The sequence below is a fragment of the Mytilus californianus genome, unplaced genomic scaffold (assembly GCF_021869535.1).
Source record: "Mytilus californianus isolate M0D057914Y unplaced genomic scaffold, xbMytCali1.0.p SCAF_3, whole genome shotgun sequence".
NCBI classification, from domain to species: domain Eukaryota; kingdom Metazoa; phylum Mollusca; class Bivalvia; order Mytilida; family Mytilidae; genus Mytilus; species Mytilus californianus.
The window spans coordinates 86,215,292-86,287,380 of NW_026262679.1; the positions used below are offsets into that span (position 1 = coordinate 86,215,292).

Below are 72,089 nucleotides of genomic sequence, written 5' to 3' on the forward strand. Positions count from 1 at the left end.
TTTTTGTTGATCTAAGAAATCTAAACCAAGAATAATTGAATGTGCGAAATTTTCAAAAATATGAAAGGTTTGTTGCATGGTTAAACGACCTATTTCTATAGGGACATCAATTGTTCCTATTCCTCTTAAAGATGCTCCACTTGCTCCTGTTGCAAGAAGCGATGCCTTTTTAAGTGTAACCTTCTTATGCAAATTTGCATAATAAAAATCTGCCGAAATTGCGCTAATAGTAGCTCCTGAATCAACCATAGCCATACCAAAATGATTTGCAACCCGAATTTTAATTAAATTTGATGCTTTTGTATTATTTAAACCTGTTGCCGAAATGAATTTTGTTGGTTGCGCCGAAAAATGTTTTTGTTTTGATCTACACATTTTTGCTTTGTGGCCTATGGATTTGCATTTATTACACTTGATTCTAATAAAGCGACATTGAGATGGAATATGGTCACACTCACCGCATCTGTAGCATGGGTTACGTCTGCGTTGTCGTCTTGGCGTTCTGGTACGATGTTGAACTTTGCGATAATCAAGAAGAGGTTCCACCATTGTCGGACTTGCAGTAGGTTGCTGGAGTGCTTTGCTGTTTACGGCACTTATTTGTTGTAGCATCTTCTCCATTTCCGGTTGCAATTTTGTGACGATATTATCCTGCATTCTCTTCTGGTCTTCCTCTCGTAGACATTTGGAAGTCGCTTCGACTGAACGAAGTCGATTTTCTGCTTCCGCCACTGTCTCTGGCCATTTACCGAAGGCCATTTGTCGCATAAGCTCAGGTTTACATTCATTCCGGAGCTTATATAAAATAAATTGTTCTCCATAATTGTGGTTTTCCGATAAAACATGAAGCCGGTTGATATATTCTGACACTGATTCTTCTTCGCGTTGAGATAGGTTTATCAATTCGGTACTTGTTTGAAAATTTTGTCCAGAAGAAAATTCGTATTTCTTTATAAACTCACATTTTAAATTGTTTCGACTTTTTGTAACATCTTCTGACAATCTGTTATACCATATTTGTGCGTTTTCTTCTAGAAATAGTGGAAATGCATTACAAAATTTAGATTCATCGTAATATAAAGAAACGAAGTTTTCGAATAACTTCCACCAACGACTTGGGTTTTCGGTAAAGTCACCTTTGAATTTCGCTAATATTTTCGTAGGGTCCATTTTGAAATTAGTTGTACAGATCTAGATTATATCATTAAAAGTTCAGCATAGTTATGTATGATAAGAATATGTCCAATGTAAAGAAATAACACATTTTTCTCTTCTTCCGTCGTTTCATTTCTCTTGCTGTAATTTTGTTCTATAGCACTAATAACAAAAAACTGTTAATAAAAGTACATTTTGTCACTCGCTTGGCTTTTGAGGTACTCTTCTGAGAACACGGGTCGTAATCCACCACATATGACCAGGTTGTTGGTCACCTCTGTCATATTAATTAGTTTCGGGGGAAACTAGCGGTAGCTCAGATAAAGTCCAAGTCGCTGGAAAGTTTTCATATTTATTTAGCATCCATATAATTCAAACAATAAAACATAACTGAATAACAACATAAAAACAAATCTAAAATACAAATTCAAAAGACTGATTGACCTGCTGAATATCAACCAATCAAATATCTTTTCATTAAATAATATTAATTCGCGTTTTTCTCGAAAGCGGGGATTACGGATTAAAAACATGCTTCGTATAAGTTTGTCAAGAATGGCTTTCGGCAGTTATCACTTAGTGTCAAATTATCTATGTTCTTTGTTACAGAACCTTTTATCTTAAAGACGGATATAAATCTTTGATAATTAATCTGAATGAAAGGATTATAGTTAAGTGTAAAATACAAGTAACTTTTGAATAGCGTAAAATACAATAAACTAATAAATTATTAAAACGCAATGAGGACTCGGAATAATAATAAAAAGCTAACATTTATAAAAATATACAAAATCCTAAATGTGAACTTTGAACGAACAATTGTCGGGTCATACATGCATTATATCAAGTACTGTAAACCAACTAATTTTCGCGAGTGATTTATTTTTGCGACTTTCGCGAGAAGAAAAATAACGCGAATATAAATCGTCTCGAATATGTAAAACTTGGATCTTAAAAAAGTTTACCTATTTAACTACTTCAAACAAATTTTAAAATCACGAAATTAAATCGCCGCGAAATGGGCTAATAAGGACTAAACGCGAAATAAAGTATCCGCTAAAATAAGTTGGTTTACAGTATTCGTCCATGGATACCCATTGGTTTCCTACTATATAGCCCAACAATTGTTACACCTTTCATTTTTTTTTCTTTTTTAAAATCTGAAATTAAGGATTAATATGAGTGATATTCGTCCCAAAATATTAAACTTACTAATATACTAGAAAAAAAGAAGTAACTAATATAAATTATATAGAATAGGAACACTAACTAAGAAACATACATAACTACGGTAGGTATAGGGTTTTTTGCGAGTGAATCGGTCAACTTTTTCTAGTGTTAGATCGGTTTTTTTCGAGTGATATAACATGCGATCAGATCAACTTACTGCTATTTCGCGTATATAATAGTTTCATTCATGGCTGTTCATCTTATTCTGAATACTAAACATGTTTTGAGTACAAACGACGCACAATTTCCTTGTAGTTTACTAACATTCTAGTGTTTTACATTGTCCGTGTTTTTTCGAGAGCAACTTTTAAAACGTCCGGGTTTTTCAAAGAAAATGTGAATAAGAAAGAAGGCATTCTTGGGCTTAAAAAGTCACTTTTTCTTGTTTGTAACTTTAATTTAGCAAAGGGCAATATTATATATTCCTAATAAGTGACTAAACATATTACTATTTTGATCAAATCTAACCCTTTTCAATTTAACGATAATTTTCTGTTCTGAAAACATTTCACCATAACCTTGCAGTATTAAGATATATTAGAAATTACTGGATTCTTTGATAAACTGTCTTTAGAACCGAGAACAGGGGACTTATAATCTTTTCAATATAATGTCATGCTACAATTTTTTTTACAGTAAATAATAGTTTATGATAATAGTGGCAGTTTTAAAAATAGGGTTAAGAAAGCAAATTACATTTAATCCGCCCCTATACTATTTCTTTTTGACAATAAATTTTGAATTGAATAGAATATATAATAAACAATGAAATAAAAAAATCTATAAGCTTTGATGTGATACTTTTGAAATAATAATAAGAAAAATGTGTATACAATAGCGTACACCTCGTGTATTTTATTCATTTTTTTCGCAGAGTTCTGAAGATATACATTGATAATTGTAATGTCTAGATCGAGATCCGTATTTTTCATTTAACTGACGGAAAGGAAGCTATCATGGTGTTTTATTGCTGTGTGACCTAGTATAACATACGATTGATCATACTCCTCATCACAGTAGTAGCATTTGAAAATTGTTCATTTTTGCCATTCATAAAACGATAAAACAAATGATCATCAAGACAAATAGTTCATGAAACATTTAGGATGTATTTTCTGTAAAAAAAAATACACATACCCGCTTAACACACACAATGTACGTACGTCTCAATCCAACATTGTACTATTTGATACTTTAGTCTGGGAAAACATTACTTATTTATTTATTATAACTGGCTTGCAACTAGCTTTAAGTAACAGCGAGTACTCTTATATCGATACTTTGAATTCATTGTTTTTATGTTAGTTGGCTTGTTTGTGCTTCGTACCGATCTATTGAGTAAAGCCATTTGTAACTGATTTTTACAGTTTGTTCTAATTTTGTGCTGTAACACCACTGTCCAAAGTTTGGGTGAGGGTTGAGAGCTTACAAACATGTATAACCCCGCCACAATCTTAATATGCCTGTCCGAAGTCAAGAGCCTGTATTTCAGTGGTTTTCGTTTGTTCATGTCCGTCATTTTTGTTTTTTCCGTACTTTGTATTTTATAACTCAGGTCGTTAGTTTTCTCATTTTAATTGTTTCAATTTTTTCATGTTGGGGTCTGTAATAGCTGACTATAAGGTATAGTGTTTTCTCATTGTGGAAGGCGGTACGGTGACCTATATCTACTTTTATCTTTGTCATTTGACCTGTTGTGGAAAGTTGTCTCATTGGCATTCATAGCACATTTCCTTTTCTTTATATATACTAGAACACACCCGCGAAATCGCGGGCATTTAGAGCGTGGTTGAAAGCATGTAAACTGTTGTAGGATGAATTGTTGTAAAAGATTTTATGACTGGAGAATTTCAGGAAAGGTTCAAAAGTCATAGGTACTTGGGGACAGGACAATTTTTTTAGCCCTCCCCTTTTTTCAAAATCCGTTATTTTTTGTTTTCTATTAATTTCAATAGTTTTCGCGTTGTTCTGTATACTATGAACAGACATATACTATAATCTCTATATAATATATGACCGCCGTTGATAGTAAACTTGGAATTGATAGTAAATAGCAAATACAATGTACACTTTATTCATAGTATACATAAAAAGCGAAAATAATTGTTCTGTCCCCTAAGTACCTATGCAAATTATGTGTAATTTTAAACAGTCCTAAACGGAAGTCTTGTCTATGACTTAAAAGTCCGTCCGATGACGGAAACAATATTCGGACGCCTTTATTTTCGTTTTCCTCCAAAATATAAACCCAAACGGAATAATCATAAGCGAGGATGACAAATGCGACTATGCATGGTACCTATAGGACACAAAGGCATGATGATTAATTTGTTGTGGAAGGAAGAGAAGCGACACACAAAATGAGGTCTTCTCATTTAATAGTATAGATATCTGTGCTCACATTGATATTGTTTACAATACGAATACTTACTGTATGATATCCATATTTGGTTGAATTGACATTGCTATACGTATATTTGGATCGATACAACATGTGTACCTGGGCGTTGACTTGTTGGATAGTTCCATCATATTTACATAGGCGTGGACATGTTTGATCTATCCAAATATACCAATGCCGGTGTCCATGTAATTTATAAGATGTGGCAAACAAATATATATATATATATATATATATATATATATATATACAAATAAACGATGCTTTTTACGAATGTACGAGTAACGTACATGTACTACAGTAGTATCAAACTGGTTAATTGCATTGGTTTCGTGCTTTGAAAAGTACATTATTTGAACTTTTTTATTGTTTTTAAACGTAATCGCACTGACATATAACATTTTAAACCATTGAAATTTCGTTTAATCACTCGATCAAAACATGGACCGCACTAAAAAAAACCGGACTGCTCTCGAAAAAACACGGACGTATAAAAATGAATTTATTCTAAAATGTCCTTTTCAGTGCAATTACAAGAATTTTTATAAAGTGTCTGTATATTTAAGGAAAAAGTAAAATCACAAAAATACTGAACTCCGAGGAAAATTCAAAAAGGAAAGTCCCTAATCTAATGGCAAAATCAAAAGCTCAAACACATCAAACGAATGGATAGCAACTGTCATATTCCTGACTTGGTACAGGCGCATTTTCTTATATAGAAAATGGTGGATTAAACCTGGTTTTAAAGCTAGCTAAACCCCTCACTTGTATGACAGTCGCATCAAATTCCGTTATATTTACAACGATGTGTGAACAAAACAATCAGACACAATTTATTATAGGTAAAATGTCACAAATAGGAGTACAACAGCAACACGAACCCAACCAAAAACCTTTTTTTTTATATATATTCTATGGTATATATAGATTCCTAATAATTATACATTTCCTTTGACATTTGCATTGTTACTTGCATAAAAATAGCTTTATTCTATATTTTGAAGTAAAAGCATTGTAAAGCTAAATTAAACTTTTAGAACACAAAATAATGTAGGGTGGTGTTTTTTTTTCCACCAATACTAACTTTAACGTGTATGATCTTGTATATTATGTTTAATAGATATAAGAAGATGTGGTACAATGTATGAGTGCCAATGAGACAACTCTCCATCCAAGTCAAAATTTATAAAAGTAAAGCATCTATTTAACGTCTTACAAAAAAAAAGAAATCTGTTTGTTTACAATTTTGATTATATTCACTCAAAAAAACCGTGGTCACTTTCGAAAAAATCCGATCAAATCACTCGAAAAAACACGATCCCAGCCGGACACTATACCAACTGTGATAATGACGAAAAAAAACAGGCTAGTTGGAAGAAAAATGTGATCGATATAGATAAATAGAAGTAGGAAAATAAAATACAAATGTAGTATAAACTACCACAGTCGCCGTCACATCAAACTCTTTAGTCCTATCAACATTCAATGGATTAATCAAGTGTGTGAATCAGTTCTAAAAGAAAACTGTTAACTTATTTTTACGCATATTGAATTATGTTCTATTTCTGTCAGTTATCTTGGTTTTCACAGAAGCATCAAAATAACAAGTTATAGACAAGACCTCGTTAATTATTTATTTTTTCATTACATTTTTTCTACCTTTGTATTTTTTTTTTTTAAAGGTTCATATTTTGAATGAAGGGAGTTTTATTTCTTTATTTGCATCAACTTATACTCCACCAACATAAACTAACCATAAGTGTAAAAAGAATTTCACGATGGTGTATATATTATATGTATAGTATACCTTACTTTTAAATTAGTGCTAACTAAGACAAACAAATAAATCAGTATTGTTTTGATGTATTGCTTCCAAGTATGAATTGATCACCCTTTCTCAAAGACGAAATTTGCATAGAATATCCAATAAATCCCCCAGAATGTCGGATATTTTGTCTGAGAACCCTTATAAGATTGAAACGTTTCTCGTCGAACACTGGACTTCTGATCAGGTTAATTGTCTATTTTTTATGATTCATCGAACATTTACTTTACAGTTATATTGATATGATCGTGAACTCTTCCTCATTTATATTTTTATTACTTTATGGTAATTTTGCGTTTAATGCATTGGAGCAGAATTATGAACGTCTTTCATTCCCTCAACGTGATATACCACAATCAATATCTCAAAAATGCAAAAGATTGCATCCGATGAAGCAAGAAAAAAAACTTTATAAGTGTTCATCTCAAGTAAACAGTGTTACAGAAGATTAGAACTAATTATATATACTTATTGTGTTTTTTAATCAGGTACTTTTACTGTCACATCACCTGCGGCTTCTGGGTAATTCGGCGAGTGCAAATATTGAAAAGTTATTAAAGATAGTAACTTCCACTTCATTACAACTAAATTAGAATTCAGCATCAATAATTGGAGATTTAAAACAATCGATATTTGTTCTTAGTTATAATAATGCTTACAATTTGGAATGTCTGTCAGTATACAACAAACATTGATCTGAATGAGATCTTTTAATTTTACAGTAATTTCTGGATTGGTGGTATCGTTCGATTTTCCATATGTGTTTTGACAGACACGGTAATTTTCTTCAATGGATTTAATCAAGACATGGAAATATTATTTACTCATAAAAACATTTACCAACACCTTACTATAATATTGGTATTATTTATTATCAAAGGTAATTATAATTATCTATTTTGTGAAAATATTATCTTTTTGTTTCTATTTTCGCACGTGTCAGTACGATTTAATATTTTTTGCAGGAACTATTTAAGTAATAAACTATCCTGTTTTCGATATTTTCACTAAGGATTATAATGAATGTTGATTATTGAGTACAATGAAAAGAGGAAGTTTTCAACTAAATTGACTGTCACTCTTCTGGATTTTATTTACGTATGACTTTTTTTTAACACCATGTAACTTAAAACTCGGGATTGTTTTTAATTTCAAAACAAATTTAAGGCTTCTTTGCTTGTTTAGAATTCCGCGGTTTTATGATTTCCTTAAAATGACTTGAACATAAGAAATATGCCGCTTGTATTTAGTATAACACAAAGAGTCATTATTACCACAATGATAACTAATGACACAACAAACCTTGATGTGGTTCATAAGTGTTTCTCCTTTCTCGTTTTTTATATAGATTAGACCGTTGGTTTTCCCGTTTGAATGGTTTTACACTAGTAATTTTTGGGGCCCTTTATAGCTTGCTGTTCGGTGTGAGCCAAGGCTCCTTGTTGAAGACCGTACTTTGACCTATAAAGGTTTACTTTTATAAATTTTGACTTTGATGGAGGGTTGTCTCATTTGCACTCATACCACATCGTCTTATATCTATCTACTAGTTATGCCTTTCAAAATATATTTTACTAAAGTCAAAAAGTTAACATGAAACCTTTGTATTGCGACATAAAGATTCTATGTACTGTAATTCCTGTTGGTCTTCCATGAAGAAATTCTAGATACTATTATGATTCGTTTAGAATTAAGCAAGCTTTTCGACCGAGTAAAATAATGTCCTAACATACCACTTATGTAGGTTCTTTTATTTATGTCGTTGGTGTGCTGTCTCATTGTAATTGACCCCATATCTCCTTTCATTTATAATATAAAGTTACAAATTGAAAAATCGGTACAAACAGGTATTTTCTTAACACGTGTATGTATTGACATGTAGATGTACATGCCCTATAACTAACTTGAATAAAATGTGATTTTGTATTAGGTCATTGAGACAGCAATCCAGTGACAAACAAAAAGAAAAAAACGATCTCTGACAACTTAAACTCAAATGATCATATTAGACTTTGCATTTATTAGAAACAATTTGCAATGTTTTTTAAAACTTATTAATCTGATACATTTGTAATATGATAAAAGAAAATGCCTGTGGTTTTGAATTTCTGAACAATACTTTCAAATAGCTTAATGTTACAAAGTGTATCATTACAAATTATTAATAATGCATATGAATCTTTCTGATAAACCATATTTCCCAATGATGTCTGCATAAGATGTATCACAACAGCAACAGTTTCGTTGAATTCAAATTTGTCAGGCTTAAAATATAAATTGAAGTTTTGATTGTTTATTTCCATTTGCCAAATGTAGCTATCATTTGCTTAAATGTGGTATCAACACATGACCTAAGCTCCAGTAAGTTGACGAAACTTAGTTTGGAATAATTAAGAAGTCGGAATTATATACTTTAAAGATGTTTTAACTATTTAACATATTTAAAATTGATGCCAAATTTACACATGTACAAATGCTGATCTTTTTTTAGCTGAAAGACACATTATTTGATTCTGCCAAATGCTTTCATTTTGTGTAAAAACATCCCAAGATTATTGACATATTACTAGCCCCGCCTTTCAAATAAAATTTGTTCGCGTACTTCGTGCAAACGATTATGCATTTAACTGTATAAATTTATCACAATAAATAAATATCCTATGATATACATGTACAATAATGATTGAAATATGTTAAATAGTTTAATGAATTACATGTATCTACTTTGAAATCCACAACTTTATATGCTAAAAGCAGCTATTGATTTAACGTAGAATAATATTGCCTTTATTGCACAAGACAATTTCGGCCGATGTTGCGTTTTTAAAGTTTTAATTCTGATTCAAAATGTGAACAACGCATATAAAATGTGATGGTTACTTGTTTTCATTTTGTATACAGGAGTAGGTTCGATAAGGCCCTAAAATTGACCCTTTTTTTTAGCTAAAATTTCAAATAAGCAATAAGGATTAATTGACCAATATCACATTGAATCACGATTTTTTTAACTGGAAACATAGAGCGCACTCATCAACAAGACATAACATTTTTCATATCTTGTTTAAATACTTAGTTTTGCGAAGCCAGCGCTCTGTTTCCTAGGACTTATTTGTTAGAAATTCAGACGATTTTGTCAAACACCAACATCTTTATTTTTGGCTTATTTTGGTTCTAAATGTTGACATGGTACGAGAAAAGCTGCACAAAAATAGTTCTATTTATCTTTTTTACGTGTCTTATCATCAACTAGTAAGAAACATCTTTTATCTTTAAACAATGGACTTATTTTTATATTCGGAGCCAAATATGGCCCATACCAAATTTACTCCTTTTCAAAAAAGTATATCATTCCGTAAATCGGTATATTGATACTCAGTGCTATATAATTATATGTTTGTTGTTGAAAACAATTTAGCAAAATTAATGTTTTAATATCTTGAATTTCTTGTTTTACATCGAACGGTATTCAGAATCTAAATAAATTATCTTGTCATAGTAAGCACTAGATGTGGGTTATACGCCAATGAGACAAGAACCAAACACACACATATACATCCAAACGACACATACATGTAAAAACACACATACATAAAATACATCATAGACATCGCAATGTCAAAATACGGGTTTTATCAATAGACAAGCGTCCATACAATATCAAGATATAAATCGCCCAAGAAACATGAGAATAAATCTTACATTGACTTTGAAAGATATGTTATCAACATCGAAAAAAAATAATCGAAAAATCTTCATAGAGGTCAAATAACGCAACTCAGCAAATTCTCTAAATATCAAAAACCAGTCTTAACTACAAAATCCTTAATTATTTAAAAGGTGTTATTGGGTTTATTGGAAACAACTGAGTTATTTCGTGAAACTTATAAATCTGAAAATATGATAAAAGAAAATTTATGTGGTTTCGATTTTCTGAACAATGCTTTTAAATTCTTTTAAATGGTATAATTTTACAGAAGTGTACCATTAGAAAATTTTCTTTTAAACAGAGCACTGGCTTCGAAAAACTAAGTATTTAAATGGTCCATTACCAATATTTTATAATTCAAATAAATCTTTGTGATATGCTGGTCGTATATATATATATATATATATATATATATATATATATATATATATATTTATCATATACTTATAGAAAATAATGGTATAATTGTACCCCATGATAAAACTTATTTGTACATATATTTATTCATTAAATTTAAAGAATTGCCCTAGCCGTGTGGTATGACTTTTGTTATCAACTGCTTCCGGTTTATATCAACTGCTTCCGTTTCATATCAACTGCTTCCGGTTATTATCGCATGCTTTTCTGTAACGTTATCGCATGATAGTTCGACGTCATTCGGCAAATTCCGGAAAATGTACCTAAATGGTACGTTTTTTTTTAGTAGAACATAACAAAGTTGGAGAAAAAGAAAATATTAATAATCAGGAAAATATATTATTAAAAAATACAAAACAAATATTACAACAAATGCATTGTTTCAAAGTTTTAAAAATAGTTTTGTCTGTATGTCTTCTGCTGAAGTATATGATAAAAAGAACATAAGATGTCGTTTTTCATATTAGACCCCTTATCAGCCCATGGTCAAAATCATCCCTGGAGCCTGTCGGCTCTCGGGCTGATAACATGACCTAGGGCTGATAAGGGGTCTGATATGAAAAAGGCCATGTTATAATCTATATATATGGGTTGAATTACATATATCACATCAGTAACAAGAACTATACTGAAGTTTCGAGGATATTCAAATGTAAGGTCAAAAAAATAAATAAGTCTTGATTGTTCATTTTTGCTTACAAAATAAAATAACAGCGAGCTTAGCTATAGCTATTATTTGCTAGAAATAGTATCAAGAGTGGCCAAGTTTTTGTATTTGTTTTACGCCGAGGGTAAAAATCAGTAAGTTGACGAAAAAGTCTAAATGATAAACTGTAAAAAAAAAAACCCAATTCAACATATTAAAATCTGTAAACACTTAGTACATTTTTTATGTTAAAGACAATTAAGAGAATGTTCTAACGTTAAAAAAAACTACGAACGATCACCAGAACCAAACAATTGATCGCTTATCGTTAGGACAATACATAGTGTATATGTCAATAGAATTTAAATTTTGGATTTGAATGACCCTCATAATCTTTTGGATAAATACATTGTTACAGTACTCAAAATTTGACCTAAATCAATCTTAAGCACTAGTCAACTTTAAGCATGATAATCTGATAACACGTAAAAAAAATATTATGTGATGACAAAATATTGTTAGAACCTAGATGTACATACATTAAGTTGTGATACTGTCTAATCTGGTTATAGATTTATGAAACATTTTTTTGAAAATGACAATTAAAAGAAATAATTTAAGAGAAAATGCCCAAACGTCTTTTCTTTAGTTATGAACATAACATTTTTGTACATGTACCGTTATTGAGTTAACGTAGAAGGAGATGTAGAAAAGGGGAAAAAAAGGGGGGGGTACAGTAATGAGAAGTGAACACACGACACAAGCACACAAACGACATTTAACAGTCAGCATACGGGTTTCAACAATGGACAAGTGCCATAGGCGTAGAACGTTTGCACATTTTTACTTGTTACTCGAAAAGACATTTGCGCTCCAAACACTATGGGCATTTGCACTTTAATCATTGATACACCTGAATTAAATTGACCTGACATTTTTTAATTTTAAAAGTAATCTTAACCAAATTTTCTTAAATCGATGAAAGATGTTTCCACAAGTTCCCGTACAAACCACAAAATCAGAAAAAAAATATGCTGGTAAACGATAGGAAAAAAGAAATTTTTATGGATGGAACTTTTCAAATTTTGTCGTAAATTCTTCAAGTGTCCATTCTATTGCAAGTAAATTCCGAGGAACTGTACCATCATAGTTTATAATTTTGTGAAGACCGAAATTTGAATTTTTAACCCACCTGCTGTTTATGTTAACTTTAAAGAAAGAGTCATGGTTGTTATCAGGAATTTACTTCCATCCTCCCTCTTGGAGTGTTGAGTTTTAACATGACATAAGAATGATGGCGAAATATGTAGGCCTGTATATAAATATATGAATGTGTTGTGTTTTTTATATTAAATTATTTTCGAATTTTTCCATGATAACTCAAATATTATATTATGTTGATAAATAAAGCGAAAATGTCCTATAGAAAAAGCGCAAATGTCCTTTTTTAATAGCGCATATGTCCTAAAAATTAAAGCGCAAATGCCCATTTAAAAAGCGCAAATAATGTCCTATCAAAAAGCACAAACATCCCGCGCCGAGTGCCATACAATATATCATGATACAAATCTCCCAGAACTTGTGAAAAGATTTTACTGAAACATTAAAAGATCTGCTTTCAACACCAATAGAATATTTCATTTCTATGAAAAAAGTTTATTTATATTAAATGTGTTGAACCAAACGCATACATCCTTGATACTGTGGTATATAGTGCATGCATGCTAAGGTGATATATAATGATCATGATCACATTGAGAAAGAAAACAAATATATTGAAAAATCATTCATAGAGGTCAAAGAACGCAACTCATCAAGATCTTCAATAAAAATCACGCAAAACTACAGAATCTTCAGTAATCAAGCTATTAATAATATCTAGTTTTGTTGTAGATTTGAGTTTATGTGAGAGTTTTTGATATGTGAATAAACTGCAATGTTTGAATGCTTACTCAAAATAACATTACGTTCAGTTTAAAAATGATGATTCATGATCAATGCGTGCTGTCGAAGTGCTCAAGATTTTTTGGTTACAGATGACGACACCACGATTGCACGCTTAAAATTTAAAACGCTTATTTACAATTCATCACAATATTTGGTTCTTTTAAAATATAAGCTCGCATATTTTTGCGTGTTTTCTTTGTAAGGGCATTTTAAGTAGTTTGTTAAAAAAAAACTTTTACATGTACTTGTAAGGCAGTGCAGTTTTCAAGGGTGTACATGTATAATCGTACTTTAAATTCAGTGTACAGTTTCCCTTTCATGTTTGTAGAATTTAGTTGTACATGCTACAGAAACTTTTTATTCTATACGGTTTTAAATGAAGTCATTTTCAAATAAGAATCGTTTACAATGAAGAGATATATAAAACCTATTTGACATGAGTGTGCTTGATGAGGAACATGTATTCGGTTTAATTTTGATATACTAAAGTGATTTCGATTATAATCAACATACTGAAATACTCATCTTTCAATATTACAAATGTTTTTTAAAAAGTTGCAATGTATTTTTCTTCTTCTATAAATCACATCTTTATTTTACTGTTTCTTGTTTTCGTTATGCTTTATCTCTCAAGTATCTTAAATTTGTATAATTACTTGATTATTCTTTCCACATCACATACGTCTCCTTGTGCCGTGTAAGTTAGAACAAATGGATGTAAGAAAGAAATATGTTTTATTTGAGTCGGTATTCATTAAATCTTTAAAGTATTCTCAAAGGTACAAAGTTTGACATAGCTTTGCAACGGTAATGTGCGCAAGTTTTTTGCGTAATGTAATTGTATTTTAATGTCTCTAACCATATGGTACCTGTGGGAAAACATAAACTAGATACAACGGTATGAAGGAACCAAACAATTACGAAGTCTATTCGTGTTGATGGTATTTTTCTTCGCAAACACTTCTTCCATACATGTTTAAGGCTAACGAGGGATCACTGAAGTTAGTTTTGAATATGATTTATGTATTAAGCACATTTACCATTGTCATTTGAATTTTGCGTAAAGCATTATCTCGAAGTTATGAGTTCTATTTGTTGTAGATCAACATCATTATGGTAAACAATCTAAGCATTTAGACTTGTGTTCAAATTATACAGCTAAATGAAATTTCGATAGTTTGGTATAACATTTCCACAACGATTGGAAGTTACATAGGTACATGTAGAAACACAGTGCATAGTTTTACATAGTTAATCGAATAGCTGGTTAAACTAACCAGACACATTATTATTGTGGTTCTATGTCATGTAGACTTTGCTCCTACGACTGGATGGTATATTTACACATGTATTGACTTTCTTTTAATTTAGGGATCCCTGTAGTAATAATGGTTAGGGTAAGAGTTTTCTATTGGTTTGGGTAAGGTTATGGTTTCTTCTAACTTAGGTATAAAAATAAGTAGATGTGGTATGATTGCCAATGAGACAACTCTCCACAAGAGACCAAATTAAACAGAAATTAGGGTTTGTTTTCAAGGTCAAGGCTACATGTAGGTATGAGTAAGGTTAAGTTTAATCTACCACTTATCTACGTTTCAGATTGATATTGCTGGTGTTGAGATCTGACTGTGCATGCTGGTGTTGAGTTTTCACTGTGCATGCTGGTGTTGAGTTCTCACTGTGCATACTGGTGTTGAGTTCTCACTGCGCATGCTGGTGTTGAGTTCACACTGTGCATACTGGTGTTGAGTTCTCACTGCGCATGCTGGTGTTGAGTTCACACTGTGCATGCTGGTGCTGAGTTCTGACTGTGCATGCTGGTGTTGAGTTGTCCCTGTGCATGCTGGTGTTGAGTTCTGACTGTGCATTCTGGTGTTGTGTTCTCACTGTGCATGATGGCGTTGCATGCTGGTGGTTGTAGTTATTTCACACTGAAATATCTCCGCTTTCCTATAGTTGATATATGACAGTTCATAAACCATTGTGTTTAATTCAGTTATCAGCCTTAAACCTGTTTCACTGTAAATCACTGAATACCAGGAAGAGTGATTTCTATGCTACATGTATCAGTGGTCATAAAACATTTCTTTATAGCTACCATCTTTTTATATCCTGCAAGTACTTCTTGTACAGTTCACGCTTTCGATTTTAAAATCATAAAATGGTGTAGGAAAGATAGAAAATACATCAAGGAGATTCCTTGCTTGCTTTTTCTCTTTTATGAAAATTTCTGAACTGTTTACAAAACAATATCCCAACGCTACTAATTGCAGTTGTATTTTCATATCTAATACAATAGATGTTTTTCATTTATTTTGTTTTTTGTTTCTGCTCTTTTTCCAATCCCCCAAGACTTTTTTTTCTGCTGAGAAAACAGTTATTATAAAGGTCGATGTGAAACAATACACCATATTTCATTATCACTTAATCCCCTAAAGCAGTTTCATAATTTGTATGCATTTATTCCCTTATGAGATGCCATAGTTGCGTGTCAAATGTGTAACACAAATGCAGTAATCAAAATAAATGGCATTTAATTAAATAAATGAAGTATTGACGAAGCAACTTCAAATCTGTTGGTCGGCGTTTATTGGAGTTAGATTGCTGCACTTACATGAACTAATGAAATACGACGGTGTTGAATAATGGTTTTCATAATGTTTATTGCACTGTGTTATACAAATAAATAAAATAAACTGTTGAAAAAGATTACCTTTTTTGCAAGTGCTGGTTTCAAAAAATGCCCTTGTTATTTTTTCATTGACGCTAGGCAAATTTACGTTCAATATTATCAATAAATGTGATTAAATTTTGTAGAACTTTCAAATTATATATAAGCATTTAATTGTTTGAATGTTGAAGTCTTTGTTATTTTAAGTAACAGATAAAGTAGGAGGTAGGGGATTAAGTTTTTTATAAAAGTTTCACCCCATTACATGTTCATTTGTCTTTCCCTGACCCGGAACCTTGTCAGTGATTTTCTATAGTAACTGTTTTTATGTATATATGTGACAGATGACGACGGATATGTTCCAATGCCGAAACCACAATCCCGTCCTCTTTTCTTCGAATGTGACAACACCGAATATATACTTACATAAGCAGCATGGTGGATGCCACATAGGGAGCAGGATCTCATACCCCATAGCACCTGATATCACGCCTAGTTTTGGGTGGGGTTCGTGAAGCTCATTATTTAGTTTTCAATGTTGTGTTTGTGTTTTGTTCTTTATTCGTTTATTTGCCATGGAATTGTTAGTTTGTCTTCGAGGTATGAGTTTTAAAATCACTTTGGTATTTTCTGCCTCTCTTTAACGTTTTTGTTGAAAGTTTTTTTTTTAATATGGGAATTTGTTATCGGCACATTTTTGATACTTTCTGTTAATCAATTCACAACTTCGTAATATTTTTAAAAAACAAATTACACAGTGCATGCAAAATATTTCCTTCCAGTTGTAGATATCGGACAAACGCGATTTTACTATGTTTCATTACATAATAAAATGTATAAGTATTCCTGTAAATCTAATCTACCCTCCTATTGTATTGCCCATTTTGTACAACAGATGAAGATCATTTATCATTTCATGACAATTTTCATGTATCAATTAAAACAAAATATCATGCTTCTTCCATCGAGATAAACTTAAATTGCATTTTCACCAGTTCATTCTAATGAAAATCGATATTTTTTTTATCTATTTTGATTATCTTGCATATAAGAGTCAGCTTTTATCCATTTGTATTTTACCAAAAGACAAGTTTATACTGATAGAGCTGATTGCAGTTCATCGGAATCATCTTAAACTGTCAATCAACATTGATTTATTGGACTCAAACAGTTTTTTGTTGCTTAGTTTACATCTGTGTTAGAGTGGTTTTATTTTTGTTCCAGATATTGAAACATACATTCAATTATCAACATTTGAGCCTACTCTTAAAACTGATGTAATTTCATTCATCCAAATAAGTTTCTTGTACACGAGACGTCCAGTTGTTCCGGATTTTATTTGATGCCCATGAACATTTTTGTAGTAATAAACTGTCTATCAATAGGCAATACACAGCCCTAAATTCAAATGGTTTATTGGGTGCATTGGAAATGAAAACATGTTTGATTTCGAAGCTGAACAAATAAACTAATAAAATCTTTTGATTCGTCATTCAAAATGTAGAACAAAGGTTCCATTTAGTAACATGTTTGTTTACGTGAGCATATCTTGCATGTCGTTTGATTACTGTTTCAAATAAGATTCCTTTGCTTGTTGAAACACACCTTCCCTTCTTAAAATGTTATTTATTATAAAGAGATGTTCCAATATATATATGTTGCCGTACTTACAGTTCAAGACCATTCAGTCTTACACAGTCTAATAACAACTTACCCCCTCGGTGGTCATGTGGTAGCGTAATCGTCTCGAGTGCAGGAGGGGTTCGATCCCTGGACGGGTCAAACCGAAGAATTGAAAGCTGGCATAAGCTGCTTTTTTGCATAAAATACTGCATTTTCGTGCAGTGGCAAAGGCTGGTCGGCTCGGAGTTACCTTGTGAACTAACACGTTAACAATCCGACTCAATATGTCAGTCTAGAACAAAGTAGGGTTCATTTTTTCAGTTTAAGTCCTGACATGCATGTTGTATTTGCTATTGGACGTTGAACACAAATCATGATTCCTTTCATTCATCTGACTTGATACATGTATGTTGTATTTGCTATTGGACGTCGAACACAAATCATTCCTTTCATTCATCTGACTTGATACATGTATGTTGTATTTGCTATTGGACGTTGAACACAAATCAATCCTTTCATTTATCTGACTTGATACATGTATGTTGTATTTGCTATTGGACGTTGAATACAAATCATTCCTTTCGTTCATCTGACTTGATTCATGTATGTTGTATTTGCTATTGGACGTTGAACACAAATCATTCCTTTCATTCATCTGACTTGATACATGTATGTTGTATTTGCTATTGGACGTTGAGCACAAATCATTCCTTTCATTCATCTGACTTGATACATGTATATTGTATTTGCTATTGGACGTTGAACACAAATCATTCCTTTCATTCATCTGACTTGATACATGTATGTTGTATTTGCTATTGGACGTTGAACACAAATCATTCCTTTCATTCATCTGACTTGATACATGTATGTTGTATTTGCTATTGGACGTTGAACACAAATCATTCCTTTCATTCATCTGACTTGATACATGTAATAGCGACCAGAAGTATAAAATCTGATAACTTTACGCTAGTGATGAATAGTATCTGTTATACCGAAATGACCAGTTGTGTATTTGTTTTTTGGTTAGTTGCATTCAGTAATTTCAGTATTATAATAGATGAGTACATGAATCAATAGTACAAGGAAAAAACTGGAATGAATAGTAGCAATAGGGTCGTGGAAGATTGAACATATGAAAGTATTTTTTTTTACTCTCAAAAAATGAAAACTTTTTACATTTTCGGACCTTAAAATCATATACCCCGGTATCTTCGTATACAATATAGATCAAAAGGAACAATGCCTATATTGCTGTACTTCATCGTACAACGATGATTTCAAAGAACCCCAAAATGTACACGTAGATCAAGCCATCACCTTTCGTTGACTTAAGTGGCACTACGAGAAGACAACCAAAGACAAACCACTGCATATGTCCTTGAAGAAACACATGCCAGGGTTTTCAATAACTATATATTCAGAATTAAGTTCAAATATCGTGTACAATATTCAAACAAGTAGTGAAAGGATTGTCAACTGTACCATATGATTAAGGGTGAAATACTTGATGCAATGCTCTTGTAAGAAGTCGTTCAGTGGACCCATTTTTCGCACCGATTGTTAATCGCGTAAGGTCACTGTTTAATCTTTAGTTTAAGTATTATGTCTATCGGAAAACGTTCGGTAATTAATCACAAAAACCGCAATTTATCCCATTAATCTCTTATTATATGAGGATCCAGTAAACCCACCCTGTAATACCCTCCACAATTGACACATGGACACAACACTGCTTCTTCTCTGCCTCCCTGTAGGATACAGTGGCCGAGTGGAATATAAAGCAGTGTAGAAAGTAAACATTATGATGTATAAATACAAAGTCAGGTTTGGGCAAACTAACCACAGTTTATGTTAATGCAAAATTCAAATTCATACAAGGCAATAATAATCATGACTAGTGATGATCTAGAATTGAATAAAAGATAAGCCAAACTGTGGTTCTCCACAGAAAATTCTAAATACTGTGGAACATTACTATTAAACTACATCATTAATTCACAACATAACAGTATGCATAACAATGAAATGTACATTATACAAATAATTAAAGTAACCCTTTATTAACATGCAAAAATAAAAAACCTAAAAACGCCAAGGGTGTGAAGGGTGGGAAAGGAGATGCCAATATTATGAAATGCTAAAAACGATGTTTACTGCTGCAAGCCAAATTTTTGAAAGCCCAAAAGATGCTGGGATGCAAGCTGAGCTTTGGATGATTTTAATCTGATTGGTCTAGAAAAATGCCGGGAAATATGAATAGCTAGATTTGATCGGTCAACAATAAATTCCAGACACAACAGATTAAAATATCGAGAGATCTGATTGGCTACTTAGTTAAACAAACGAAAGCGAGGTGCAGGAGTTATAACTAGAACAATACGAAACTAACAGCAAACATATATAACAATTAATAATGTATTTAATTTAAATACTCCCATTAATCTCTTATTATATGAGGATCCAGTAAACCCACCCTGTAATACCCTCCACAATTGGCACATGGACACAGCACTGCTTCTTCTCTGCCTCCCTGTAGGATACAGTGGCCGAGTGGAATATAAAGCAGTGTAGAAAGTAAACATTATGATGTATAAAAACAAAGTCAGGTTTGGGCAAACTAACCACAGTTTATTTTAATGCAAAATTCAAATTCATACAAGGCAATTATAATCATGACTAGTGATGGTCTAGAATTGAATAAAAGATAAGCCAAACTGTGGTTCTCCAAAAATTAATTCAGAATTAAGTTCAAATATCGTGTACAATATTCAAACAAGTAGTGAAAGGATTGTTAACTGTACCATATGATTAAGGGTGAAATACTTAATGAAATGCTCTTGTAAGAAGCCATTTGGACCCATTTTTCGCACCGATTGTTAATCGCGTAAGGTCACTGTTTAATCTTTAGTTTAAGTATTATGTCTATCGGAAAACGTTCGGTTATTAATCACAAAAAACCGCAATTTATTCCCAAACATACATGCATAATTTCTGATTTGTGAGAATACTTATATTTGTGAAGAACTTTTATGTCTGGTTTACGAATCAGACTATCTTCTATCTATTTTGTACATATCATTGGTATCATTGTTAGATATTAACAGTTGTAAAGAAGGAGAAAACAAAACAGTTGAAAGGAAGAATAAAGCAACTGTTACAGAAATTATAATATAGAGCTGCGCCATGAACGCATGATACGTCTGTCGCTTTTTCAACAGATAAAGTTCCATAACTCCTCAATGTCATATCAGAAATTTATCCAAAAAAAAAAACTAAAGGTAGCTTATTTTAATAGATATAAACCAGTCACCAAAATTTCATGAAAACTGCTCAAAGCACTTTTGAGATGTCCGAAAACTGGAAAATCCCCTTTTTTATGAATAAAATCCCATAACTCGAAACGTAAAATCTAAAATTTATAAAAATCGAAAGGGAGCTTAAGTCAATAGATATAAAGAATTCACCAAAGTTTCATTAAAACTACTCAAAGCAATTTTGAGTTATTGTCCGAAAACTGGAAAATCCCCCTTTTTAATGAATAAAACCCCATAACTCAAAAACGTAAAATCTAAAATCTATGAAAATCAAAAGGGAGCTTACGTCAATAGATATAAACAATTCGCTAAAACTGCATGCAATTTGGTTAAAGCATTTTTGAGTTATCATCCGACATGTTGCCGACGAACGGACGGACGGACGGACAACGGTTTACCATAATACGTCCCGTAAACGGGCGTATAAAAATGAATAGGCAAAAATCAAACCGGTAACGGCAACTGTTTGACGGGCTATTTAGCTAAAAAATTACAAGGGAAAAGAGATAACTTATTAATGATTTGTAAATATGATCTATATAAATGATATACAAGGAAATAACCTCATTGTTTCCTACTGTCACGTTGGATAAAAATGGTACAAATTCCAATACATAACGAATCCACCAAAAAAAAACTCTTAAGACCAATACAATATACAGGTTTATTCTCAAATAACATAATATTTTTTATTTTAATATTTAAATATTTTTTATTATATGTTATGGTAATCTGGGTTATTGAAATATTAATGCAGCTCTATTGAGTAGAGTTTTTTGTCATAAAATATCTTTTGTTGTACTTATGGTCCTTATCCGTTATATCCCCCGACCGTGCGAGGGCTGTAAAGCCAGTTTAGGTGGTTAAACACTTCCATCATCATCCGTTATATCAGCTCGTCACAGTTTTTATCAAGTTTTGGATTTTTCAGATATGGATTCGAGCATCACTGAGGATGCATTCGAGCATCTAATGCAGTAATTTTATGGGAATCGAGTGTATAAATATTTATGAAACACTAAAAACTTCAATTATATATATCAGCATATATATATGAATTATATGACTGATAAACATTTTAAGTGGTAGACCTGGGGTATGGGAGACAACTCTTACAAATGTATTTGAGTTGAACAGGTAGAAAATTACCATTCATACATGAAATACTTTTAAAAAAGTTTTTGGAACGACTATTGTGTCTTGCCATCATTTAGGTAAAAGCTTGGTAAATTTGGGGAAAATTGAATTGGACAAAATGGATTGTATAATGAAGTTGAAAAGTTTTGTGCTAAGCTATTGGTAAATAGACTGTACTTAACTGGATGTCTTTGGTTTTTAAATACAAACGGCAATATTCTAAAAGATATGATATAAACAATAATTGTGTTAGCATTTTTTCAAGGAATTAAACGACAATTTTTTTCTGGCAAAGTTTGAAAAATAAATGTGTTATCTGAGCTGTCCAAATTTTTCGCCTTATCAATAATTTTAAGCCATTCATTTACATTCAGGCTACAAATATTACCATGACATTTCAGATTTGCTTTAAAACATATTTCTACTACACATTTTAACAGTTGTGAGTATTCCTAATGAGAACAAGTGCAAAAACAGACGATTATATATGCCTACTAGTCTTGTAGGCCTTTTTCGGGGTACACCAAAACTGGTCATATTCAATATACCCTAAACATAAAATGCAACGGTGAATTTCAACAAGGCTTTGACAGATGATGCATGGACCCTACTATTTCAATGGACAGGTGTAAATATAAGAAAATTAAAACGAGAGGAAAATTTTGGGGTTACCATGACCTACCCCCTTGAATAGCTCTAAAAAAAATTATGGAATCTATGATTGTACTTTTATACCCTGCTCCGAAAGAGGGGGATACATTAATAATGTTTACTCCTGTTTGTTTGTCCGTCCTTTCTAAGAAATTTCCGTTCCATTATTCTAAAGAACTATAAACAAAGCTCCCTGAAATTCGGTATCAGACTGAATTTTCAGATTCATCGCTCATCAACTTTCTGTTTACCGAAAAATACATTCTTTTTCTAGGGAACTATAAGTAAGAGCTAGCTTCATGAAATTTGTAATCAGACTTTGTTTGTATGAGCATGTTATACCATGTGACGCGTTTTCAGATTCGTCGCTCATCAACAACCTGTTTACCGAAAGTACCCCTGCTTCTGTACTTAATATGTCTATCCGTACGTTTCATGAAATTTGCGTCTTATTTTTCTCAAGAACTAAAAGCTTCCTGAAAAACGGTTTTAGGCTTTGTGTGGGCAGGTTATTATACTTTGTGATGCGTTTATAGTTTCATCGCTCATCAACTTCCTGTATACCAAACAAAAAATGCTTATATATTCTAACACATAATATGCCATGTATGATTTTTTTGTCGCATTTTTCTATGTTACTACAAATAAGAGCTTCATGCAATATTTTATTATGCTTTACTGTGTGATGCTGTTTCGGAATCATTGCTCATCTACGTTCTGTTTACCGAATACTTATAAAACTCTATCACATAATGGTTATAAATTAAATTTCAGTTGCGTTTGTCTAGGTAACCATCAATAAGAGCATCATGAAATTTGTAAGCAGGCTTCATGTGAACATGTTATACATGTTATCTTATTAACAGAGTATGTTTAGCGGGGTATCATAAGTGAACAATAACTAACAGTTCAACTTTTATGTAAATATCCACAAAGTTTTATTTTGAGTTTTCAAAAGATTGTTCTACATTATATAGTGTATATATTGATAAACGCAAATACAAGCTTCTTTTCCTTGGTTGAGAAAAAAATCATAAGTTATTAAGAATCACATTGATTCTAATGACAAATACATCAATGTAAAAATTATCTAAATGCTGAACATTTTTATCGATAGCATATTTGTTGAGTGCGGTAGATTTATATTCCACCAGACGGTATTTTAATTATATGCCTAATTGTTCTTGTATTCATATAAAACATATTAAGAGACAAGAAAAATACGTTTCCAGAAAAATTCTTTACTATTTTTTCAAATATATCTATGATGTCTTTCACTCAATGATTCATTTAGTAAGTACTTGCATCTAATTTATCCTAGCGAATAAAAAAATAAGGATGCTGCAGAGATATGTTTCCTATCTAGAATTTGTTTAAATTAATGCTGATTGAGCAGTCCAAATTTCCCGCCTTTCATCCCGGTCGATCCCTATTACAGGACCAACCTATTGCATTCATTATTAATTTGCTCTCGTCCTAACCATGTAAGTATTTGCTTGTGAACGTGAACCAATTTAATCAACAATCAATCAATCTTAACTATGAATCTAGTAGGATCGATAACAAACGCGATTATTTCAGTTTTACTATATTGTCAACTTCACATTTTAGTACCATTTCCCCAGTCTATGGACAGTATGGATTTTATATACAACCATCATACCTTTACTTTTGTCATTTATAACGCCATACGTCAAAGATCGATGACAGAATTTGAAAATTGTTGCTGTAAAAATATAAAATATTCGAAACATTTGATACTTGTAATGTTTCTTTCATGATATAATTTCATTACTTTACTGATAAACCCTTACAATTTCAACCACATTTCTTTGCCAAAATACGTTTTCTTTAAACTTTTATGTTGATATACACATATTTAAACACTGAATTAATGCTTTATTCTCATAAACAAAATGTTACAGAGAACATACTACATATAAACAATAAAAGAACATGACACACTTGTGTGAAATAAGTCATAAAGAATGGTAATAGATATAATTATTGCTGTTTTAACATGTCTAGCCATTTTGTTAGGTACTAGTATGTCATAAAGCATATTTTAAAGTTGTATGTTATGTTAACGAGTTTCTAAAATAGAAAAGTAATAAAAATTCACGACATTTCAAAATTACATTTGTCGGTTTATTAAATGATAATAATCAATTCAAACGAAAATTCATTATCCAGTAATTAGCAATCTCTAGTGTCTAGCAATTTGTCAGTTTCACTTTCATGAAACAAATAATATTTCTTTCGTCAAAAAATCATGTCATCAAAAATAGTAATAACTAACAAAAATGCACTAATAAGTCTTTAAACTCTTCAATAATGTAATCCCTTCGGTGTATGTGGGCCATAAATCTTACACATATTCCGTTGCTTTTTTCAATACTTAAAATGTCAACTATATCAAGCGAATAATAAACAAAGCTTATCAATTAATGTCTTTGACAAATACATTTCAATAAAACATCGCATATCTATAATTTTTCGTTTTCGTGACATTCAAATCTATAGGTCAACATACGGTCATTATTGATTATACAAGTGACTCTAATATCTATTATAGAATATGTCAAGCTCCAAATTATCACGAGACTAGACAATTTGTAAACGAATTCAAATCGCCCATTAATAAAAGATTCCCTAATGAACAAAAAATGAAATGAAAACATTACAATAATTAATTGAGGTCCTCTCTAAAGAGAAACATATCAAAAAGACTAAATTAAACTAGTTCGCAACCGTCTACTTTTAAATGAAAAATAATATAATATTAAGGGCTATCAAAACAACAAGTAAAAAAAGACATGCAGATAATACCAATAACCAAAAGCAAAATCATCAATGGAAAACTAGTCCACAAAGCACGCCAAAGAAAACCAATTAGTAAGCATGGGGACCGAAATAGACATTGGGAGGGGGCGAAACAGTTACACAGGAAGGGTAAGCAGTTTCGGCCCACTATTGGTACGCCGACTTCCGGCTGATGAAAATTGAAAACCTGACGATAAGTCCTATTTTTATGACATACAAGAAGGGAGAATGACGGAATTGTGGCTACGACTAAAGGAAAGTATAGTTGGTAAACAATCGAATAATAAGTGTACAGAAAAACGCACCAATAACTAGTCCAGAATTACACACTTTACTTTTTGTATTAAAGCTATTTGTGCAGCAAGAAGTATATTAAAGGGAAGAAAACATGAACTCACCCACAAGAATGTCTCAAATATTTGATTAATATACTAAACAAAGATCCATAAAAAGTAATATAGTAGATTTTCTGAAACGTACATCGTTTCTTTATTCTCATTTAACATATCAGTGCGGTAATCTTCAAACGATCCGTCGTCAAATCACTTTTTCATTTAAATACAGACAAAATTTTTAAAAAAATCGACTAGACAAGTTTGTGCATCCTTTCGGAATTAATAGTGTTATGTGATTTATTCCGAATGTAGAATAAGTAATGAACTGACTCGATCAAAGCGTGTGCAGAAAATGTATTTGTAATGTCTCGTGCATAAATTTAACATCCCTCAAAAGATTAAAAAAAACTTTATTGCTTTTTAACGTGATTGTATTTTATAAAACGCAATGCTGCCATTAACGTTTGACATTTGATCAAGGACTCTTGTCACTGAAGAAGCAAATCGGCTTGAAAACGATGTAAGGTTAGTTACATGTATTAACACAGATAATCGGCTTCAACAGGTTAATATGATCAGAGAATATCTGGAAAATACTTTAATTAAAAAGTTCACAAATATACTAGGAATTTTGTATATAAAAACCATGATACATAATTCTAAAAATAAAAACTGTGTAACAACCATATATTGTCAGTACAATTAAATCGTCTTTGTAATCTTGGCTACTTAGTAAGAAATGAAATCTTAATCCGATTATAACATATTCTGTATTAAAGAATCTCTTGAAAGGTTGTTACTGCTTACAATGAAGCTACTGAACCACAGATTCTTCATTGTAATATCGGACGTGTTTCTATGGCCATTGTTTCGCACACATTTCGTAGTTTATTTGCCATTTACAAAACGACTGAGCGAAGCACTCATTTTTACTACAGTTTTTATTGTGGTTCATGTTTAGCATTTTTTTATAATTTTCCTGCGTAATGATAAGTATACAAAACAATGAGATGTGATATAATTACCAATAAGACAAGGGTAACTATACACTAAAATCCAAATGGCACGAATATAAGCAACTATGGGTCATCGTGCGGCCTTTAACAATGAGCAAAATCCATACTGTATAGTCAGCGATAAGTTCCTGACATGACAAAATGTTGAACAATACAAACGAAAAAAATAATGTCCTAATTTGAGACAAAACAATTATAAACGAAAATCAAATGGACAACCGACACTTATGTCGTTGTTTGTGCTCTCATTTTGTCCTTTTCCGTTATTTCATGACGTGTTTCATTCTTGGATTTGTTATTATTGGTTGATCCTTTATGTCCTCTTATTTCTTTAAAGGTTACTTCTCACAAATTTGTTCTTTCGTGTTAAATATAATTGTTTTAAAAATATTAGATAATAGTATTTATTAGATATAAGAAGATGTGGTATGAGTGCAAATGAGACAACTCTCCATCCAAGTCAAAATTTATAAAAGTAAACCTTTATAGGTCAAAGTACGGCCTTCAACACGGAGCCTTGGCTCACACCGAACAGTAAGCTATAAAGGGCCCCAAAAATTACTAGTGTAAAACCATTCAAACGGGAAAACCAACGGTCTAATCTATATAAAAAATATTTATATTTGTTTTCCTATTTCGATTAATTTCTTGATTTCTTTACTTTTTATTTGTCATTTTATTGTTATAATTTCAGTTTGGTTATTTATTCTGTATATTGAAGTTATACAACCCAGTAACATAAATACATAAGTAATAGTTGAAAAAGAGCTACATTTGTACATTCATTGCCCTAGTTTTTTCACCATAAGGAAATAGTCTCAATTCCACACAGATGAATATATCTTGAAATCATTTAAGAACTTACTGTTGCTGTTTTTTTTAATTACACGTCGCTAATAAGTACATTACAACTAAGCTATCAGAGTAACACCTACGTTTTTTTAAATTTTCCCTTATAAATTTGTCCGAATCTTAAACATTTCTATTCTATCTACATGGCTAAATAAGAGGCAAGTAAAAATGTAGGCTTGGTTTACTCTCAGTAACTTACTATTTTCTGTGCGATGCAACATTTAATAAAGATAACAAAAACATTACAAACATCTCCAAACAAACACACATCTAGCTATTCTACAATTATTACATTAATATAATATAATGTAAATAATGTACTATGCAGAACATGTTGTACTTGAAGTTACTGTGAGCACCTCGATACATACTATACAAGTATCGGACTTATATATGACTATAGAACCCCACCCGTAATAGCGCCAAGGAAATATCCGTGCAATACTAACACAAAGACCTCGATACATGCTATACAAGTATCGGACTTGTATATGACTATAGAACCCCACCCGTAATAGCGCCAAGGAAATATCCGTGCAATACTAACACAAAGACCTCGATACATACTATACAAGTATCGGACTTGTATATGACTATAGAACCCCACCCGTAATAGCGCCAAGGAAATATCCGTGCAGTGCTAACACAAAAACCTCGATACATACTATACAAGTATCGGACTTGTATATGACTATAGAACCCCACACGTAATAGCGCCAAGGAAATATCCGTGCAGTGCTAACACAAAAACCTCGATACATACTATACAAGTATCGGACTTGTATATGACTATAGAACCCCACCCGTAATAGCGCCAAGGAAATATCCGTGCAGTGCTAACACAAAAAACCTCGATACATACTATACAAGTATCGGACTTGTATATGACTATAGAACCCCACCCGTAATAGCGCCAAGGAAATATCCGTGCAGTGCTAACACAAAAACCTCGATACATACAATACAAGTATCGGACTTATATATAACTATAGAACCCCACCCGTAATAGCACCAAGGACCGTGCAATACTAACATAAAGACTTCTAATTAGATACTAAATAAATCAAACTAGGAAAAACTAGTTCCGCAGTTTCTAAAGATAGAAATAGAAAAGGGAAAATCCAAATATAACGGAATAGAAATAAATATACTTCAGTATACTCAAGAATAATTTTATACTTCTGAGTTTATAGATTAAGCAAAAACAACCTATATTCAGTTCTGTAAAATCAATGGTAATATCCATTATCCAGTATATCTGAACAAAACTAATATTGCTCAATTATTATTTGAATAAAGATTAATTTTGTATGTCTTTATTGTTATTTCATGTTGGAAACGAAATGGAAAAATAAAGGAAGTAATAAAATAAATTTATTGACATTTCTAACCAAGTATATTATGTGTAGTAATTATGTGTGATAATTGTAACAAGAAAATCTTCATTTCGCTCAATTACTCAACCTACATTGCACAAGATATATATTAACTTCGTGCAATCTATATCAGATTATCAAATACCAAAGAAGTTCGTTTCGGGGATAATTCCATCATTTTGGCATTTTCCAAACTGTCAATAAGAAGTCACAAAATGCAATTATGTAGTATATCGTCACTTATAAACAGAATAAGGTATGCAAATGTGATTTGATTCTTTAAAACATGGTTTTCAAAAGGTTTTTTTCTGAATATATGGTGCATGCTATTCACGTATTTAGTGTTGACAAATATGCTGTATTGCAGGAGAGAATAAAGTTCTATAAACGCTATCATAATTAGGTACGCCCCTTTAAGCGTAAACATTTTATACAAATAACGAGCAATCATTGATCAAAATGTATACGCAAAGATGTTAAAGGGGCACTAGCTGTCAAATTCATGTTCACCGATTTGACTGAAATTCTCATATTAGATTTATAAAGATGTAAAACAATTAAAAAGTTTTAAATAAACAATTTACAGGGCATGGGCTCGATAATATGTAGCTTCGTTTCGTGTGTATTTTAGTCTAGACGCCATCTAATTAACTATCGATATGACCCCGAAAACAACCGACAGTCACATGACACGATATAAACATAAACATAAATACCAATAGATATATGGACCTCGTGCAAATGGATTTTTCTATGTCTGTTTGATTTCAATTTTAAGGTTAAAAAAATAAGTTAATTTTCGATTTTACCTGTATAAGAATGGTTTTTTTTTGTGGATCGAATCAGTCAATCAAATGATTTACCTTTGTTTCACTTTCAATGTTGACATTCTTTTCTTTTAATAGCCTAACACGCATCAATCATGCATAATCCATCTCTAGCTAAGGGGTTAAATTGAAGTTCACATGAATACGGATTCCAAGAGGTCGAATTATTCACTTGCAATGAGGGTCAATACAAAGTGCAACGGATTTGTTCTTATTTAAAAATATTATCTTGTCAACAATATCTCAAATTTGTTAGGTAGCTAATAGCCTTGCTGATGAAAATATAAGCTCTGACGGTACAGAGGTGGGGGAGTGACTCAGATTAGCTAAAAGCTTAAGTGTTATCCTTGGAACAACGTGATGCTCTTGTTCATATATCCTACATGTACCTCTGTTTATAGGAGTTAAACGCAAATCCTATCTTGATTTTTATTAATTTTGAATAATATTTAATTTCCTGGGAGGTGCTCTCAATAAAAATATTTTTTGTTTAAACTCAAGAAAGCAACAACATTCTAACAGGAAACCGATTAGTCGAGTATCATTGTGGTAATCGATACTCGGTACTACCGAGCAATACTCGAGTACTCGAGTACTCGTTGACATCCCTAGTTCAAATATATAATTGATTGATTGATTGATTGATTGATTGATCGATTGGGGTTTAACGCCACTTTCAACACTATTGTGCTATTTCGTGGAGGTCAGTTTTTATTGGTGGAGGAAGCCGGAGTGCCCGGAGAAAACCATAGAATATATATAAAAAATTCGGTAAACAGGAAGTTGATATTCGACGAATTGGATACCGCATCACAGACAATGTTCACAAGTAGTCTGATAACAAATTTCAGTAAGCTCTTATTTGTAGATCCCTTGAAAAGGGAGTGGGTATCATTCAATTTCATCGTGTTATTTAGTGATCAGCGTACAAACAACTGTAGTTCACTAGATATTGAATTGCTACAAAATAGTGATCGATAAACATCGCATTTTAAATTTGTACTTTTTAAAAGTTTCTTAGGATTAATTTTATTTTTTATGTACATGTATTTAGAAAAAAATATATTTCCTCTTTCAGAATACAATTTTTTATAGATTAATAATTTTGACCAAACATTAACTGTAACACATGACCCTACATTTTTTTATTAGTTGATTGTTTCAATGGTACCATATTGTTCGAGAGTGATGGGATTTTTTTTATGGTTCATTTATATACACATGTTATACAATTCCAAAACAATAGAAGTATAATTATTCTCTAGCTGAAATATATTTTCAGTCGATATCATTGCAACCAACAAAATATGGCCGTCATTAACTTCTATTAGTATGTATCATTGTGCAACATTTCACACTAATTTACAGCCCATGTGGGATGTCTGACATTATAGTCATGATACCTGTCAATAAAACCGTGTTTATAACTGTGAATAACACTGAGGATTATAAAATATTAATTCGCATTTCGTTTAGTAATATTCAATTATGATGTAGGTCTAGCAGTTTTGTAGTCCGTAATTGAGCATCCATTAACAAGTTATTGTACAACATGAAACATCAATAAATATATAAAGAGTCCATACGTGCAAGTATAACCTCTCTAATAAATAACAATCTGATTTATGTCAAGGATCGTGGTCATTTAGGGTTGTTTGAAGCAATGTTTGAGACAAAAATCCGATGTTTGACACGTCGAACAAAACAGAGAGTACAGACATCAGATAACAACTGTCACTGAATCAATGCTATTGTCATGGAAAACCTAACCTAATATATAATTGTTTCTAACCTCATGAGTAGTTACATTATACAACATGTATAAATGAACCATAATAAAGAACAAGAATAAACACCCAACCATTTTCAACTCTCACTGAATCGATGTTATTGTTGTGGAAAACATAACCTAATATGGGTATCATTGTTTCGAACCTCATGGGTAACAAGTTATTTCACTCTGCAGGATTAGATTGAAAGTCAAGTTTCCCATTTAACACACGTTAATTTGACTCCGTCACAAAATTTGTCACAATTTAAAGATATCAGAATTTTGTCGCTCTAGGTATTACAAAACGTACAATCAAAATTTGCAGATCTTTGTCAATTGGGAAACCATTAATATCATAATGTTTAACAGATAAAACATAAGTGCATAATGTCATTTAGCAAAGCTTGCACTTTATTGGAATGGGAACTATTTATTATCTGTAAGAATGAACACAAAGTATCGAAATAAAAGTTCTAAACGGCTACTAGTAAACACAGAAGTATCCCTAAGGGTATATCTTGGATCCTCCATTATTTTTGGTCCGATAAGTGATATAGTCGAAGAAATATAATTTTATGCAGAAATCAAAGACAATTTGTAACTGATATTTCTTAGTAGTTGATAATTCGACTAAAACTTACGACCCATAACAATGATATAGATGAAGAAATATGCATTTGATGAAGTAAAATTGTTATTAAAAAACATTATTGTGACCGAAATGGCTTATCAATTTACCACTCCATCCACAAAAATACCACAAAAAATTATATATTAAATATATTACAAAAACTATATACTACGCTTTCTCGCCACCCTTTGAAAACAAATAAATGAGGAATCCCAACTATTGGATAGTAACCAACACCTTGGTATGCAACTTAAACAAAACATTGTCTCAATGAACTAGTGAGAAGCAGAGAAAAAGAAGTTTGTTTTTAATTGACTAATTGCTGTTTGTTTGCTTTCAGTAGCAAATATTTCATGCATTTTTAAGACGAGAACAATTTGGTTATAATTCATATGGGTTATTTCTGCAGTGGATTTACCTGGATACAGGACAGAAATTTCGACTGCCGCTTGAAATGAAGGTATTTTGGATAGGGACAGAAAATTACACCTGCAGAACGATCAAAGAGTTTTTAACGTGCAGAGAAAGTTGCACTTTACTAACATGCGGCAATATATTTAATGTCCCAATTCAGAAGGAAAGAGAATTTATACATCCACATCCAAACAAATTCCCCTCGATAGTATGGATTTCGCATTACAAGGCCGTGTTTGGTTGTGATGCAAAGATATGAGTATCTTCATCTTCACTGCCTCAAGGAAATGTATGGGTCTTTGCAATCGGATGAATTAATGAGACAGTAGTTAACTGTGGTTAAAATCTCAAAAATCGACCAAGAAGAGACAAATAACGGTGCATTGACAGGGTAAGCGTCTCCTGTTATAGATGCATCACCCGACATGGGCAGATCTGCTTCAGTCCGTTAAAAGCGATAAGCCAAAAGATACAAGTCAAACTAATTATGATAATGTACTCTGAATCTTTTGGGAACATATGAAAAAGAAGATATTCATGTGTGACGTGTGTGCTTATTGCGAAACCCAATGTTGTCGAACGTTAAGTGTTTTATCAGAAAAGGTAATGAAAGAGCTAAATGTGTCATGATCCAGGTTTCTCCAAATGTGGTCGAAGTGCTAAAACCAGATGTTACACAAAACAATGCATTTGTAAAACATCAGGACAAATCTTGTGTAACAGTTCTGTCATCCAAACATTTTAAGAAATAACAAATAATTGTCGAGTTCTGTGCTTGTGTGAATTTGGAATAATTCAGTAAAATTTATTTTTGATTATTAAAACTCTTAAATTGCAAGCTTTAACATTCAGTAATTATCATAAATAAAACTGCTCTATTGTCCAAAGCTTTCAATTGGTTTTTTAACATTTCATTCTTTAAAATAATTTCAGTCATTTTGTAAAATGCCTTTCAATTTTTCCATGCATTTTGTAAAAAGCATAGAAAAATTATTCATTATGTAAAATGCCTGAATCTTGCAGGCATTTTAGAAAATGCCTAAAGTTTTATGTAAAAATGCCTAAATTTAGAAAAATGCCTGTAACATATACATGTACAATTAAAAAAAACATGTCATCACTAAGTTTATGGAAATGTTGTTAAAATTTCAAACAAAATATAAAAAGATGAACATTTTATTTTAGGAAAGGCACAGAGACAACAATTGATACCAAGTTTTATTCCTGACAAAACCAATCATGTAGTAGTCAACAGAGGAGATACAGCCATACTTAAATGCAAGATCCGAAATTTAGGCCCAAAAGCAGTAAGTATTTGTATCATGTTATTTCTCCTTATATACTTCATTTATATCAAACTTTCCTAGTTGTTTCTGAAGAAAAAATTTCTATGAGTGGCGTGTTTTACTTTGAATTATTTCTACATAGACAATTCAACTGCTTCTAGTCTGTAATATATCTAATGGTATTACCCTGTTTATAAACTGTTAGTCCCCCAAGAGCATCATCAGCTCGGCAGTCGGTGGGTTGTTACTGACATGATTTATAAATCATTTTTAAATTTAAATCTCCGCTGATAAATAAAAAAAAAAAAAAATTTAAAAAAACTAAAGTTTTAACTTATCCAGGCAAAGTTGACCTTATATGGATGTTGTTCAGTTGTTGTTTTGTTGGTGTTGTTCATAGGTGTTTCTCGTTTCTCGTTTTTTATATAGATTAGATCGTTGGTTTTCTTGTTTGAATTGTTTTACACTAGTCATTTTGGGTACCTTTATAGCTTGCTGTTCGGTGTGAGCCAAGGCTCTGTGTTGAAGGCCATACTTTGACCTATAATTGTTAACTTTTTATACATTGTGACTTGGATGGAGAGTTGTCTCATTGGCACTCATACCACATCTTCTTATTTATATTGATTATTCTTTTAGACCCTTACTTTTTGTTCATATAGCTCTTCATATGGCTACATACTATAAATAATACATCATTGGCTCTCAAAGTTCTAATTGCATTGATTATATATATATATCATTTGCTTTCCGAACAATTGACTCTTAGTGTTCCTATTGAAAAGAAGTCCACAAATACGCTGTGAAATCGGCAAAATCGGTACATTTCACTTCGAATTGGATGCAGATTAATCAGTCTAAACAAACTTGCTTGCGTGAGAGGCAATCGAACCAACAGCTGCTGAGCCATGTTGTTAAAAGAAATCTATTCAGTTTGTTTCTTTAAACTATAATCTAATTGATGGAAAAACACTTTTTCTAACATTAAATATAATCCATTTAGATAATCAAGAGAAATCTGCGATATCGATCTCCTAGTAGCAAATTTGATAAGCCATGACAAATTTGATGTCAGTAGTGATTAAATTCTTTTGATTATTATTCGAATACAAACTGTCTGGTGCACTTAAGTCAATATATTTATTCTGCATTTTAGTACAAACGAAACCATAAATGTGTTAAAAACCAATTTCTATTCAAGTATCCAATTTTATTTTAATTTTATCAAGAGTTGTATGAAATGTGTTGCGTATTTAGATTACTGAAATTTTCAGGTACAACAACCTTTTTTTTACAAAAGCAATCATGATTTAAATACCATGCAGCTATAAATAAATGTCAAATTGAACCGACAAGTTGCAAGGATTAAAAATGGTTAACACTCATATGGTTTCGTTTGTGGTAGTATTTTTTTTTTTAAAGTTTCAATCGTATTCATAGAAAATGTTATTGGAAAGATGAGTACACTTGACAGAAATAGAAAACGAAATCGATTTTCTTTACACATTTTTCAGTAGCCCTGTTATTCGTTCATGTATTTAGATAAAATTTCATAGAAACGCTGTGATGAACATATCATTCCGTTTTAAAAACGAAGTCATTTCTTAGTTAGAATAATATGACATAAACGGCAGCGTATTTTATAAAACGGGAACAAAACTTGAATGTTATACGTGCAATGGTTATCGTTTAATGAAAAATCAACCGTACAAAAAATGTAGGCAACTGTAATATTTCATGTCTGTACCAACTGTGAAATATCAGTTACACTATAAGAATTGACGTTTCTGCTGATAAACAATAGACAATAAGACATTTTGCTGATATTTTCTTTATTTTAGAAAGTTTTCATGAAACGTCTTTTTACTTAATCTCTATCGAAAACTGATAGTAATATTTGTAAAACAATAAATTCACCTAATTAATTGGAAATCAAGTACTGTTTTCCAAAAGCTAGCTTGGACTTGACCTTATTAAAGACGGTCCAAATTAGTCCAAAGCATATAAAGTTAAGTACATGGGGTATGCTTCCCAATAGGAGAAATACCCATTAGAGACCAAAGTACGAGAGCGTAAACAACTATAGGGCAATGTACGGTCTTCAACAGAAATCAACACACATATCTTATAAAAAGTATAAAAGGTCGACTCGACGAAAATAACAAAAAAATGATAACGGCTTAATTTATGATAAACAATAAATGAAAAACAAATATAACTGAAAGTAAACAAAATCCACTGAATTTCAGGCTCCTGACTTTGGGCAGACATGTAAAGAATTCTACGGATTTTAACTTTTTGTGAGTGTTAAACTAGCCTCAAATCTGCCAAATTGTAACAGCGCAACATAAGAACAAACTTTTAAAAAAGACAGATCGAGCTCGACTCAACAGATCCATACGAAACTTAAAAAAGACTTGAGACACAAAGTACTGATCTAAGAGTACTCGCAATTTCTGAAAGGTAAATCAAAACCAAATCAACTAATAGATAAACCATATTTTCCCAGATTAAAATATTATACGGATTTATTATAAAGACGTCATAAACATTCCGAGGAAAGCATGACCTTGTGCAATCCAAAAATATAAGTTTCGAGATGCGTTTATTGAAAAAGTTCCATCAGATAAGCTGAACTCAAATTTGAAGACCTATAATGTAAACCTTTTGGTAGCATAGAAGCAAAAAGGCTCCAAACAGATCAGCCAAAATAGTCTATGAGCACTTTACAATAAAATGTATCATTCAAACAAGCGACAACCTAAGCATTTACTATTCGGAGACTTTTTTTAATTTTATTATTTTAAGCTAACATTTGTACTTGCTAGACCACTAAATAGACGTAAACACACAAACACATTTCCCTTGTAATGTTTAACATTACTGTAATACAATATCATTTCTATACTATAATTAGAATAGAAGACAGAAAACATAAACAGATCAACTAATTTTCCGAGAAACCTTTTTTGCATAATCATTAAATATAATTGACATTGCAGTATAAATGACGTTTTAAGTTTTATATTTTATTTCCAGATACGACCGACTCTAAAAGTCTACATTAATTTTGAATTATTTTGCATTTTTGAAATAGAAAAATCTTGAATATATCAGTAAACTTGTTCAATTATTCAAATTTAAGCATAATTGATCTTCTTCTTGGAAATGTCAGACTACACAAACCTTTGTAACTGCAACTCTGACTGCCTTTCGAATCAGTATCTTGTCAAATATACATACCAATTTACATATCTCCGACATACAGTTCATATATATTCAGATCAAGTATATAGTAGAACATTTACGTCATATCAGTTTAAGACTCATTTACATAGGAGAGTCTAAATATATCCTACTTATTTATCATTTTTCTCCGAGCGCTGGTTTTGAGAATTGAATATAATTATTTTTGACTTTCTCTGAATGCTTTATTGGTTGCTGCCTACAATCTTATAAACATATAGGACGAACACTTATAAAAAGTAAGATACTTTTCTTGTGTACCTATACCAAAATAGAAAATGATGTTTCTGAAATGTTTTTTTTTTAACAATGTAGATCTATGAAAAAAGTCGATACGTTTCGACTGGATTTACAACATGAAATTTTTTTTACAGTAATTGAAAAAAAAACATGATAAGAAGGATGAATTTAAAATCTCATATAAAAGGTAAACAAAATAAAGGCCAAAAAATAACCAAAAACAAGACCCCCTCCCCAATAAAAACATAAAAAAGGTATACAAGAAACTATCAAAATGAGTACACCAAATTTTATCAAAAAACTGATATTGTGTTAGTTTGAATGTTTTGGATAAAAATAAGTATAAAAGATGGTTCTTGATAAATGTAGATCGATATATTAAAAGAAAACTTGATATTTCTATCGTCGTACCCATTAACACTACCAGTTCAAGTTTAACTGGCTTTTGCTGTAATTGTAAATTAACGGGAACAAGAATTAATTTTAACAAAGAGACATCCAAAAGTTCTCCTGACACGCCGATCAAAATTTTAAAAAATATAGTATATCGATGACTAAAAGTAGAGTAAATACTCACCAAGATCAGAATTATATACTAGTACTCACTTTTCACAACAGATAGCAGAGAATACTGAGTCAATATCGTATAATGATTAACATTTCGCGCATTTCTAAAATCAAGTACTCGCAGATTGTATTGAGTTCACCGGCCGACAAAGAAGCCAACAATACGGTACTGATATTACATAGATACTACACGGAAGTTCCTAAGAATGAAACATTCAAGAATATAAAGTTTTGATGAAACTTTAAATTTGAGAATTTATGAAAATTTTGTCAGTACCGAATCACTGACTACTGAGTAGATGATACCCGCGGTGACTAACAGCCCACCAGCTGTGGTGTCGGTAAATAAAAAATAACATATGAAACGCTTTTCTTGATTTTTAATAAGTGTTTTTTCAACTTATAAGTGTTCTCTTTTGAATTAAATATTTTTGAAATGCCGGGGCCTTTTATGGATAACTATACGGTATTGGTTTTGCTCATTGTCGAAAGCCGTACGGTGACCTATAGTTGCTTACATCTCGTCTTTTGATCTCTGGTGGGTAACGTCACAGTACCCAAATTGCACCTATTCAGAAAAAATAGCAGCGGAAATCTTACAAGTTGTCTTTGAGACTAAACAATTTGTATTTTTGTGAGTTGACATTATACACGTCTTTCAACATAGGTAAATATATCTAAATATACACAAAACGTTCTCAGCATATATCAACAGATGAAGTATTTACTGGAAAAGTAAAATCTACAAACACGTCGCCATGCGACGTCCACAAAAAGTCATCTTTTAATAATGGGCAAATAAAATATGTTACAAGCATCCATTTCTTAAAAAATGAATAGTAAGCATGGACTAATGTCAAATTATTCTAAATATTTGAAGAAATAAAACAAAACATCTGTTATTCGATTTTTAAGGATGTGAATTTAAGCATGGATGCACTTTGGGTACTCCTCATTACTGACTCATGGGTCGTTTGGAGGTTGGTTCAAACCCATTTTTCTATCATGATTCAATATGGATTCAAAATTAAATTGGTGTAACTATATAGTAAATAAGGATACATCTACAAAATAAACACAGAATGGAAAATTTTGTCTGGATCATAAATAAACGTAGGTGAAATAACTGTCAAAATAGGTGCAATTTGGGTACCCTCACGTTAGTTGTCTCATTGGCAATCTTACTACATTTTTTTTGTGTTCATATTTAAGCAACCTAGTCTAAATTATCTAAGACTTAGTAGCTTCTGATACTGTTTCCTCGTTGAAAGATTTCTCCAATTAATCCTGAAATGTAAAACATCAAGGTGAAGCGCAGGACACGTCAATATATTACAACTCGAAAGATATTTTCAGTATTGGGAAACTACTGATTCATCACATCTCGAAAACAAAACTATTGACAATACATGATGCATATAACTGAATCTGGAATAAAGATATTGGGTCAGTCTATTTTCCATCAGTTGTAAAAACCCAAGGATAAACTCCGCTTCATACCCATGTCAAAAGAGAGACGTGAGCGAGAAGCGACATGGATTGCAGCTAGACGTATCTCTATAAGATTTTTAGGCGATCGTATTTAATATACGTACATTGTGAGTGTGTGATATCAATCGTTTTATTCCTGGAATTGAAAAGCTTTGAATTTGAGTAGATTGTGAGTTAGTGAAATCATACTAGAATAGAAGGAAATTCTTCCAGATCTGATATAATACAGATTTTTCACAATATTCAATCGACACAAAAATAAAAACCCAAAGAAAATGTGAAGTTTAGTACATTTAATATTCCATTTCTTTAGTAAATATAGTACGTCAAGTGGTCTTCTCTAACTGCTGGCTCAGAGTAAGTGCTTTGAAAAAGGTTTCTCTGAAGATGTTAACTTTATAAAAATAAGTAGATTTTTTTCTTTATGTTTGTTTTTTGTTATTAAATATTCAAGAAAAACAAGTGAATTCGTGAAACAAGAAAATTGCTGTAAAACACAAATAAATTACGAATTTAAACGTCTTTTACAGACAGACGTAGTTCACCATTATATAAGTTTCAGTCATATGACTAAACACTGTATTTCCTCTCAGCTGATACACTAATCATGGACCTTGTATTTAATCGTTAACTTATTTCATTTATAGGGGATTGCTGATTACAAAAAGAATTTATTGAACCAAGGGTTCTCCAAAGACAAACTACCTAAAAAGCCTTTAGTTAACAAAACAACCATGTAATTCACCTCGAACGACAAATAGGCACAATGAATAGATGTAAATCATCTTAACTAACTATTTACAAGATTTCGTGAAATTAAAGTGTTAGCTTTCTTTTTTGAAAATCAAATCTTAATGATTAATGCTTGGTTCTGTTTTTATCATAAAGAAACGTTTGATAAAAGTATAGGTAATGAGCAGAATGTTGTATAGAGCTGATTTTGAAGTGTATATTTATCTTGTTTAAGCACATGAAAGTAAACGTTTCGTTAGTTTTCTGTTCTGAAATTGAAAATATTTTAAGTAGAAATATGTGTCCGAATAAACAATAAATATCCTTGTTGATCATATTACGTTGATTAACTTTTTTCAATGTTTGGCGTCGTCATATGAAATAATAACTAACTAACTAACATACTATCTGTACATGTTTGATAACATTCAATTAAAATTTACAAAACATATGTGTAAATGTTCTAGTAACACAAGAAAATGCATTTATCTTCTAGCCAGAATGTCCCTGTTACATGTACTTTATTAACTAACATAATCTAATAGTTTCAGAGTAGGAATTCCAATGCGATTTAACACTAAATTACTGGGTAAAGGATATACAATGTTGATACGGTGTGCTAACAAGTTGCTTATACGGCATAAAAAACAGCTAATTCGAGATTTTTCAGGAACAGTTTCTGGACGAATGACACATTTCAAACAAATATATGTTTTAGTTTGCATATGATAATACAAGCTTAATGCTACGAGCCGAATAACTGCCTGTTTTTTTTCAAAATTAATTTTGTACTCGATAAGATGAAACTGTTGTCATGTCCTTCGAAAGGTTAAGCAGTTCCAACTCCACATGTGAAACCCATCATATTAGCTAGTAAAACGTTCGAAAAGACGACTTCTATTTTAACATTCGGAACTCTTGGGAAAATTATAGGAAACGCAATACCTGGATTATAGTATCAACAGAGATATATAATTTTCATATGTAGATACAGTTTTAATGATGCAACGTAAATCTTAGAGGTCCACAACGGAAATATTTTTAAGTCTTAAGATTTAGGTCGTAACTGGCACTGCTGTACATTTCCAAATGTTAAATATGAATAACTGATCGGAGGTGTCTATTTATTTTAAATAAAGATCTATATCAATTAATGCGATAAAAGAGAGGCGAAAGATACCAGAGGGACATTTAAACTCATAAGTCGAAAATGAACTGACAACGCCATGGTTAAAAAAAAAGAAAAAAAAAACCGACAAAATTATTATATTCTAATTTACTTATATTTAACGCCATTTTGTCCTAGGTTAAAGTTGTATTTTTGACATTGAAACATCTTTTTTTATTTATATGGTGTCATAGATCAAACTTATTCGTTCAGTGTATATTTACTTGTTTTTGTGTATTGTCTTTTTGATCGAGTTAAGCCATTTCAATTGATATTTTATTGTGTATCTTTTTATGTTGTAATGTTATACCACTGTTTCAGGTTAGGGTGAAGGTTGGTGCCTGTTAAAACGTTTAAACCCGCTGCATTTTTATGCACCAGTCCTAATTCAGGAGCCTGTTGTTCAGTGGTTGTCGTTTGTTGGTGTGGTTCATAAGTGTTTCTCGTTTCTCGTTTTTTATAGATTAGACCGTTGGTTTTCCTGTTTGAATTGTTTTACACTAGTCTTTTTGGGCCCTTTATAGCTTGCTGTTCGGTGTGAGCCAAGGCTCCGTGTTGAAGGCCGTACTTTGACCTATAATTGTTTACTTTTTACACATTGTGACTTGGATGATAGTTGTCTCATTTGCACTCATACCACATCTTCTTATTTATATAAACGGTACACAAAACACAACATAGAAAAATAATTACTAATCAACACCAACCCCACCAACAACTGGGGGTGATCTCAGGTGCTCCGGAAGGGTAGCAAGCAGATCCTGGTCTACATGTGGCACCCGTCGTGTTACTCGTGTTAGTACAAAACATAAACAGTCACCAAACTATAAACTATTGGACATAATGTATATAGCGGAACGAAGAGTAAAAGGTTGATGCTAGCTATCCATTCCTCTTACAAAAAAAACCTTCAATGAATGCGGCATCTTGCCAATGAAAGTTTTAGTCGGTGTGATGAGAACCATAGTTTGACACAGGAATAAGCATGTCAGCACACATAACAAAATAAATGACTTAAACTCAAGTACTTTATAATGTCAGTTTCAAAAAAATTGTTGTTAGAATCAGATTAACTTTCTTAAATAATCTATGATTTGTATACTCCTAAATTGAGATATTCGTATCTATGTTGACCATTCTTTTTGATGGGAAAAAGTTCGACTTTCATTCAATCTGTTTTGAATAAAATTGAGGGAAATTTTGGTAAAAATTGGAGAAGTAAAATATTTTTTAAATTTTATTGCACCAAAAAAAGGGTCATAGATTATATTACACTAACAGATCTATAGAATTTCCTCAGTATCAACAAACTGATACACATCGCATCCAATGTAGACAGTTATAAATAAAGTCCGGTTTATGATTGCTAACTGAATAAAGCTTGGTAATCTAAAATAAACAGATTGTAGAGCATTCGACAGACGATCAAAATAACATTGGTTTTGAATACTCTTATGTAATTTGGTTAGCAAGTGAATCGAACGAATATCCAGTTTGGCAACTATATTATGATATCTAATGAACATATAACAGGATTATGATTGTAAAATATTTCCTTTCAAGTCGTTCGAATGCATTTTGTGTCACAAAAATAATTATCTTAGTACCTTGCAATGTAGTTTATATATAAGTGATTTATTTACATACAAAAACAACGATATTGGTCGCAGCTTTGTCTTGCGGGACAACAACATATTTGTCATGGAGTTAAAAACTCCCCAAAGATACCAGGCTTACAAGTTACATCCCTTCGAAAGTTTTACGGACCCAGTCATGATTTGGGTGAACGTTACATATGGAATACGTGTCACAGATGACCATGAATATGTTCCAATTCTTTAAGCTACAATCTCGTCCTCTTTTCCTCCAATGCAAAATCATTAAATGAGAATCATCACCGCAACTGACTTGCAGTTAGCATCACGGATTTTACACGTAGAAAAGGTTCTGTCACCCTTCCGGATCACCGGAACCCCCTGTTGCTATGGAATTGTATATTTTTCTTAGGCTTATAATTTTGATTTTCCTTTTGTCTTATTTTTCCACCGTTAAAATTTAAGACTTCGGAGTAAAATGGTCAATTTGATCAAAACGTATTATAAAAATATTTATACTACACTCAATTTACTGCTGTTAAGACACCTTGCCTAAAAAAATGTATGAAAATTAACTGTCTGACTAAAAGCGTTTATACAAGTGATACAATTAAAAACTCAAAGATTATTGTATTGATGTACAGATAAAAATATTGGCGAAGTATTTGAAACATATGGTATGTAAGTGGGATATTACTGTTATACATTTCTAAACTGCCCACTTAAGACGAATTACATTCATAATGTCTTTTCGTCAATAACTTGAACCATCTGTTTTTCTTACTTTGTTACAAATATTATCTTGGACATTTTGTACAGTTGTAATCAATATTTTGTCTGTATAATATTAGTAAACTTGGATCAAGCATCGTTGTCATTGATTCAAGTGTTAGAGGAGTATAGGGAAATTGTTATCGTGTTATACGTTTCTATAATACTTTAAACGGTCTTTTTGATCTTAACATCATCTGAAAAATCTGAAAAATTAATCTATCTGCCATGATCAGTCTTGCAGTGAATTTACAGACCTATCAACTACGGTAAATTCAGTACTTTTCAGACAATTCGCTTGCAGTCAATTCAAAACTGTTAAGTAGTTTTTTCAGACAATTCGCTTGCAGTCAATTCAAAACTGTTCAGTAGTTTTTTCAGACAATTCGCTTGCAGTCAATTCAAAACTGTTCAGTAGTTTTTTTCAGACAATTCGCTTGCAGTCAATTCAAAACTGTTCAGTAGTTTTTCAGACAATTCAGTTTGATGTTGATTTGTATATGTGAATAATAACTCTTGAATATAGACTGAACATATCTTTATGGACTGCAAGCGTGTTATCTTATCAGTACTGAATTTACTTCAGTGGATAAGTCTGAAAATTGACTGAAAGACTGAATTTGGCTTGATGATTTTATAATTGTTCAGACTTTGAAGATCTGTTCAAATAAAATTGACTGTTTCTAGTTTACTAGTGAAGAATTTCATACTTTCTATTTTGTATGTCTTTACGTCGTTTTTCGTTTTTTGTCACGTCATTCTCAGTTTGTCTTCGACTTATGAGTTTGAATATTCCTTTGGTGTCTTCTGCCATTCTTCAAGGACGTCTACATACTTGTATATTATCATAATAAACATGTCAAAATAATCATTCCAAAACTTTCGATGTTCGACCAAAGGCATTGAGGATTATATTATATAATTATATGTTCATATATTAAAACCGCTGTCACCCAAGATGTATAACTGTGAAAGTTCTAGGAAACGATGTAAAGTGACATTACTGAAAGTGTAGTAGTCAAATGAATCACGACGAATGGATCGCGAGAGAAAGGACTATAAAATTCATAGCCGGTTATAAAGCTACAGTTGAAAATAAAAGAGTTAACATACAAGAATATATTTAACAAACCAAAGGATCAAACCAAACGTAACTGCATTTTAAAAATTAGATATGCTTCTCTTTTACAGCCAGTTTGGCGAAAAGTTTCAGAATTTTTCCCATTATCAGTTGGCAAAATGATGTATGCTCCAAATGAAGAGATGAGTATCGACTATCATGAAGATGATCCAATAACAACAAGTATTAACTTGATTATAAAGCAAGCAAAGCCGTCTCATTCTGGAACTTATGAATGTCAAATAAGTGCTGCCGAAGTCTACACATATCATGTCAATTTGACTGTCCTTAGTAAGTATATATGTCAAATCTTATCGTCTGTGTGATGCATCATAATGTTTACGGACATAAAAGTGCATATTGATTTATATGTGGTTTTTTTTTCGTTCCTAAAACGAATGAAGAACTTCAACATAACTTTTATGAATCTCAAGTTCTGACAAACCCTAAAAACTGTATCATTAAATGGATATCCTCTATCTCAATTATCAATATACATTTGTACATCTTATTTACAAACCATTTGACACAACTTATAATTGTTATACAAAGAGAATAATTCGTTGAATAGTACATATTCGCGAAAAAACCTCTGTTATTTTCCAGTTAGATGTGACGTATTTAGTTAAAATATATACGAGAGTGTTGAGTAAAAGAGAGGCGAAAGATACCAATGGGACATTCAAACTCATAAGTAGAAAATAAACTGACAACACCATGGTTCGTTGAAGACAATAATCACAGCCTGAAACTTTGCTGTCACTGCATGACCTTACCTTATTAAGGTAGTTCGGGTTTCTTCCACCATTTTGGATTGTAAAATAGCAAACAACAATCGGTCTATATCTTTAATAAAAGAGCAAATTCTGAGAGAAGAATGTCATTCATTTGTTAGACTTTTCATCTGAATGAAGAAAATTATGTGTTTTATCAATTTTTTGCGACTGTTTTTTTACAAATACAGAATATATTTTGTTTTATTAAATTTTTTCAACTTTGCCATTTAATGGGAAATAATTTAGATGATGTAACTTTCATACTGGAATGTGTTATGAATTTACCTATTTTGTTTTGTAGCGAAAAAAAACATGTCCCGTGACCCTTATGTTTCTTTTTATATTTTGAAAGTCCATTATAAGAGCTTTCTTCTCATATTCTATCTTAAAATTGCGTGGTTTAGTTTTCGTTCTATCACACAAAATTGTGTTTTCCATGAAAAACCTATACAAAATCTGACAATTTTCACAATCTGTAGCTTGTAAAAAGCCATGTTATAAACTATATTTTGGCAAATTATTAAAAATTCTATGGATTTTATTGTAGACCTGTCCACCCCATTTACCTTAAATGACTTGAAATAAGTTGAAAAAATAAATGATTCTCAAAATCATGAGAAGTTTTTGACATAGTTAACATTTTATTTTGTTTATTTGTAGGACACCCAATACCTGTGCAACCTTGTGAGTATTATAAAACAATATCTTCAGTAGTCTATATTGATATCCCCAAAATACCACAATTAGTTTAATTGGTGTGTATTTGATTGCGTAATGACCGGCGGGATGTTTATTGCACATTCAAGACGATAACCGTCTAAGTGCACGATAAATACTTTACAAAAAGTTACAGGGGATGGCAAGCGACCGAATACTGTAAAGTATTGATAATTTAAATCGATGATGCAATCACAAAATTTACATTGAACGGGAGAACCATTGCGTTAAGAAGCCTACCATAAACAAAGTTCTTTATACATATACAATGTACCAATTTAAGCGTGTAACACACTAAGTGGCAACTGCTTAATACAAAGATATTATACTGCAGATAGAACAATTCCTATTGTCTTCATCTACTTAATGAAGTTACAAAGTGGTAATTCGTGTAATGTCGATGTCGATGATGTCATGTCACGTTACTTTTTCTTCACAATTATTGGTTCGTTTTCGTATTCTGCTCTGCACGAAACAGTCGAAGGGCTCGGTAAACCTCGCTTTTTCCCAGTTTCTAAGCCTCATACAAAAAAGTGGATATTTTTCTGACATAGACCTAATACTGTATATTTACTAGTATTTGAAATAATAATGTGTGGGTTGGTTTATTAGTGTGTGTCATGAAGAATTGCTTAAACAGACAAAAATAAAAGACAAGACACACAAGTTTACAAAATAACTTACAGAAATATACAAAATACAGCAACAAGAACATCACCAAAACTTGTGGTGACTTCGGGTACCTCGCAAGGGCACGCCGTTCCATGTTCACCAGTTACACACGTTGTTAAATACAATTACATTTTATCGTAGCCTTTCATTTACATCTGCGAGCAAATGACGCAGATGTCATGCAATTGAAGTTTAGAGTAGTGGATTGATTATTTCGGTATGTCACCATCCAACTAACTATTTTATTGCTGCCAGTAAATCATTGTCAAATCTTCTAGATTTCTGCCTGCTTTCATCGTCAGGTTAAATTTTGCGGTTCATCAATGTGATCCTTCATTACTGTAAATAGTTCGTTAATGGCTGTATATAAATGTCAATCTACAATATAAGTCACATAATCGGGAATTTCGGTCAGATATATACTTTTTCCGATAGTGTAACTTTATAACATGTGTTTTTTGTTGATATGTACAAATATAAGTTTATAAAAAAAAGTTAGGAATACTAATTTGTCTTTTAAAATGCAACTTTATAAGAAATTTTACCGATACTTATCCTATTTACTCTTCACGACAGAGTAAGATTATAATGTGAGTATATTAACCAATGAAATATTAATCAAGATTTCATTTTCATAACTAATTATAAAGCCAGTTCTAATTATTTCAAGCTTTAAAATTTCATGTTATGAACTACCCAGAATCAAATAGTGTATTTATAATTGCAGCCATAAGACTAACAGGAACAAAGTACCTCAATGCCTATCAAAGATTGAATCTTACTTGTAATGCGACTGGAACTTTACGTGCCCCTGAGGCGATCGATTGGTTTTTTGATGGCAATCTTATAGATGAAAAGAAAAAGAAATGGCGGAACAGGGTAGTCGTTTCAAACTTTATACCGGAAGATTCAGGGAGATCCTTTATTAGCCAGTTAACGGTAGAAAGGGTTCAGTTTGAGGATGCTGGGATATATGTTTGCAGAAGCTCAGCTCCAAGTATAAATACTGATGTTGAAACAACGAGCATCAACATTCATGTTCTTGGTGGTAAGTAATAGATACATGTATGATATAGTACAATAATATTATTTGATTGTAAGTAATACCTTAGCGCAAAAGAGAGGCGAAAGATACCAAAAGGACATTCAAACTCATAAGTCGTAAACCAACTGACCTTGCTATGGCAAAAAAATAAAAACGACCAAAAGACAACTACAACATTATACAAAACAGAACATAGAAAACTAAAGACTGTGCAATATTTGAATTTCGCATAAACGATTTCTTTCTACAAAATTCGATTCCATTTTAAGGTACATGTAGTTTATACATTGATACGGCTGACTGACTAAAATGAGATGTTGTAATGAGATTTATCTTGCGGGATGCCTGTTTACTACAAGACACAATAATGATTAAGTACCAAGATGATTCAGTTTATTTCTGGTTATCTTAAGACCTGATTCCTGAAATCAGCAGCAAATGAGCCAAGGCGACCAATTGTCATTACCAGATTACTGATAAATCGTTACATCAGATGGATTATTAATTGCAGTTTGCCTGATCATTGCATAACGAGCTGTCTTGTCAGTTAAACTAATCAGAATTGTCTTTTAAAGCAATTAATTTCTGACTTATGATCTTTACAGTGTGTAATTGGAATGACGTAAACAGTTTACATGTCGATATAATGAGTTCATTAATTTGTTAACGGTTCTGCCTCTCTTTTGATTTCACAAACATGTTTATTGACACAAGTTTATACATATTTATTTATTAATTAGCGTTTACTCAACCGTAAAAGGAAGGTCTAACCGCTAAACAAGTAAGAAATAAGTCAACCCTCCATTTTGTTCTAACAAGTAATGGAGTTAAGCCAGAAATGTTCATATGAATCTTAATCAGAAGTCAGTTGTGTAACAAATAAAATATAAGCAGTACAATATAATACAACGATTTAAACCATTATATTTATAGAGCATCTTAGTTTTATACAATTTTCTGTGTATCATTTGCTTAAATATGTGCCGCGTTGTGCTATTACAAACTTTAATATCATACGAAAACCTTTAACAATTTTGAAGCACGTGCCTTTATGAATACACTCTCAGTAAAAACAAGTGAACACGTACAACTTAAATCACTACTATCAATAATTTATAACTGTAGTAGTATCCTGTTTTAGATGCATATTTTGTAAGTGTTAAAAGGGTATTAGCTACGAGTTAGACAACAATTTAAAATACGATTCTTTTTGTTTCAAGTATAAGTAAAAGCGTAATTTTGAATTAATATTTCGTCACAAGTAGTCAGTTTGGTCCAAATTTGTCAAAATAATCTCAAACACATTGCTAATGTATTATTGACTCTCAAGTGAATAATTTAACCTCATTGGATCCGTATTCATGTGACCTTCAGTTTACATGTAACCCCTTAGTTGGAGATGGGTTATGCATGTACATGCGTTTTTAGCTATTAATAAGAAAAGAATGTCAACATTGAAAGTGAAACAAGGGTGAATCATTTGGTTGACTGATTCTATCTACCAAAAAATCATTCGTTAAAACAACGATTTACATATTTTTATGCCTATAACATGAAATAAAACAGACCTAGAAAAATCCAGTTGCGCGTGCTCCCTTTCTATTCATATTTCTATTTATGTTCATATCGGATAATATGACTATCGGCAGTCTTCGGAGGTCATCTCGATGGTTATTTAGATGGCGTCTTGGCTGAAATGCACACGAAATGCTGATACATTTTATCGAGTCCATGCATTGTTAATTGTTTATTTTAGACTTCTTGTAGTTTAGATAAACGTTTAAGTATGTTATAAATCAAATATGAGAATTGGAGTCAAAATCGGTGAATTAGAATTTGACACTAATGCCCCTTCAAGCTGTAAGAAAACCACGGACGAGGTACATTTCCACTGTTACGAGAGTCATGCAAAATGTGCTGCGTTGTTATTATTTAAAACGTTTTGAATTCGTTTAACAATTATTAAAAAGGTTGTTAAATATCCAAATTTTCAATAATGTTTAACTTGAACTTTTATAGTGAGCAGCAGTAGCCAAACTTTTAACAAGGAGGCCCTTCAATTAATTATAACTTTCCTGTGTAGTATGGTTTTGGCTCTGAACGAAAATATCACCACACACGAAGCTATGAAGTTTGGAAAAAAATAATGGACTTGTTTCATTTAAACAGAAAAGAAACAAAATAGATTTTGTCAAAGAGAAAAAACATTTGCTCCTTTCACTATCTTATTTCCCCTTATGTATACATATAATGAATATATATGATGAATGGTACATTATGGATGAAAAGTATATGGTCCGTTTTTCAATCTGACTATCGTTTGATGTTATACATATATGTGGTTTTGTTTAATTGTTACTTAGTAAAAAATATAACACTATTTATCATTTATTCTTTAAGGAGATAACATCACAAAGATCAAAAGAGAAGGTATTTATTCTTAGTGAATATTTATAAAAAAAAACTAAATGATTGTCATCAAAGCTTTGACGCATGAAATGTTCCATGGAGATGACTTTTGTGTTTTATCTGTTTTCTGATATTTTTTGCTTCATGACAATAAGAAAAAAAATTGTAATAACATGACAAAGCAATAATTGTACACCAAAAACAGAAGATTCATTTAATCCGTTACGGTTGATTATTCTTTTTTCTACAGATTATTCGCTATCTCTTAGTTCATTTGAATACATGCATTTTGAAAGTAACGTTTACATAGAGATAACTTGATTTAAAACCAGTTAATGGAAAAAAAATTTACATTTACTTTTTAGTATTGTAAGCTTGTATGTTCTAAAATTTGAATAAAAAATTCAATAGCCGACAAATATGGTGGATGGATAAGAACGATTTGATTAAAAGTTTAAAATAGCTATTGAAAGAAAATATCATACAAACAATTACTTGAACTTTCTAAGCACGATATATGTAATCAAATTATCTATTTCATTATGATGATACCCATGAAATGCTGTATCCTTAGTTGACAAATGATTTGTACATTTAAGTGTCAATTTCATGACAGAAAAGCTAAGTCACTTAAAGTGTTTCTATGTCATTAAATTGATTCTAATGTATCTTTAGACAACTCCGCTATTATTACGTTAAATGTCTGGATCGCTATTCGTTGAACATTGATATAAGGTTTAGATTCTGAGAATAGAGCGTAGCTAAACATGTAACATAGCATGGTTTATTTGCCTTTTGGATCAACTTTTTGTATTACAGCTTCAGGCGAATGAAAGTTAAAATGTCCCATGGTTTCAATAAAAGGACAATTTTGATATCTGAACACAGAGGAATATGTTTAGAAATTAGACTTAATACTAAAAAAATCGAAACTTAAACCATATCGTGATAATAACCTACCTACCTGTGTGATATAAATGATTAACCATTTTGTAAGTGGCAGATCAAAAGTCAGCATTTTCAATCTCGCAGGTTACCGATAGGAATATTTTATAAACAGAATATACATGTTATATTTGCCATTGATCATAAATCAAACAACAATCAAGTCATTTAAAGAATACACTGTCGGTAATTGATTCTTACCTTCAGAACCGTTTTTCTTTTTGACACATTTGTTAAGTTCGTTTTTATAAAATTTCATTTGCTTGCTGTCTTATTGACGTATAACCAGTCGTTGGACGTTTAAAATTATGACCCTGAGCTTTTTTGTGTGCTATTTAACCATCTAATTTCAAATGCAACAAATTTAACCTTCAAATGTATTTATTTTTTTCAATAATATGAAAAATGAAACTCATAAAGCTGAAAACACGATTTCTGGAAAGATATTCTAAACTAATAATACATTTTGTTTGTATTTCAGGCGATAATACTCAAAATGATCCTCAACAGCAATCAGAATCGAAAGCTTCAACACGACTCAGTAGCGGGTTTTACTTAATACTAATGCTTATATTTTCTAAAACCCTGAGATGACCAAAGGGTCAGTGATACACTTGTTGGTCGTAACGTGCCTTATTACAAAAATGGCAAAAAAGTAAAAGTTAACATCTTTAAAGAAAAGACTGAAAGACTTCAGTCATCGGATACGAAAGACAGCGTGTTTAAAATATCTTCCCTTTATACAGTCTAGAAGGGGAACGATAAATGTATTTCTCATTTTCCAGTCAATTGATTTAACATTTTTCGTGTATTCAGGTTGAAGGAACCAACATATCAAATAACATGCTGAACACTAGAAAATAATAAAGCGCCAATCATTCATTTGTATATGTTGTCAGCCAATCCGAGCTGTTCCTGCACGGATTGACAGACTAAATAAGCGTTCAATTAACAACGATAACGAGATTATGTGGAAGCAGTGGACACATGTTATTTAAATGTATATATGTTATTTGATATCTAGTCATTTGATTGTCTTTTTTCTGTATATCCAAAAGATCTTTTCATTTTGTGCATAAAGTGTTTGTTATCCTAACATACAAATATAAGCATAAACGAGCTGCGAAATAAAACTCGAGGATATCTTCCTATGTAAATGGAATGTCAGAAAGTAAATGCTCATTTGTCTTATAATATTTAAAATGTTCTACAATGTTGTTTCAGAACAAGTTCTATTTCATCCATTAATTCTACTGAATTAAGACAATCTTCTTTTAAAACCATAAAAACTTAACTTCTGCCACTAAATATTATTAGAACTACTCGCATCGGGTTTTACATTTCAATTTAATTTGTAAAAACAAATGTGCCATATACATACTATTTTGAGTCATTGACTGTAATAAAGAGTCAATATATATGTTATTGTTTCATGGTCGTTAATCATACATGTAATGTCCTAATTCATTTTGTGCAATTCATATACTGTTAATTAAAAAAATAAAAAGTGATTATATAATGATATTTTTTGTGTCAAAACTGAATGGACAAAAGTGATCTTGTTGACATCTGAAGCCATGACGTCCAGTTTACCGTGGTGAAATTAACTCATATGATGCTGTTTTTAAACTCTTTTTTAATTAATGTTGGTTGAAAATGAATTGTGTCACTCGGTTGACATGAAAACGTTAAACAAAAATGTACTTCTCATATTTATGTAGAAGCATTAATTTATCTGAAAAAAATAGTGTCTTTGATACTCTCGAGCTAAGGTTCCCTGGTTTTAGACTGAAAGTACATTTGATGCTGTGATGACGATGATGATAATGGAAGTCTGTTTAACGTCAAGCGTCTGATGCGGCGTAGAAAGAACATCTTCACAATCAATTGTTCCAAATGGAACAATTCTACAACGTTCGAAAAACTTCTGATTTCGTGAATTCGAAATTTTCAAAGATGAACTTTAAAATTTCGAATTCACGAAATCAGAAGTTTTTCGAACGTTGTAGAATGTTCATGCCATCAGAGATAATTACTATTAATTTGTCAGCATACCATGAATTACTTTCCCAGTGCCAATTTGACGTTATAATGGTTTTATGATACTCTTTACATTTCTATGAATATCAGATAATACTTAGATATTTGGCGAGAAGTCACGTAAAACAGTGTGCCAAACACAAAATGTTTACTGTTCAAGGTCAGGAATGACATTAAACTGTCTTTAGTGACACATAATTTTTGGTCATTATTGGAGACCATGCGATGAGGTGGGCTATCATTAGTGATCTTACATATATACAGTAAATAAATATTTACCCACCATAACGTATCCTAGATTTGTTCCTTTGATATTTTCAATCACACTTTATGGCTAACTTTAAAAAGACCAAAGCGAAAAACCATTTTCTAAATATTTTCAAATATACCTACAGATATAAAGACGGTATGACAATGTTCTCTAAACAATCAAGATTTTTCTTATTAAATATAATTCCTCCACCACAACTCACTCTTACTAAATTTAACTTTTATAGTGATATAAGTCTCGATTCCGCAGTGCTTATGTTCCTTTAGTTCCTCTTTGTGGAGTGTACATTTCTCCTGTTATTCAAACCACTGGATGGACTATAAACAAACAACAATCAATCAATCAGCCATATGCTCGGTATGAGTATATTTGCAGTGACGTCTCAGATTCAATTTAATATTTGTAAAATAATGATCACCCCTTTCTTTACGATTCAGTACGAGCATTAACGAGTACTTATCACGAAGAAAGTGATTATCATTGTCTTACACACTAAGAAAATTGTAAAGTGTTCAAGGCTAAAATGATCTCACGATTGTTTTATTCAAGAATTTGTTTCATTGTCAGTGCAATGTTTATAATTATTAAATGACTTCATTATCAGCCATAGATTAGTCTTAGTGATAATATAATTTGAGAAATTAGAGAAAAAAATGTTCAGACACTAAATGACACAACAGTATGGAAATGATAGGTATTATATAACCTTCCTAATCGTGAGAATTTGCCGCGATATAGCATTTTTGTGCTGATTCGGTGTAAAGCAACCACCAATCAATCAATCTAAATCGTATGAATGCAAATCAAGCAAAAGTTTAGTTATGAATTATTAGTGCCTTATTTACAGTTCAAATAAATACATTCAAAATTTTAATTAAAGCTGAATTTTGAGCCAATGCTAATATTCCAGCTCTTTACATCAAATACTACTTAATTGTGGGATTTAAGTAACTTAAATATAAATGTGTAAACAAAACGCCTTTTATATGAAATTCAAAAGTTAATTTAACTTCCTGTTTCCAATGTATCGGAATATTGAAAATGAATATCTCACCAACCGCGAATCCAGTAATCTGATCTTTGGTAAGCGTATTAGCTCAATATTATTTTTTGTAGTAATTTTGTGAAATAATTAATATTCACATATAAGCATTAACGGTGCTAATTTAACTGCATCAGTAAACTTCAACTTATCTTTTATTTGTTTGAAATTCGACTTTTAGTCAGTTTCAATTACAGATCCTTACATAAATATGCTTTGTAGTTCATTTATAGAAATTATTTAGTTTGAACTTTAAGTAGTTTTCATTTTACATGAATCGTGAAATAATGGTCAAAACCGTATTTTTGCGTATAATGTGAAAAGGTTCATGCCACTATGCACATGGGTACTAAGTTTTAAATGGATGTGATCATATCAACTTCATGGTAACACTACATGAAAGAAAAAGTCTCATCTGATAATTAACAAACATACACACAAACTTATTGATAGAACTTATAAGTAAACTGTTTTCGTTTAATCTTTTGAGAATGAACATGAATTACATAATTTAAAAATGTCGCCGGTAGTTGTCTTCTGCTATTTTTTAATATTGGTTTTTGTCACTTGAGGGGTATGGTGTTGATGGCAGAAGTTACGAGTCGGGTGATTTAGAGGTAAACATATTGTATAGACACCAGTCTATGCTGACAACCGTAATTTATGACCTCTAGATGTCCTTCATCTTTGTTTGGTTTATTTGCTAACTAATTGACATAATCATGCTGGTGGACTATCGGTCCTCGAGGATATCATCAACTCAAAAGTCAGTACACGGTACTGACATGATACAAACATTTTCAAAATTGTCCGTTTAGAAATCATAAAGAAACTAAGGTTTCAACTTCCTCAGTCAAAGTTGACCTAAGATGGATTTGGCTATTATGTTGAGGTCTTTTTTGGTCATATAGCTCTGCAACTGTTTCAATGTGTGTATACATTCTTTACATTCAAATATTTGGCTTTGATCGTTTCTGATGCATTTACAGAAAAGCACTTCTGATGCATGACATTAAAGTTAATATTATCTCCGTTTAATCATACGAAGTTTGAAACATGATATTGTTTATTATGGTTTTGTTTAACGTGTACTTTTATCTAGATTATTATTAAGTGCTTTTTCTTACTTATGAATATTGTATTGGATGCGCCTTTGGATATTCCGCTGATTGAAATGAAAAGGATAAGGGTTGAGATGAGAACTAGTTAAGCTACACCTGTTGTCCATCCTTCACTAGTAACTTAATTTTGAAATAAAACGGTCTTTTGTTTCTTGAAAAGCTCTTGAAGAAGGACTGAACAATAAATTTTTAAATCATGTTCAAATTTTCTGTCGATTTTAAGACTTATCCACTGCAGCAAATTCTATACTGTTTAGACATTTCGCATGCAGTCAATTAAGATATGTTCAGACTATTCAGTATTTGTTATTTACTTGTACAAAACAACATACTGAATTGTAAAAGCTTCTCAACAGTTACTGAACTGATTACAATTAAGGTAAATCTCTAAGCAGTACTGAATTGAAAAACCAAACAATATCTTAGAAATAATCTAAACTCTTAACAAGACTGAACGTTTTGATTTTCAGATGATGTTATGATTGAAATGACCGTTAATTACTAAAGTTCAATTACTAGTGCATGTGTAAATATCAGTAACCTTGTCAGTTGTTGCCTTTTATTTTATATTTTGTTTTGTTTGTTTACTTGTTGCTATATGGAGTTGATGTCATATATATGATAGTATTTATAACTTTTAAATTTATTTACAACTCTACTAAAGTTGGTGCTATTTCGGGCTGGAAATTTGGTATTGACACTTTTGAAGACCGAATGTTCACATGTGGATGCATTTTTGTTAATGTATGTTGTTGGGTTTGAACTGTTAGTAGTTGTAGAATGTTAGTTTTTGTTTATGTATATTGTATGTGTGTGTTGTTGGGTCGTCGTCACATTGAACTTCACCCCAGGTTTTCTTTGCCATACTAACAAAACTCTTTTGGCTTTTTCTTTGTTAGAAATGAAGTCTACTTAACACTGATTTTTAATTACACTTAAATAAAGGAAACGTCGACTGAAATACTATTTTACTACGTTATAACTCACCGAAATAGAATAAAAAAAGAATGTAATTACACACGAGCTACTAAATTTCAATGATTACTTATATCATCATACATAAAGCATCTAAGTTAGAATATTCCATTGACCATTAAATTATAAACATGCATTATGTATATCATTTTTATTGCCACTAAGAAACATTAACTAAGCTGATATTGAATAAAACTACTTTTCGAGATTTCTCCGAAGACAGTTTAAAAGTAAAAATGTTTTCTGTTTCTTTTATCAATCACAATATCATTAGTTGTCTCCTAAACTGTATTTCAAGGATGTCGTCCATTTAAAACTATTAGGAATAGTAAGGAATAAGTCAAAGTCAAAAAGCATTAATCCTTATCCTTTTTAGTCGTCAGCGGAAGTTTTACGTCCTTAGTGCTTCATTACGGACATTTTCTTGCTGTAATTAAATAACGGGAAATAATTACAGTTGGTTAAGCAATAACCATTTCTGCCAAACGGCTTTCTGGGTATTATAGATGAATATTGATTGATTAAATTTCGTACATTCAATAATAATGCCATGACAGGCAAAAACATATTGATAAGGCAAGAAACTAAATGATTTGTCTTATAAATGTAATCTGAAATAAATGGTTTTCTAAAAATCGAATAAAGTAAATTTCGTACTTTTTCAATGCATTTACGGTTAATTTAATAAGACTTACATGTCAAGAATGTTTTTAATCATTGTTCGTTGTTCCAACATTTAAATTATCTTCATAGTTTCCTTTATATTTTAATATTTTAATATAATATGTTTGTTAAAAAAGTTCCGATAAAATATTTCATGTATTTCAAAGTAAGACGATGTGCACAAAACACATCAGACAATAAACTATTTATTTCTTATTGCGGTTTTACATTTTCAATAAAAAAAAATGAAATCCAAACCTTGTTGAATAAAATCTATCATTTGTATTAAATATAATGCCATGTACAATGTTAAGTTACAATATCTATAACAAACTTTCGCATATACATGTGTACAAAACATTGATTTCCTATACCGGTCCAAAACTTCAATAAAATTTGCAAATATTAGCTTGTTAAAAGTTGTATTTTAAGATAAGATATATGTTCATATCGTTTTAAGTTAGATTTTATACAAAAACCATGTTAAGACATTGAATATGATTATTTATCATAGACAGTTACAAAAGATTTTTTTATGATAAGAACCATTATACGGTCTCGCAAATTACAAAAAATAGTAAAACTATTGAAGTCTTTCAAAATTATGTTGATTTCATCGATAAATGAACAGGTTAATATAATATGGCTTTTCTACTTCAGGAATATATTACTTTAGCTGTCTTTGGCAAAACCTTTCAGGAGGTTTGGTCATCAATGCTCTTCGATTTCGTACTTATTTTGCATTTAACTTTTTTTATTCGAGCGTCACAAATATTTTTTGTGGACGAAACATGCGTCTGGCGTACAAAATTATAAGCCAGGTATCTTTGATGAGTTTTTATTGACACGTTAGTACAGAAAGTTCATATTTTACCTAAAATGGAAAAGCTTACTCACAAAGCTATTTTACACATATTAACACATTGTTAAACAAATCTTGTAGCAAAATATGTTTTGGGATAAATCTATAATTACTCATATCTAAATATATATGACAAGTTCTCAAAATGAGACAATTTTGACAGTTTTGCATTAAATTCAAGAAATTTTAAGCTCTTATTCAAATATGCAAGACAAGATATGTCTGGCAGACTAATGTCTCATTCAGGGTACACAATGTATTTAAGTGCCATATGCTGAATGAGTTTGAAAGATTGCTCAATGATTCCATAATAAGTAAAATAACAAAAATACCGAACTCCAAGTGAAATTCAAAACGGAGTCCTTTATAAAATGGCAAAATCAAAAGATCAAACACATCAAACGAATGATAAAAATTTGCCACATTCCTTCCTGACTTGGTACAGGCATTTCCTTATGTAGAAAATGGTAGATTAAACATGGTTTTATAGCTACCTAAACCTCGCACTTGAATGACAGTCGCATATAATTCCATCATATTGACAACAATGTGTGAGATAAACAAACAGACATAATAGGTAAAAATGTCAAAAATTGGGGTACAGCTATCAACATTGTAATATAAACTTAATCACTATAAAAACAAATAAATATTTCAACAAAGAAAAACAAAATGACATATAAACACTCTATAGACAAAGTATATAAGCAAAAATGAAAGACAAGAATACAAAATTGACCATAGCACAATAATACAATGGCGGGATGTATAACGGGCAGTTAAACAGGGTGTGTAACAATTATTGTTATTCGATTTGGCGGTCACTATATAAGGTAACTGCACACGTTTTAGGTCATCGAGGATTGGGTAGGAACCAAACCAGCACAAGTTTCATAGTTAGAAGTTTCTTTTATCTTGTCCTCGGCATGGTAAATATGCTGTTTGCCCTGTTGTTTAATTAACTATTTGTGAATTATTAGTTGCATTGAAAGAGCAGATACAAATATATAATGAGAATATATATCAAATTCGTTCATCATCATTGATCTTGTATGAGAACTTATTTCTTGTCACCTGAAAACAAAACATTAGATCAGTGATTTTTTCGAGCTTGAAATGAGTGTTACGTTGGTTCAACTTTTGCCTCTTGCATTTAGCCTACATTAGGTAAGTGATATTAATTGCATTGTTGCATTGTTTCTGTCTTTCGACTAAGTCATTTTGTTGCCAAATTAAACGTCATACTATTACAGAGTGTTTACTTAAAGACGGCTGTCATAACCGATACAGACATCACGGGTACTGGCCAACATGTTGGTATGTTCGAATGGCTCCAACTAAGTATAAAACCATAGAAAAAAGAAAATCGATATAAAAATTTACCAATTAAGCATTTGTACAAAACTTAATATATTTGTTGAGTATCAATTTTGACTGACATGTAGGATTAAGATGTCTTTTCTATTTCAAAATGTTACTTGATATAGTGTATGCAATATCGTGTAAAACATAATCTTATGATAACGTTATCGGTCAATGAAACATTAGAACCTTAGATACGCGGAGGATATATACATGATATATTACAACAATATTGATGTACATACACATCGGCATAAATGCACCAATTATCAGGATTCTGTATTTTGATATCGTTGAATATCTGCTGCGAGTCTCGATATGTAGAATGTTTAACCAATGAGCGCAAAGTACCGACTCCAGAAGGTCTAATGTAATGTCAAACAGCTGATAATTTGTACTTAATATATTAGAAAACAATGGAAATCGTTCACTGGAATGTTCTTGAGTGATTTTCATGATTAAAAAGGTATGTTTTCTCCTATTCAAATAGCTAACCGGGATAAGACTTAATAGGTTCGGGTCGAGCTTAGGGTTGGTCAAACACGTTTGATTTCAAAAAGCCGTGATACCGAAGAGATTTTCAGGGCAACGTAGACATAGGGGTAGACCGATCAACAGAGAAATATGTCTGATTAGTATCGTTTTGGAGCTGTTATTGGATGAGCATGGCCTACATGAACATTTTCAGGATATTTGACGATTTTGAAGAAAGAAGACAATGGTTTATTAATAAATTCATTTCATAATGTGGTTATTTTCGAGAGGACAGTAGATATAAATTGTTTTTATTAAGGTTACTCAGGAGATGCTAATTTTAATATTATGTTTTGACAACTGAATATATTACATATTGTGGACATATTTGTATTGGTCGTTTGATGAAATAGCCTCAAGTTGTGTTCAAAAGGCACAAGCATGTGATGAGTTCTTATAACATATACTGAAGAGTTTAATACTTATACATGTTTTACAGAACATGCCTTGAAATTTGCTAAAATTACGTAATTTCCGATATGGTGCTTAGCGGGCCAATACGAAAAAAATATAAAGTGCTTTCAGTAATTATGTCTGTTCGTTACGTTATCGCATTGTAATTTGACGCCACTGTTGATAAACAGTCTACGTGACGTTTTATATATATATATAAAAGCAAAATAGTAGCATGACAGACAAATATAAGGGAACAGGAAAAATTATTACAAAAAATTCAAAACAAATATTACAATATATGCATTATTTTGAAATTTTGTAAACTTAAGTATGCTCTATGAAAGTGCCGCAAATGTCAAACAGCTTCGGCAAAATAGGTATGTGTAAATAAAGGCAACAGTAGTATACCGGTGTTCACAAGTAATAAATCGGTTGACAGAAAACAAATCCGGGTTACAAACTAAAACCGAGGGAAACACATCAACTATACGAGGAAAACAGAAGAGCAATATGAACACTGAAGTGCAACAAAAACAAACGCCAACATACATAGAAACGAAATATTTGATAACAACTGCCATATTCTTGACTTGGTACAGGACATTTAAAGAAAAAAATGGTGGGTTGAACCTGGTTTTATGGCTAGCCAAACCTCCCGCTTTTATGACAATATTAAAAAATATCGCTAAAATGACAACACTACGTGACAGAAACACAGCACAAACACACGCAAAAACACTCATCACACAGAAACGCACAAACAAATAATACAATAGTCGACACAACATGCAAACCGCAGAACAACAACGAACATCTTCCATCAACGACAGATGTTTTAATACAGTTTGTGTCAGTGGATAAACATAAGTGTGTTATCTTTGGAAAATATAAGTACGTTTGAGTTTTCTACGATTAAATGTCTCTTAAAATATAAATAAATTATATTTTACTGCATATATGTTGTTGACTTGCAGTATACATTACGTAGTTGAGGTGTTAAACATTTTATACAATTATTTATTATTTCCAAGTGGAAGTTTGTATTAGATACACCCATCAGGGTGTCAGCCCGATTGGGTGTATCTTATTTAACACCAAGACATTATTGTTATTGCAAAATGATATATTTCAATCATTTAAGTAAGGGGAGTCTTTCATTAATTTAACCTTCTGTTACGACAAAGCATGATACATACAGGATATGCAAGAACACATCTTGGTGTAAATGATTAAAAGATTATAACATGATTTTTTTTATATGTGATGTATTATTAGCCATCGAACTGTCGGTTCTTGGGGTGATATCATAACCTATGGCTGAAATGAAAAATGTCATGCAATAATTTGATATAAATGGTTGACGATCGTTATTTTGAGTAGAACTTAAGTAATATTGTATAAATATTCGAACATACGAATTCGTGTACAAGTATTTTCTTAAAAAAGGAAAACAAGAATAATTTCCAGTTATTAGCGAAGTTAATCTTTGGTAGTCATGGAATCCAGATATTATCGGATTACTTGAACTTCAGCTTCTTCTGCAAGCTTTTCATAGCATATGTGTGAGAGGACTTACTAAAAATACTAGTGAAAAACCTTGCAGCTACCAGAAAAAATACATTTTCAAATGTGTAAAATTAATAACCTTTCTTGTGATAGCGAGGATTATTATTGTTGATAATTCACTTTTCGTTTTTCAGCATCGTATCAATATTAAAACTTTTATTGTTAAATTTCAATGTGTATTTTTGCCCAAAAAAATACTGTGTATTGATTTAACAGCATCAACATCCCTCATAGGTTTAGAATAAATACTAAAATTATAACAAATACATAATTTGTACAGATGAATGACGCTCTTATATGTCACAGTTACAAAGTACTCCAAATAAGTCTCAATGGGATGCAATTTTTATAACTGCAACATCTGGTTCACATAGTCCTAATATAAAGAGACAGTTTAATTTTGTTGGCTAATAAATTACTAACGGAAACAATTAAATGTCCATCAATTACTGTATTTAATCCATTATAACATAAGATTTTTTGTACAAGTCATAAAGATAAGCATGCTTATAAAAACTGCTAATGGAGAGTAACAATCATCTAACTAGAAAATGCTATGAACTGTATTATGTTTCGGTTTAAGAGGGTATACATTTGTATCTTCTCAAGATATACAACTCGTTGGAACTAGATTTTTTGCTATGAGAACGTGGTCTTCATAAATAGTAGTTCTGTATCATTAGACTCGAAGGTCACAATATTTGCATTATGCGTTTTCAAGCTACAATTCCCTTAGCTCTTGTATTTCTCTTGGTTCGTATATTCTACTGGATTTGCAATTAAAGCAAATCGATTAAACTACTTTTGCCTCTCATTTACTTTGTATACATTGTTATAAATATTTTGTATTGAACTAATACGTTTTATTGTAAGGAACTAATGCCTCGAAGTTCAAGCATTCTAAAAAGACTAATAAATCAATAGAATTCAGAACACATGAGTGCGGGCGTAGTTTGTGTACCGACATCATTAAGTCCCTATTAAACTGCAAATATTCCTGTGACTCTCTAGTGCATCATTTGATAAAGTTATAATGTTATTTGTTAACTAGATGGAGAAAATCGTCTTCATGCGTGCTGAATTAAATGAATTAAAACTGAATAAAACTTATCAACCTTAAAATATAAATAGGAAAAAATGATTTTATTAATTTATAATAAAGTAAAATAACTTTTTCCGTGAAATATGTACTTAATTTTTGGGAGGTTCACTGAAGATAATACATTTATGTAGCAAAATTTTACAGCCTTACAAACATTAACCAAAGTACTTTTGATTTAGTGAAAATACATCTGCCTGAGGAAACTGAATGGCGTGAATAATCTACGCATTTCACCTTGAGCAGGTTCTGTTTGCCAAGTGCACTTTTGAGGTCAAAGATGTGCTCGTCCTTGTTATATGCCTCTTAGGGATTTTTATACCTTTTAAAGTATTATTTAAACGTTACTTTTTAGTCTTTAAGGGACGCAAGAGTTTTCTTTTTGTGAGTCGGCCTGTCCATCAATCATTTTGGTAAACACCCAAACTCTAAAATATGGGTAAGAATCCATACTGAAGCTCTGCACAGTTGTGCATGATAAGTAGATATGCATATGTATTTATTTTTTTGAAAACAAAAGTTCAAGTACATTTCGAAATTGAGAAATAGTTTTCTAAAGGCAAAAACCTTGGATTGCAACAAAAAAATGATATCTGAATATAGGTACGAAAAATATAAATAAACAAAAATACCAACTCCAAGGAAAATGCAAAACAGAAAGTCCTTTATCAAATTGCAAAATCAAAAGAGCAAACACATTAAACGAATGGAAATCATCTGTCATATTCCTGACTTGGTACAGCATTTCCTAATGTAGAAAATGGTTTTATAGCTAGCTAAACCTCTCACTTGTAAGGCAGTTGCGATATACATGTACTTTTCAAATGGTCTCCGGGTGTCACGTTTGCAGTAAAAACATCGAAATGTGTTTATTTTTTAAATCAACTTTTTATGCAAGGATCTAATGGAAATTGATATCTAAGTGTAATTCCCTATGTCTACCACCGCTTTCAAATAGCTGCCAAAATGCTAGTACGTAAAAAATCATAGTCAGCTCGGATTTAAACGAAACTTGGTATTTACTTAGAACATATCTTAAATGTTTTTTAAGGTGTCAAACTTCATGAAAATTGAAACCCTTTTAAATGTATTGTTTTTTTGTACCATGATTAATAATTTGTTTCAAATATACACCCATACACTTATACCACTGACTATCCTCGTATGTTTGATTAATTTTACACTGGATTTGAATTGCACTTGGTGTTACATGTGAAGGTCAAGATCTTCTTAAACTACGATTTCCTATCCCATTCACAGACAATCAGATGTATCTCTAATTCGAAATTCTGATTTTAGTCAGTGGTTTATTTACTTCGGTAACGATGGTAAAAGTTATTTTGGAACCATAATTACATAATATTTTAAAGATAAATTTTAAATTATACGTTCGAGTGCATATTATTTAAGTTTCAACATTTAACGAGACAAAAATGAATCAAATCGATTGTTATACTGATTCTGTTTAAGTACTATGGTATTTTATATGTGTTTATAACGCTTAATTTCAATAGAAATATTTGGGGAAAAACGTAGTCATATTAATGACGATTCATATGTTTACAACACATAGCAATACGGTAAAAGTTTGCTTTTGTCTCTGGTTTATACAAACTGAACTTACTACAGTTGGATACTTGATAAAAAAGAAATTGATAATTTAGAACTAGAAACAGCTGTTACCAGGCTAGTATTGTGAAATTGTGTACAAGCTTATTTTTTCGTTCAGTATCAGTGATATTGTAAAGATCACATGCATGTAGCTGCAGATACACGAGTTTCCTAAGTGTAGAAAAAAGGAAAAAAATCAATTCAATTTGCGAAAAGTTTGTCAGCTTTTTGTTTTAAATTAATGTAAATAATAAAAGAATAATCACCCAGGTAAACCCGATTCAATTACCAATCCCTCATGGTCCTTAAATTCGTACGAATTGTAAATGATTAAAAATAATGCTTGTTGTGTTGACATGAATTATCATTGATATGGTCCTAATTATAAATTAACTGTTTACAAAACTTTGAATTTTCGAATACTAAGACTTTTCCATATCCGGAATAGATTACCTTAGCTGTAATTTGCAAAACTTTTAGAAATTTTGGGTCCTCAGTACTCTTCAACTTCGTACTTTATTTGGCCTTTTTAACTTTTTTATTAGATCGACACTGATGAGTCTTTTGTAGAAGAAACGCGCATCTGGCGTACACAATTTCAATCCTGGTATCTATGATAAGTTTATTCAGAAACTTGTAAAAGCTGAAAATGAGTCCTGTTTGTTATGCTGATATGATTGATTGGTGTTTGACGCAGCTATCAGCACTATTGGCTATTTCGTTGCGGTCAGTATTTTATCGGTGGAGGAGGCCGGAGAAAACCACCGACCATTGGTAGGATAACTGACAATCATAGTGGATTAAGACTGGAGTCGAACGAACCAGTCATTTGCGGGCATCGGACTGACAGCCTCAATGTTGACATGCTAGTAATACAGTATTTGGATTACTTAGGCCACTCGGCCACCGAGATCCCAATTATGTAATGAGCTATGTATTTATTCACATAGAAACTGGCACAATATCTTGAAAGCGTTGTGTTCATTTATTCCTCAGATTTGGATAAGAAAATATGCTTCAATAATAAGAAAAGAACACTTTATAAATTTGGTGCGTCCAATTTGCTTTTCTTGAGTTATGAATGAGTTTTGATACCCCCTTTGATATTGTCCGCCTCTATTTTACGTTCTTAAGGATAGGTTCAAACGAAGGAATTGAAAGCAAAGGATGTATTAGTATTATTAGAAAGTAACAGAACAAAAATTCAGAACTCCAAGACAAATTCAAAACGGAAAGTTCTTTATCAAATGGCAAAATCAAAAGCTCAAACTCATCAAACGAATTGAAAACAATTGTCATATTCCTGACTTGGTACAGGCATTTCCTAATGTAGAAAATTGTGGATAAAACCTGGTTTTATAGCTAGCTAAACCTCTCACTTGTATGACAGTCGCAAAGGATGCCATTTTATTGACAACAATGTGTGAGCAAATTAAACAGACACAATAGGTAAATGTGTCAAAAATTGTAAAATTGTTTTGGTCAAATAATTCCTATAGGCACGTTAAAGATTAATCCATTTCAGAATTTCTGTTGAAGAACTAAAATAATGGCAAAATGGTAAAACTTTTTAGCCGAAATATGCGATAAACTTCATTGTAGGACAGAACAAATCATAACAGCAATAATAATACATGAAAAGTAATAAAAGTAATATATTCCTGTTTCAGGAGTCAAGATCTTTTGCAGTGGAAGTCTTGTAGTTATATCTTAATGTGTTTGACCCAAAGGACGTTGGTGTTAACATGACATGTTTGATAGTAGCTTTTAAGTATTTTCTCTTCACTTCTAAAATCTTACTTTGTAAAAATTAAAGTACAACACCGATTCCAATAACAAATACATCAAAGACGATATCATATAAAGCTAGAGTTTTTGATCGGTATGTTTGTAGAGTTTGGTTGATTAAAATTTAAACGAACAGTCGTATTCTCAGTGGGTACTCATTGTGCACGCCTACTGACCTCCTTACTTTTCCATTCATATAAAGCAATATTCATACAAAATTCACGTTTAGATTCATTACTGGTATGTCCAGTCACCACTCAACCTATATTTCAGCAAGCGAACTTTACATTACGGATACTATCGAGACTAATAAGTATGTTCATATCTAGATCGTTTCTATAAATTGACATAGATGGATGACTTTAAACAAGGATCTTTAAAATCGTGAAGATTTCAGTTTTCCCCTCAATAGTATCGTCCTTCTTTTTTCCAATATCAAAATACTTGACCCATCTTATGGCGTTTACATATTAAAATGGGTACGTAACGAGTATGCAAATTGTTCATATACGGACTTACAGGGCGTAGATTTAGTCTGTTTCCCAAACTAACAATGATAATCTTTTTGTGGTCTTATATATAAAAATATGAAGATGTGGTATGATTGCCAATGAGACAACTCTCCACAATAGACAAAATGAAATTAACAACTATAGGTCACCGTTCGGCCTTCAACAACGAGGAAAGCCCATACCGCATAGTCAGTTATAAAAATACCGAAATGACTAATGTAAAACAATTCAAACAAGAAAACTAACGGCCTAATTTATGTACAAAATAATGGACAAAAAACAAATATGTTACACAGCAACAAACGACAACCACTGATATACAGGCTCCTGACTTGGGACAGGCACATACAGAAAGGTCCTATTATAGTCATTAGATTTGTAAATATTGTGTCTTATTTATAATTATGACATTTCTAACTGGGTCTGAATTCGAATTTCGGGTGATGAATGCCCAGCAACAGACGCTTGCCTCGTCCACGCACCTTCCTATCTCTTTTGGAGTTCATGAGATCGTACCATGTCTTGTTTTTGATTTATGTATTCAAAACTGATTTTAAATAGTTTTGAACATGGGTTAACTGGTGTTGTCTCTTTTCTTGACTCATGGAAATGTAAAGCTCGACATATTATAAAGACACTTGTCTTTTGTTAAATACTACATTTAGTTCAATTTTGTTTGTATCGAGTTGGTTGCTGTCTCACTAACGTATTTTAAATTTCCCATTTCAAACTTAATTTATCCAAGCAAAGGCTCTATAAGAAGAATGAACAGAAATTAGCATAATCCTTCACCAGTGACTACGTTTTGCTATTAAAATACATTGAAATCATGAGGGCTTCTATTTCAACCGAAACTTTCATAAGGTTTATGTTTTATGGTTGTGACATTGACATGTTTCGATGGTTTATACATTTGATGATGTCTTATTGTTAGAGACGGGGCATTTACCAATCAGCTATTGACGCCTTATCACAAACTATGTTTCATCGAAGGATCTTGGCAGATGTAACACAAAGAGTGAGCCTCGTGGAGCACAAATTGCTTATCTATCTATAGCATCTGAAATAAGTTATAATGCCAAAGATGTAACTATCCAGTAAAGAACAAATATGTGAACAACTTCAGAACACGCCTTTCAAATTGAACAAAACACTTATAGTAAAGTAAGCTATAAAAGATCCGGAAACACTCCAGTTCAGCCCCTGTAGCTGTTTGTTTAGGTTCGACCTTTTGAAACTTTGATAATACCACTTTATAAATTTGATGTATCTGAAACGCTTATTCTAAATATTCCTTCACCTCCAGCTCTTAAACCCAATAATTTAAAAAGCAATGATTTAATAATACTTTGGAAATTTGGAGAACTACAAGACAAAAAGGGAACTGTAAAGAATAGTTAATTCCACAGAAGGGAGTTAGATTTCTGTTTGGCGAATTGTGTACTGTTGCCTATCTTTTCGTATTTAAGTTTTAGTTCTCTCGGTCTTTCTTAGATTTTTATTATCCTTTTTTTCCAACAGATAAATCCGCTCAGACCTGTTCTTTTACTGTCTTGAACTTGCAATGATGTATTAACTATTGTTCTATGTTAAAGTTTCTGTGACTTTGAGACGAATATCAATTATTGCGCTGTTCCCTTGGTTTTTTGTTCTTTCAAGTGACTGAAGGTTTCTTAATGACAAGTTACTTCTTTTCCCATGTTTTCTTTACATTGATAATTTTTTCAGGAGGTTTTTAGCAGTTATTAGCTTGAACTACTCATAGAAGTAATATGTAAAGTCATATTATTGCGAACCCAATGAAAGTTTTCCACAGTGCCATCTCTATCTTGACCAGGTATTTAAACTTTTAGAAGTTCACCTGTCCTATTGAATAAATACAATAGCTATTGTTCTGGTGTAGTTTTTTCACTGGGACCTTTAAATTTCTTCTAAGAGAAATCTATCACTCATTGATTAATTTACCTGAGCAAAAAAAAAATCTTGTAAATAGAGGAAAATACCTGTTTTATACTCAAAACTGCATGTGATGTTATATTTATTCAATATTGATAACATATTTTCAATCGCTTGAATGTAAACAGTGATGCAAACATTAATAAAATATAAAAAAGAAGATGTGGTATGATTGCAAATGAGACAACTCTCCACAAGAGACCAAATGACACAGAAATTAACAACTATAGGTCACCGTACGGCCTCCAACAATGAGCAAAGCCCATACCGCACAGTCAGCTATAAAAGGCCCCGAAATGACAATGTAAAACAATTCAAACGAGAAAACTAACGGCCTAATTTATGTACAAAAAATGAACAAAAAAAAAAACAAATATGTAACACATAAAAAAACAACAACCACTGAATTACAGGCTCCTGACTTGGGACAGGCACATACATACAGAATGTGGCGGGATTAAACATGTTAGCGTTGATTTCTGTTATATTAATAATATATTAATAATATATTTTCATTCAGTTTAATATAAACATTGATTCAATCAAAAAAAGTTGATTTCTGACAAAACTTTCAACATTGTTCCTTTTAAAATAAATTTGTTTGACATGAATAAAAACTTGAAAATTGTGATGTTCAAATTAAGATCTTCTTAAATGTATTCTATAACTAAACCAAAAAAATCAAATTTCAATAGGAACATTGATAAAACTTTTGTTAGAAATCAACTTTTTATGATTGAATCAATGTTTATATTAAACTGAATGAAAATATATTATTAATATTGAATAAATACATCATCACACGCAGTTAATGAGTATAAAAAAAGTATTTTTGTCTATATATAAGAATTTTTTTTACTCAGGTAAATTAATCAATGAGTGATAGATTTCTCTTAGAAGAAATTTAAGGTCCCAGTGAATAAACTACACAGAGAAAAATAGCTATTGTACTCATTCAATAGGACAGGTTAACTTACAAAAGTTTAAATACCTAGTCAAGATAGAGATGGCACTGAGGAAAACTTTCATTTGGTTCGCAATAATGAAAATTTAAATTTGTCAGTGATTTAAAAATCTTTCAGAAAAAATAACTGATAGCGTTTTTGAATCTTTTCATGTTTGTGTGCATTTATTTTAAATCTTTTGATCATGAGAATATTTAGAAGAATATCTGTAATTAAAATACGTTGTTTGTGTTCTAATCTTTTATGTAACAGGCATGTCAGGATATCCATAAAAATCTCTAACAAAGCTGCTTGTAAATAGCTAATTATTTAGCTGCTGAAATAGGAATTTGACAATGGTGATTCATAATAAGACATAATTAACTTTTCATTAAAGAAAATGTTGGGCGACAATGATGTAGTTTTTTAATTCTTTCTTTCGTTATTTTTTGTTTTCTTATCTTTTTAAGTGGTAGGTAGGAACATATACGTAGGAAATGTCTTTATTCTAAAGCACGGTCCTATTGTCTACCAAGATAGTTTGTTGTCTTATTTTCTCCCCTATTATTGACGTTTGTTTATTATTTTTTTATCCGTTCACCTAAACTACCATAACTATAGTACTAAGTACTGTAACGAACCTGTACTGCTTGTTTGCAGTAAATACTTCTTTTTTTTGTTAGCTGTCCCGAGCCCAACTGATGTTTAAAGAAGGAGACAATGCAATAGGTTCGTTCGTCTTTTTTTTCGCAGTTTTGTCCTTTCACCCATTGCTAATTTGAATTGTTGGTTTTACCTAGGCGCAGGAATATTTGTTGCTTATCAAATAGAAATATTTAAGATTATGTTCGGTAAGGACTATATTTTGCCCCGAATATTAAGTCCTTTTTATTTTCATTATTTTTATTATTTAAGTTAAACAACTGAGAAGTACAACAAACCTTCTCAAAGACAAAATGAAAAAAAAACTTGTAAAGTTCTATAATTTCATTTTTAAATATATTGATAATGTTAATAAATCACATTTCAGTGAATGCTTGCATCTCTCATATATATTCCAGTAAACTAGAAAGTAAGGAAACTACCAAAACTAGAAGATCTGCTTCATATCTTGATATTTTCCTCGATATTGACATAGATGGATGACTTTATACTAAAATCTTTGTAAACGTAATGATTTCAACTTTTCAATTGTCGACTTCCAATTTAAACAGTAACATACACTCTGCTCCATCGTATGGCGTTGACATATCTCAACTAGTACGTTACGCTCGTGCATGTTCAGGATATACGGACGTAATAGGTTTTTTAGCAGAAGTTTTCTCCGAACACAGAAAATTGCTCCAACCGAATTATGAGAAGAAAACACGACAGAAATCGACACTACATAAGTTTTACTAACACCCCCAGGTGCTACGCAAAAACTCTCTTCACTAGACAGTATGCACTATCTACGAAATATAATTACAAAATATTAGAATCAATTTACAACTATATGAATTGAGAAAAATGAAAATAATGTACATTTGATAATGAAGATGTGAATTTATTACTCTTTTTTACAATTTAATAAAACTGGTTGTATACGTGTGAAAGAAAATACAAATACAAAATATTTTATTTACATAAAGAAAACAAACCTAAACAGTTATGAAATTTAAACGTGTAGACTGGTTAAAAGTAAACCATCGAATGATTTGAATTCTCCCTCAGAATGAACGGATCCACTCGTGTAACTTTATAGTTATAACGGGACTCATTTGGCCTTGTGACGAAAAGAAATTAATTGTTGG

General features: G+C 31.5%; 1 protein-coding gene across 1 annotated transcript; it reads left to right on the forward strand.

Annotated features, from left to right (window-relative positions):
- The first annotated feature begins 7,302 nt into the window (after window positions 1-7,302).
- Window positions 7,303-53,073, forward strand: LOC127735297 (lachesin-like). The gene is made up of 7 exons (XM_052245424.1): window positions 7,303-7,491; window positions 33,960-34,081; window positions 45,062-45,281; window positions 46,427-46,450; window positions 47,883-48,203; window positions 50,601-50,630; window positions 52,036-53,073. The coding sequence occupies exons 1-7, from the start codon at window positions 7,419-7,421 to the stop codon at window positions 52,146-52,148; spliced, it is 903 nt and encodes a 300-aa protein (XP_052101384.1). The 5' UTR covers window positions 7,303-7,418; the 3' UTR covers window positions 52,149-53,073.
- The last annotated feature ends 19,016 nt before the right edge of the window (window positions 53,074-72,089 follow it).

Bases quoted from the DNA above. Each gene is read 5' to 3' on its own strand.
- LOC127735297 (XM_052245424.1), top strand. From the start codon at position 7,419: ATGGAAATATTATTTACTCATAAAAACATTTACCAACACCTTACTATA. The intron at 34,082-45,061 runs GTAAGTATTTGT...TCTCTTTTACAG, and splicing joins GAAATTTAGGCCCAAAAGCA to CCAGTTTGGCGAAAAGTTTC. The intron at 46,451-47,882 runs GTGAGTATTATA...TTATAATTGCAG, and splicing joins CCCAATACCTGTGCAACCTT to CCATAAGACTAACAGGAACA.